Below are 72,089 nucleotides of genomic sequence, written 5' to 3' on the forward strand. Positions count from 1 at the left end.
TCGCACTGCTCACGACGGTGCACGACTTTCTCAGTTACGGATATGTCGCGGGGCAGGTGGTCCACGGATTTTCTGGATGCGTTAGGTGCATGGACGAAACAATGTATCGCCAGCTAGATAAAGATCCCGGGTCTTTGAAAACCGTGTTCATGGGACATCGAAGGTGGCTTCGCGATGATGACTCATGGAGAAAACGCAAGGATCTGTTCGATGGTGAAACCGAACCTCGAAGACGCCCCCTTATGAGGAGCCGTGAGGAAATATACGAGTTGTTAAGAAATTGGAAAGAGTGCCCACCACCGGGAAAGGCGCCACAGCCGGGAAAGAAGCAAAAGGCGCCAGAGCCGCTGCTGAAGGTATGGAAAACGAGGTCTGTTTTCTCGGACTTGCCGTATTTGAAGATCCTTCGTGTGCCTCACAGCCTTGATGTCATGCATATCACGAAGAACGTGTGCGAGAGACTCCTTGGTACCCTGCTCAACATGCCAGAGAGGACCAAAGATGGGCCGGAAGCAAGGGCAGACTTGAAATCAATGGGCATCAGGGAGGAGCTTCACGCTAATAATGATGATGATGAGGCGAAGCAGGACACGGGAAGTCGTCGCAAAGGCAAAAAGGCCAAGAAGACCGGCAATGACTTCCCTCCCGCGTGCTTCACTCTAAGTCAGGAGGAGATCGATCGGTTTTTCACCTGCCTCGTAGGAGTAAAGCGTCTTTATGGTTACGCGGGGAAGATAAGCAGATACCTAGACTCAGCGAAGCAAAAGTTCAGCGGGATGAAATCTCACGACTGTCACGTGCTGATGACGCAGATACTTCCAGTTGCAATCTGTGGGATCATGGACGCGCACGTCCATGAAACGCTATTTGGCCTATGCAAGTTTTTCGACGTCATCTCTCGAAAGTCAGTTGGCGTGAGGCAACTCAGAAGGCTATAGGAAGAGATCGTGGTGATACTATGCGAGCTTGAGATGTACTTCCGGCCCGCATTCTTCGACGTTATGGTGCATCTGCTGGTCCATATCGTGGGGGATATCATACAACTCGGGGCGACGTTCCTGCACAGCATGATACCGTTCGAAAGGATGAATGTTGTCATCAAAGGATACGTTCGCAACATGTCACTTCCAGAGGGAAGCATAGCCAGGGGCTTTCTGACCGAAGAGTGCATCTCCTACTGCACGAATTATCTAGGCATCGAGAACCCCGTTGGTCTGCCCATCAACAGGCACTTCGGCAGGCTCCTTGGATGGGGTCACCGTGAGGGTCGCCGCGAAATGCATGTCGACTTCGAGGGTCGACTCGCCGACTTTGAAAGAGCAAACCTAGTCGCGCTACAACACATAGACGTGGTCGATCCTTGGGTGGTAGAGAACACAACCTTTATTGAGAAGACATACAATGACCGAGGCCAACAGAGGACAGACGGAGATATAATCAAAGAGCACAACTCATGTTTCATGCATTGGTTCAAGAAGAAGCTTCTATCGTACCCTTTACATGAGGATTCTTCTGTGGAAGAACAACTCATATTCGCCTTGTCACAGGGCGCCGAGCACAACCTGATGACGTATGAGGTGTACGATATCAACTGCTACACATTCTACACCGAGGGAAAGGACATGAAGAGCGATGGTTATCAGAACTCCGGGGTAACGATGGAATCCTACACCGGTAACGACAAGGACAGATACTACGGAAGGATCGAGGAGATCTGGGAGCTCAGCTACGCTGGAGAGAAGGTCCCGATGTTCCGTGTAAGATGGGCCAAGAGCGTCATAAAAGAAGACCGGTATTTCACCACCATGGTTATACCCGAAGCCAAATCCAAGACCGCGGGCGCAAACGTCACCCCGAAAAATGAGCCATGGGTACTGGCTTCCCAAGTGGACCAATGCTTCTTCATTACCGACCCGCCAAAGCCCGTTCGTGTTGTCGTGAGGAGAGGCAAAAGGAAGATCATCGGAATGGATGGAGTCGCCAATGAGCAAGACTTCGACAAGTACGGCGAGCAGAAGATGGAACATGACGACGACGATGAAGTACCAGTATACACTACAAGAAGAAGCAGGACCACCCTACCTAAAGGACATCCGTTCAAGAGAAGAACTCCATTTACGAAAAATAAGGACAAGAAGAGTGTGAACAGATAGCTAGCTAAGATCGATTGTATTTAAATTGTAGCCTTCATTTCTCGATTGTATTTTGACATTTTCAAATTTGATGATATTTTTTCATATTCAATATGAAAAAATATTGAATATTCATGAGGACACTCGATCTCGATCCCCCTCCATCTCGATCGCTATCCCCCCTCCCAAGACCCCCCTCGCCGCCGAGCACCCCCCGCACCCTCCCCCGCTCCACCGCCGCCGACGAACCCCCCGCACCCTCGCCCGCTCCATCGCCGCCGCGCACCCACCGCACCCTCCCCTACTCCACCACCGTCGACGACCCCCCACACCCTCCCCAGCTCACCCCCTGTTATTGAATATCTGATCGACATGATCGTGAGCGAGCAGTGGCCGTACGTACGTGACCCATGCATCAACACTGGACGTACGTCACACTGGGTGGATAAGCGCCGTTGGTTTTAGAGTAGACCATGCTTATCTATCTCTACACATGTGCTTCCAATCAAATTAAGTGGCAAAGATGTATTTGGTCAGCCATTAACATTTCTATGCTAAAAAAACATTTATATGCTAAAAGCACCACCGACCTTACACTTGATTTCAGGCAGGAATCAACTGTTGACAGGTAATTTACATTTGTAAGTTAAATGCAGGTGTAAAATTTTACACCCATTTCAAACAGGGCCTAAAATGGATATGTGGCTTTTGTTGAAATCTTTACTCAACAACTTTCACTTCTATACAGGCTCGAATATAGATATGCATGGGTGTATCATGCCTAAATAGGCAAATTTATTTCTTTATTTCTGACATGGACTGGCAAATATTATGATCTACAATATATACTAGCTAGCTAGTGTCATTGTTTACGTACAAAATGAAGAAAATGCCTTCCACTTCAATAAAAATTGATGGCGTATATTTGGGGCATCTCGTGTGCTCCGGTGAAAAGTATCACCTTTTCTGTTATGATTTATGAACCTGTCAAACAATTATTGGAGAAGCGCGGTGAAGAGAATGATTGACAAAGGTGATTGTTATGAGAAGATCAAGGCGAAAAATCCTTGGATCTGCGATGATGACTACAAGGAGTTCAAGATCAAGTGCGAGAGCAAGGAAATCGCGGAATGAAGTCAGTGGGGAAAGAAATGCGGGAGTTGAACTTAGGGGTCCACCAACTCGGTGCCGGCGGTTATAGAGTGGCGGAACCTATATGGGACAAGGAGGACGCGGAGCATGCCGAGCAAGGCCTACCACCGCGCTTCAAGAAATACGGTGACAAGCAGACCAGGAACTATGTCAGGGCCCGGTACAAGGTGGACCTGGTAACAAAGGAGCTTACCACGGATGCGAAGACCAGGGCGCTTGAGCTTGTCCTGGTAAGGAATACACCCCTGTGTAATTAGCTCCGTATGGTTGCATTCTAATTAATGAAGCCAAATTTCTAAATGGTTCACATTCCTTCTGCAGGACACTGAAAGCAGTAGCGCGGGGTCGTCTCAGAGCTCCCATTGGGACACCAATTTTAAATAGGGCGTTCAACGTAATGAAAAACAAGGATAAGTCCAGTAAGCCGTCGTCAGCTGGTCGTGTGGCCGGTAAAGGCTTGTCCACGAAATGGTCGTCATACTATAACGCTGGTGGGCGAAAGGAGAGAAATACCAACTTGGAAAGCCAGTCGCGCGAGGTTCAAGAACTCAAGGCACAAGGGGCGCGGATTCCGGAGATGGTCCAAGAGCTAGTGCAACACCAAGTGGGAGGGGTGATCACCGCCATTGTGCCTACCTTGATTGAGGGGCTGCAAGCGTGGATTGCGGGCGGCCAACAGGGGCCGCCCCCGATTCCCAGCTTCACGGCCAGCAACTCGCACAACGCGCAGGCGGCACCAATGGTGTCTCCGGCGCCGGTGCCATTTGTGTCTTCGGCGCCGGCACGGGCATTGGAGCTTATTAATGCACCGGGGTGTGCGAAGAATACGCCGGCCGGCACCTCGGCAGCAAGCGGCCCCTCCGTAACTTGCACGCCCGCTGTTGGCGGTGCCTCGACATTAGCCGAGCTCGACGCCATCACGGTAACTAAGCCTCTCTCGGCCGATGACTTCATCTCCTTGCCTTTGACTAGGCATCCCTAGACGCCCTACATGTTTTCACAGGGCGTCGGCGCCGACGTTCCATGAACTCTCCTGCACTTCGTGGGCGGCGAGTTGATCGATGTCGCCAAGGGCATAATTGTTCAACCGGGCAACCCCGTGTTCCACGGCAAACCGATGCCACCCACCATGTATAGGGTTCAACTGGTTCGGGTGCTACCAGGCTGCGATGACTTGTTACCTCCGTTCCACCCCGCTGGGGCCAACAAAGATGATGTGATGACCCTTAGCGCTTGCTTATGCTGGCCCTTGCTTTGGCCGAAGAGCCAGATTCGTTTGGGGGCGGGGGACACCACCCCACAGACAATACCGCCAGTCGTGCCGGCGCCAAGCCATGGCAAGACCGCCGCAATGCTACCGGACATGCATATGGCACAGGATCTGAACATGCATATGGCACAGGATCCGGACGACGACGACGACGATGGTACATTTACCAAGGTCAATAAGTACATTGCCGAACATGGGTACGGTGAGGAATTCTTGGGGCCTCCTTCTCAAGAACCCAACCCTGCAAAAGACGACCGCGATCTAGCTGGTACCGCGGAGAAACCCAATTACAATAGGCGTTGTGTGGCGTTCAGTTTTGAGGAGACGCCTCGAGCTGCCGCCTTCACCGAGCCTCAGATAGCCGAGGTGCGAAATATTATCAGCCCCAGCACACTCAAGAAGGTGGTCTCTGAGCAGAACTCGATCCCATTACATCAGTAGAAGAAGGGACGAAAAAGAATGACTAACAAGGGTGCGAGCCAGCCGGCACCGAGTACGATCCGTGCTCTGGACGGGCCACCTTCACCTAAGGATATCTTGAGGAGGGTGCATGTGGCGGGTAGGGCGATGCTACCGACTAATCTGCTCAATGCTGCAACCGGTGCTATGCGGAGTCTGCATGACAGTGTTCTTTGTTTGGATAAGCGGCGTCTCTCCGACAATAATGTGGCATACCCGGTTTTCGTGGCCAAGGTGCCAGAGGGCAAGGGCTTTGTTGATAGCGCCATCGGGGGTATGATCGTCCTGCGGTTTGCTGACATCTTCGCTATATTTAACCTTCATCCGTTGCACTACACCTTCGTTCGGCTATTTTCGCTGAGTATGGAGATGCGGATCATTAGAGACAAGACCCCGGACCTAGTGATAGTTGACCCCTTCTATATGCGTGCCAAGATCTTGGGCAGCGCCGGGGACCGGCAAGTCGCGAGTTCATACCTCGAAGGCGTCATTCTGGCAAACCCAGATAAGGATAACTTGCTCGTGCCTTACTTTCTCGGGTAAGTTATCCCCTCATCCCCCCGTAACATATGATTTCTTAGATTTTGATCGTTTTTTTAACATTCCTTGTTTTGTGCAGTGACACACGTTGCACACTCATCCTCTTAAGCCCGAAATATTCCACGGCCACGTATTTCGACTCGGACCTTCACTAGAAAAAAGACTACACAAATATCTACAAAGTTCTTGATGAAGCTCTTCCCGGCTACGTCAGATCTGGAGGCACCTTCAGCAGGACAAGTCTTAGGTACGGCAAGAACGTGTTCACCCACAATACGATGTTCCCCTGCGTCAAGCAGCCGCCTGGCAGTCAGAAGGATGCCTACTACGCCCTCCATCACATGCGGGCGATCATACGGGACAGTAATCACCTTCGGCTACCAAATAATCTCAAAGATTGGGCCACACACTTGTCAACAATCCAGGATGCGGACATCACACAAGAATTCTTTCCCATCCAGTCGGAGTTTGCGGAAATCATCCATCAAGATGTCCTTCGTACCTCGGGGTAGTTCTACCTCAGATTTCAATAGTCCAATAGTGAGATAGATACAATGCTACAAATGCAGGTTGACAACGACCGCGATTTCATGACCATCACGAAAGACAGCGGCTTCATCAACGTTCCCGTGAATTGCTACTAATTCATGTTGTAATATTAAACTTTAATGGACTTGTATGTCTCTTTGGTTTGGACAGTCGTTCAACTTATATGTAATCGATGCTATTTATTAGTAGGACCATGAATCGTGGTGTTATAGTTGTAATATTAAACTTTAATGAACTTGTATGTCTCTGTGAATTGCTACTAATGTTTTGTTTGGCTAGTGCATAGAGATGCCATCGTATGTCATGTACAAGGGTAAGGTTCCCGGAGTCTACGACGACTGGGAGGAGTGTCGGAGATAGGTTCACCGATTCAGCAGTAGCAGTTACAAAGAGTACACCACAAGGGCGGATGCGGAAGTTAGATACGCGTGCTATCTAGCGGGAGAGAGGAGGGAGCGTTGGAGGAACCGGATGAAGACCAGTTTCATCGCGATTATGCTCATCGTGATGACCGCAACTCTCTTTTATGTGATGGTAGTTTACATGATCGATATCGACTTGTAGTGTGAAGACAAACTCGCTACTCGCCGTCTCGAGACTTCTAATGTTCTAACTTTGTTCGGTATTTTAAATTCGGAGACTAATATGATGAATTGTATTCGGAGACTAATCTTCTATTGTATTCGATAAATCTGTTGTTTATATGTTGTGCTCTCTATATTCTGTGCAATAATATGTTTTGTAATCTGTGCAAGTATCAGAAAAAATACCTAATATTCATACTAGTGGTGCACCACTCAGCACTTTAGTGGCGCACTGCAAAAGCACACTAGTGGCGCATCGTCAACTAGTGCACCATTAGTAAGCCAGAGCACATGGGTAAATATGGCCCTGGGAGGCATACTAATGGCGCACCGTGAGCTATACTAATGGAGCACTTCCTGGTGCGCCATTAGTATACCAGATACTAATGGCTCACCATGAGCTATACTAATGGCGCACTTCTTGGTGCGCCATTAGTATACCAGATACTAATGGCGCACCATTAGCTATAATAATGGCGCACTGCAATTAGTAAAAAATTCTAATGGCATGATGCTAGTGGCGCACCTGTAGTGCGCCATTAGTAGCCAAAACAGGTGCGCCACTAGCAGGCCTTTTCCTAGTAGTGGACGCCTCCTGCTCCGTGGTCGCGCCCAGCCACATGGGCGACTCGCTAACCCACTCACGAATGCACCCATGCCAGTGGTATCGCTCGTCGTAAGGAGGGGGTGGTGGAGTCGGTGTGGGATCGGGGAGAGGCGGTGGTGGCAGGAGTAGGCACAGTCCTCCATGGCGGATAGCTAGAGGGCCTCATCCATGGCAGACCCACGTGTGTCCTCCTCACGTTGGGTTTTAGTGCTTAAACCGGTGGATCTCGAGTAGGGGGTCGTGACTTGGTAATCTTGGCACGATTGTAATAGCATGTAAATGGGACACGTTATTTACCCAGGTTCGGGCTTTCTCAAAGAGGTAAAACCCTATGTCCTTCTTATATTATATTGATTATGGATGTGGTACAAAGTACATGATGTTCTACCTCGAGATCATACGAATGAATTGTCTCTACCTCTATGGTCTAAACCCCTTGGCTTATATAGTCATCGAGGGTATATAGGGTTACAAGTATGTCGGATACATCTAGAGATAACATGCCAATCATTCAATTATTCCTTGGAGTATGAGAAAGTCTTCGGAGGTTCCCATCTTGATCGCACTATGGTCTATGAGCACATGGACCATTCTTCAAATGTCGGTGGGTCCTCGGCCCGGCCCATGAGGGGAAGGTTGTTGTGGTGAATACCCCAAATCGAGGACACTGTTAGTAGCCACATAACTTGTCTTCAAGTCGAGGACGTTAACTAGCTCCTAGTGACAATTTTTATCTTCTAGTCTTCGGCTTCATAGGCAAGTTCTATCCTCCAACCTTGGCTCTTGTGACCGAGGATATATTACGATCCGAAGTCTTCTAGTATTTATCATTGGCTTCTTTTGTAATGACGTATTTTGGTATAGTAAAGGGCATATTTTAATAAGACCCTCCTCCAAATAGTTTTAATGGATCCAAAAACCATTTTGAACTTAAAATCCAAATCTTGCCACATGGGGGGGGGGCAAAAACCCATTGAGTAATGCCCTGGAATTTTTCAGCCAAAAACCAAAATATTGTCGCTTGCCCTGACACCGAACTGTCTCAGCAATAGCCACCACTTGAGAATAGGTTGTTTTTATTGGCATGTCTCATTGATAAACGAATCATGCCACGGACTTCCAAGGTTATTATTAACAAAAACCCTTAACTTATTTGCGCATATATTGCACAAAACTTGGGGAACCGGCAATTTTTACCGCAAGGCATGGTGACACTTAGTATTTTACTGATCTATAAAAGGGAAGTGATAGATGTAATGCACCCCACACATTCATTCTCGCTCGGCCGCTAAGAACTCTCACCAGCCAAAGCACCCCGAGATATGTTTCATGCACTACTTACCCACTTCCCCCTTCATCCACCTCGAGAACATGACTGACAAGGGGAAATGTGTTGCCACTCCGGTATCCGAGGAGAAGAATGCCATCAAGAGAGGACAGTGGATGCCTTCCAACATCACGGTCAGCACCATCATTGACTTCCAGGCTGACGAATACCTTCCACCCCATGGGGCTGCTAAATGCCACTCTCCCGTGGGCGCACGCGAGATCTGCTCGGCCTCCTCCTTCCCTACTCCTTGATACTCGTGATCTGCGTTGGGTTTTCCATGAAGTGGAACGGGTTATCGCATCACAAAATGGGTAAGTATTTCCCTTAATTATGAAACCAAGGTTTATTGAATCAATAGGAATATCAACCACAACCATCTTCAGTGACTGCACACAAAAGAACAAACAACTTGCGCCCCACGCGGGCAAGAGGGTTGTCAATGCTCTTGTCTTATCATTTGCAAGAAAGTGAGGTGTGTGGATAATTTTAGATAGCAAGATAAAATAAAAATAAGTAAATGATAGCAAGGTAATGGTTTTATCAGTATGTTGTGCATAGACCGAGGGGTCGTAGCTTTCCCTAGTGTCATATCTCATGGAAAAATAGCATACACCGGGTAAACAAATTAGTGTTGGGCAATTGGCAGAAAAGCGTATAGTTATGTGATATTCACGACAACGATCATGTGTATATATACATCATGTCCATAAACAAATAGGCCGACTCTTTCCTGCACCTATTACTATTGCTTCACTTCAAGAGAGCTTCTATATTTGCCTCTCTATGTATTAAGTTCATGACGACTGAAGTAATGCATGGAGTAAGATAACATGATGTAGAGAAAGTAAACTCAAGCAATATGAATAAACCCCATCTTTTATCCTTAGTAGCAGCAACACAAAGATGCATCTTGTATTCTTTTGTCACCGGGATATAAAAATTCACCAAGTTGAACCTACTACAATCCACCTCTCTCACCAAAGAAATATCCATCTAGTTGGCCAAACTATTTCAATAGATCGAAGAGAATTATGAATCAATCATAATCATGCACATAAGAATCGTATAAGCATTCAGAGGTGACTCAAAGATTTATCAAAATAATCTGAACATAAACCCTCAATTTATCGGATCGCAAGAAACGCACCTCACAAAAGTGAATTACATCATGTGTATCAAAGCGAAGATGCGTTGATCATTGTATTGAGATCCAAAATAGAGAGATTGCCATCTAGGTACTGCTATGGACCCGTAGGTCTATGGTGAACTACTCACACATCATCGTGAGGGGAACAAGGTTGATGAAGAGGCCCTCCATGGTAGATCCCCCTGCACAGGGTGCTGAAACGGAGCTCTAGATGGCCTCCCACCGGAATAGTGACTTGCGGCGGCGTAAAAAGTGTTTCGGGACTTGCTTTGGTGTTTTTAGGGTAGATGTGAATTTATAAGCCAAAGAATAGAGTCGGGAGGGCCACGAGGGAGGCATAAGCTATCAGGGCCCCCCGAGGCCGCCCTGTTAGCTTGTTGGACTCTCGTGAGGCCTCGAGCCTTCATCCTATGCTCGTTGGTCTTCTTTTGGTCCACTCAAAATCACGAAAAACTATCAGGGTAATTGGACCTCGTTTGGTATGGAAAATCTGCAAACTGAAAAAAAACGTAGAAAACAAGAATAGACACTGGGAACTCAGTCAATAGGTTAGTGCTCAAAAATAATATAAAAATGTAAATAAATACCCCAAAAGCATACTATAATGATAATATATCAACATGGAACAATGAAAAATTATAGATACATTGGGGACGTAACAAGCATCCACAAGCTTAGTTCCTTCTCGTCCTCGAGTAGGTAAAGGATAAAAATTGAATTTCGGATGTGACATGCTATCCATGATGTAACCTTATGCATGTATGCTTATTGAGAAATGATGAATTAACATACATTAACATAGCAATATTTATAGGTATAACCAGCAAATCATTAATCTTTCAAAATACACAATCCTCAAAGATTGTTTAACCTCCCATCCATCTTTATTATATTAGCAAGGCATGGCTTATCTTCACCACATTAATACAAATTTCATGCAACACAATGTTGAAGTCAAGCAACCGGATCATACTTTTTCAATATGCATCAACTTTTTATTCTTTACACAATAAATCAGCGTGAACCAATGGACATAGCATATAGGTGGAATAGAATATGGTGGTAGGTTCAAAGGGGTAAAAGTGTAGAAGATAGTCCCACATCAACTAGGCATACCAACAAGCTATGGAGATGCCCGTCGATAGATATTGATATGAGGAGTAGGGTTTTCCATGCAAACGATGCACAAGAGCTATAAGTGTATGAAAGCTCCACTGAAGATGAGTGGGGTGTGCATACAACTTGCATGCTCATGAATACCTCGGGCATTTGAGGAAGCCTGACATAGGAATATACCAGCCAAGTTTATGAAAAATTAATTCCCACTAGCATATGAATGATGTAACATGAGACTCTCTACATGAAGAACAAGGTGCCACTTTGAGGCACAAGTGTGGTAAAGGATAGTAGCAAAGTCCCTTCTCTCTTTTTATCTCATTTTTTTTTATATTATGGTGCGGCTTATTTGGCCTCCCTCATTTTTAATTCCTCACTGGTACAATGCTCTAATAATGATGACCATCACACTTTTATTTACTTACAACTCATTGACAACTCGATATGAAGAACTATGAAGCGACATGACTCTAATATAAATGCCTCTGGTAGTGTACCAGGATGTGCAATGATCTAGCATGACATGTATGAAAAATATGATGAATGGTGGCTTTGCCATAAATAGTATGTCATCTCTATATGATCATGTAGAGGAATATGATGATGAACGAACTAGTCATGTGAAGTGACAATGGCATTTGCATGGCAATATATCTCGGAATGGCTATAGTAATACCATGATAGGTAGGTATGGTTGCTGTTTTGAGGAGCATATTAAAAAGGTTTATGTGCAACAGAGCATGTCGTGTCACGGGGTTTGGATGCACCGGTGAAAGTTGCACCATTCCTCAAGGTGAGAACTTGCGATACACGACACTGAATAGGCTAGCAAATATGAGGAGGTGAGAGTGCGTAGGTCCATGGTGTCACATTAGTCATGAAGAACACTTATACTTATTGCAGTTTTTCATTAGTTTTATCACAACTCAAAGTACTACTTGCATGCCCCGAGGGATAGGGTTGGTAGGAATTAACCATGACGCGACTCCGACTCAAAACAACACAGGGGTTTCAACGGGTAATAGAAATGCTCACACATCATCACCATGCCTTTCTAATTTTTTTAGATGAACAAGGAGTTTTGTATCTCTTAATATCAACACCTACCTGTATTAATAATAGTGCACTCACACCTTTTTCAAATCACCACATCTATATCATTAACTCAGAATGTCTCTATATGTGCTTCATGATCGTTTTTATCATCACTCATTGTATACTCATTATTTTTGATCTAGCCTGATGACCCATGCAAACTATCATCACTATTTGTCCATCTCTCAAACAAATATAAGTGAATACTGAGAGCGTAATATTTCAATAAAATCTACACACCACTGTGCTAAAAAGATATAAGTGAAGTACTAGAGCAACTTCTAAGCTCAAAAGATATAAGTGAAGCACACAGAGTATTCTAACAAATTTTGATGATGTGGTATATATCTAAAATAGGTGTGTGTAGAAAAAACTTATTGTGGCATACTAAAATTAAAATCAAACAAAAGCAAATGACGCTCCAAGCAAAACTCATATCATGTGACGATTAAAAATATAGCTCGATGTAACATACCGATGGATTGAGACGAAAAGAGGGGATGCCTTCCGGAGCATCCCCAAGCTTAAACACTTAGACTTCCTAGAATATTACCTTGGGTTGCCTTGGTAATTCCCAAGCTTAGGCTTTTTCTTCTCCTCAATCTTTTGTCCATCGTGACAATACCCAAAACTTGAAAACGTCAATCACATAAAACTCAGCAAAACTTCGTGAGATCCGTTATTACATATTGGTTCTTATTTTATTTTAGCATAGTATATTGTATCTTAACTCCTCCAAAGCTTATACCTCCTGATACAATCCATAACATCATCAAAACAAGCAAACTGCAAACGCAAAAAGAGAATACGACTAAAACAAAATAGTTTGTAGTAATCTGTAATGAAGCTATACTTCTGTAACTCCACAAATTCTGAAACATTATGAGAACCTTAGGAATTTGTATAGCAATATTGTGAAAGACATTCAGCGTAAAAAGACGTTCCCGTAAAATGAGAGAAATTCTTCACTAGATGTCAAAGTTTCTGTTTTTTTGCATCGTATCAAATCTACTCATGATGCAAATCATCACAAAGTATTTACTTGGGACAAACACTAATTAAAACATAAAAAATAATAATTATAGAGGCACTAATCATGTTCTCACACACTAACAAAAATCAAAAATCAAAAATAAATTTTACTATATGGGTTGCCTCCCAACAAGCGTTATTGTTTTACGCCCCTAGATAGGCAAATTGCATAGTTTCAGGTGTTGTCATCTTTGACGCTCAACCCATAAGTGTATCTCATGATTGATTCATATGGAGGCCTAACTCTATTCCTAGAGAATTGTTCCAGTCCTTTCTTCAATGGAAATTGGAACCTTATATTTCCCTCTTTCGTGTCAATGATTGCACCTATAGTTCATAGAAAGGGTCTTCCAAGTATAATTGGACAAGTAGGGTTGCAATCAATATCAAGCACAATGAAATCTATAGAAAAATAATTTTTATTTGAAATTATAAGCACATCATTTATTCTATCTAATGGTTTCTTGATGTTAGAATCCGCAAGATGCGAGTTTAGGGAACATTCTTCAATATTAGTCGGACCAAGCACATCTCATAAAGTTTTAGGTAGAGTTGAAACAGTAGCACCAAGGTGACACAGAGCATTGCATTCATATTTATTTATGTTTATTATTAGTAGGTTCCCACTCATCATGCAATTTTCCACGAATAGAAACTTCAAGCTTAAGTTTCTAATCATAAGCTTTAACCATAGCGTCTACTATATGTTGAGTAAACGCTTTGTTTCGTTCATAAGAATTGGGTGAGATAATAGTGAATTACAGAAAGGAAATACATTCTACTAAATAGCAATTATCATAATTAAAGGCCTTGTAATCCAAAATAGTGGGCACATTAAGTTTTGACCTCTCCAAACCCACTTTTTTTAGTTTTAGCATTAAAATCATCACCCTCCAAGCAAACGAGATGGTCCTTTACTAGAGTTGACTCAGATCCAGTACCTTTATCATTAATATTCAAAGAAGTAAACAAAGATTCAATAGGTAAGTACCAATCATTTTAAGATCTTCATCATGGTTCTAGTAAAACCGGGTGGAAGGGCTTTTCCTAGGAATTCCTGCTTAGCTTTCAACTTAGCGGTCCTCTACTTACTTTCATTAATAGAAAATTGGATAAATTTAGTAGTATAATTAAAATCATGCTTACGAGGCAAAGCTTTTTTCAGAGTTTCTACTTCAAGAACAATCCTATCCATGTTTTTCGCCAAAGTATCGACAACATGCAATTTTTCATCTGCCATAGTATTGAAAACTTTTTGATAATTAATGAATTCCTTTATTGTGTTCTAGATATCAGAGGGTATGGTATTATAATTTTTAGAGGAATTTCCATAATCATTAGGATTATTATCGGGATACAACCTTGCATTGAAATTACCACTACAAGCATTGTTGTTGAAATTATTTTGCGGGACAAAGTTCACATGAATAGCATCATTATTTTGTTAAATCAAGGTAGAAAAGGGAATATCATTAGGATAAACATGAGTATTTTTATTAGCAACCAAGTTCATAAGAGCGTCCACTCTCTCACTCAAGGTAGCGATTTCCTCAACAAAATTTACCTTCTCACCAGTTGGAGCTCTCTCGGTATGCCATTGAGAATAGTTGTATATGATGTTGTCCAGAAGTTTGGTGTCCTATCCTAAGTTCACCTCCATGAAGGTACCACCTGCGATAGAATCTAGACGATTTCTAGACACAGAGTTTAGTCAAGCATAGAACTTTTGGATAATAATCCACAAGTTTAAACCTTGAGTTGGACAATTTCTTATCATCAATTTGATCCTCCCCCAAGATTGTGCAACATGTTCATGATCTTCTTGTTTACAATTCATTATTTTATTTCTAAGGGAGATGATCTTAGCAGGAGGAAAGTACTTGGTAATAAAAGCATCTTTACACTCATCCCATGTTCCAATACTATTACGTGGTAAAGATGAAAACCAAGCTTTAGATTTTTCTCTTGACAAAAAAGGAAACAATTTTAATTTCACAATATAATTATACATGTCCTTTTTCTTTTGCATCTCACAAAGTTCAACAAAGATATTGATATGTGAACCGAGATTCTCATTAGGACTTCCCGAAAATTGCTCTTTCATGACAACATTCAGTAATGCAGCATAAATATCAAAGGCATCCGCATTCGTGGCGGGTGATACAGGAGTACTAAAAAAATCATTTATTATTATTTGAGAAGTCACACAACTTAGTTGTGTCTTGAGACATGGTGACCGAATAAACAAAGTAACAAGCAAGACGAGCAAACTTGAGAGAGAAGATGCAATCTAGTGACAAGGTGAGCAAGGAAAGATAAATATTTTTGTATTTTTAATTTTTTATGAGACAAACTAAATGTACCAGAAAATAAAAAGGGGAATAAGTGAATGAAATTTTGTATGGATTTACTTGGTAGTTGGTAATGAGATTCCCCGGCAACGGCACCAAAAATCCTTCCCGATGCTCATGATTTGTGTAGGGTTTTCCGCAAAGAGGAAAGGGTTATCGCAGCACAAAGTGGGTAAGTATTTCCCTCAGTTATGAAACCGAGGTTTATCGTACCAATAGGCATTGCAACTACATTCGTCTTCAGCGGCTGCACACAAAGGAACAAACACCTTTCACCCAACGCGAGCAAGAGGGTTGTCAATCCTCTTGTCTTGTTATTGCAAGCAAGTGAGGTGTGTAGATAATTCTAGATAAAAAGATAAATTAAAACAAATAAATGGTAGTAAGCTAACGAACGTTTTATCAATATGTTGTGAATAGACACGGGGACACATCTTTCCCTCGTGGCATCTCTCATGGAAAAATAGCATAGTGTGGGTAAACAAATTACTGTTGGACAATTGATAGAAAAGTAGATAGTTACGCGATATTCACGACAATGATCATGTGTATATAGGCATCACGTCCATAAACAAATAGGCTGACTCCTGCGTGCACCTATACTATTCCTTAACTTTAAGAGCACTTATATGCTTTCCTCTCTACGCATTAAGTTCATGACGAACAAAGTAATGCATGGAGTAAGATGACATGATGTAGACAATGTAAACTCAAGAAATATGAATAAACCCCATCATTTTATCCTTAGTAGCAGCAACACAAAGATGCATCTTGTCCTCTTATGTCACTAGGATATAGAAATTTGCCAGGTTGAACCTACTACAACGCACCTCTATCACCGAAGAAATATCGATCTAGTTGACCAAACTATTTCAATAGATCGAAAAGAATTATGAAGCTATCATAACCATGCACATAATAATAATATAAGTATTTAGAGGTGACTCAAATATTCATCATAAATAATCTGAACACAAACCCACAATTTATCGGATCCCAATAAATGCACCACACAAAAGTTAATTACATCATGTGGATCAAAGAGAATATGCGATGTTTATTGTATTGAATATCGAAAAGAGAGAGATTGCCATCTAGGTACTGTCGTGGACTCGTAGGTATACGATGAACATCTCACACATTATCATGAGGGCACCAAGGATGATGAAGAGGCCCTCTTTGATTGATCCCCCCTTCGACAGGGTGCCGGAACGGAGTTCAAGATGGCCTCCCGTCGGAACAAAGACTTGCGGCGGCATAAAAAGTGTTTCGGGACTCCCTTTGGTGTTTTTATGGTAGGTGATAAGTTATAGTCCAAAGAATAGAGTTGGAAGGGCCACGAGGGAGGCACAAGCTATCAAGGCGCCCCCCAGGCGGCTCCATGTTAGCTTGCGAGCCCCTCGTGAGGCCTCCAGCCTTCTTCCGATAATCGTTGGTCTTCTTTTGGTCCAGAAAAAATCATCAAAAAGTTTCAGGGAAATTTGACCTCTTTTGGTATGGAAAACCTACAAAGTGAGAAACACCCAGAAAACAACAACAAGCACTACGTATAAGATAATATAAAAATGTAAATAAATGCCTTAAAATCATACTAGAAAGATAATATATCAGCATGGAACAATCAAAAATTATAGATACGTTGGAGACGTATCACTCCTCTAAAGGGGGAGCGGGTAGTTTTCATTTCTCACGTCATCCATGGTCCAGGCTTCCCTCTCCATCCCTTTCTCGAGGGTCTTATGTTTTTCGATTGGGGAATGTTGCATGGTAAACAAAAAAATCCTACGCACACGCAAGATCTATCCATGGAGATGCATTGCCACGAGATGGAGAGTGTGTCTACGTGATACGTCTTCAACATATCTATAATTTTTGGTTGGTACATGGTGATATATTATCATTCTAGGATACTTTTTGGGTATTTATTCACCATTTTATATTACATTTCAGCACTAACCTACTGACCGAGTGCCCAGTGCGACTTCATGCTTTCTGCATGTTTTTCACTTTTCAGGTTTTCAAAACCAAATAGAGTACAATTGACCTCAACCTTTTTGGAGATTTTTTCTTGACCGAAAGAAGAACATCTAGCATAGAAATAAGTCTAGACACCATCTAAAGGGCCCCTCATGCCAACACGGCGTGGCATGGGGGGCACCCTGATGGCTTGTGGGCCCCTCAAGGCCCTCCCTACTCCGTTCTCTAGCGTATAAATTCTCATATATCCTAAAAACCCCAGAAGGATTCCTGAAACACTTTTTACGCTGCTGCAAGTCTGTGTTCCAACGAGAGGCCATCTAGAGCTCCGTTTGGGCACCCTATCGGAGCGAGGATCGATCACGGAGGACCTCTTCATCAACTTGTTGCCCGCATGATGATGTGTGAGTAGTAAACCACAAAGCTATGGGTCCATAGCTAGTACCTAGATGACAATCTCTCTCTCTTGATCTTCAATACAATGATCGTCGCATCTTCGCTTTGATACATATGATGTAATTCTTTTCTGCGGTGCGTTTGTTGGGATTCATGAATTGTGGGTTTATGTTCACATTATTCATGATAAATATTTGAGTCTTATTTGAATACTAATATGATTATTATGTGCATGATTATGATAGCTTTATAATTATCTCTAATCTATTGAAATAGTTTGGCCAACTAGATTGATATTTCTTCGGTGAGAGAGGTGCGTTGTACTAGGTTCAACCTGTCAAATTTCAATATCCCAATGACAGAAGAGGACAAGATGCGTCTTTGTGTTGGTGCAACTAAGGATAACACGATGGGGTTTATGCATATTGCTTCAGTTTACTTTTTCTACACCATGTCATCGTTCTCCATGCATTACTGTGTTTACTTAATACTGTAGATGCATGTTGGATAGAGGTCGATGAGTGCAGTAATATTAATAGGTGCATGCAGGAGTCGGACTATTTGTTTATGGATATGATGCCTATATACACATGATCATTTCCTTGAATATAGCATCACTATCCGCTTTTCTATCAATTGCCTAACAGTAATTTGTTTACCCACCCTATGTTGTTTTTCATGAGAGATGCCATTAGGGAAAACTATCCCCCCGGGTCTATTCACCATATATTTGCAAAACCCTCAATACCTTTCTACCATTTACTTGCTTAAATTTTATTTTTCAATTTACAATTATTTACAATTATCTAAACATATTACTTGCTTGCAAATAACGTGACCAAGGGGATTGACAGCCCTCTTGCATGCGTTGGGTGCAAGTTGTTTGTTCTTTTGTGTGTAGCCGTTGAAGACGGTTGTGGTTGATATTCCTATTGGTTCGATAAACCTTGGTTTCATAACTGAGGGAAATACTTACCAACATTGTGCTTCGATAACCCGTTCCTCTTTATGAAAAACCCAACAGAGATCACAAATATGAGGACGGATTTCTCGCGTCGTTTCCAGGGAATATCTAACCAACTGACTAGGAACTTCACACAAATTTTCATTCCCTTGTTCCTATTTTTATTTGCTGGTATATTTAGTTTGTCTCATTAAAAATTAAAAATATTTATCTTTTCCACTTACTAGTTTTCTTATTTGAAGTCATGGCTAGTTCTTCCTTTATTCGTGTTACTCCCAGTAATGATTTTGTAAATTTTGAAAAAGGGAAGGAGAAAGTTTGAAATATGCAATGTACATGATTTCCTACACTCAAAATAAATCCACTAATAAGATATCCACCACTACCTTGCTTCTTAATTTTTATGTTGGTGTAACAACTTGGTATAGTTTTGTCCATGACACCATCACTGGTGGGAACTTCTTAATGTGTCACACTTTGGATGCCTTTAATGTCATTAAAAATCTTGTTAGAACACCACCCATTATAATTAATGAAACAACTTAAACTTGGAACATGTTATGCAAAGGCTTGATGCTATTGAAATAAAAATGATTACTAATGAACCAATTAAGGAGTTAGATAAAAAAACTGCATAACCATATCACTCAACAAGGGTCACGTGTAGGAATGACTTTGAAAACATTAAAGGAAACTGATACTATCATTGATGAGAGGGTAGAACAAGGTTTGAGTAGAATTCATAAAATGGAGGAGGTGTTTGACAAAGTAGGTTCCGCCTTTTCACCATCTAAAACTAATGCTAGCACCTCGCGAACCAAAAGTCCCAAGTTTATATACATTCCTAAGAGCATTAGTACACCTCCTACAAAAAGAAACGAAGATCTAAAACAATTAGTGTTCACCCCAACTTTATAAACCTGATATTCTCAAGACCCCTATTGTTCCTATTATCCATGTTTGTGTTATTAAGGAGCTTGATGTCAAAGATGACAACACTTGAAACTATGCAATATGCCTAGCTAGGTGCGTAAAACAATAACGCTTGTTGGGAGGCAAACCAATAGTTATCTTTACTTTTTTTACTTTGTATTTGTTTGTGATAACATGATTATTGCCTTTGTAATGATTGTGTTTTTATGTCTTAATTATTGTTTGTGGCAAGTAAAGCCTTTGGGATGATTTGCATGATGAGTAGAATTGATACGGTGCAAAAACAAAAACTTTGACGTCTTGCATAGAATTTCTATGATTTTACTGGAACATAATTTTAATATGATTTTCTTATATAGTAACTAATTTTTAATAATTTTTGGAGTTCCAGAAGTATAGGTTTATTACATATTACTACAGACTATCTGTTTTAGACATATTCTGTTTTTGCTTGAATAGTTTGCTTGTTTTGATGATGCTATAGATTGTATCGGGGGGTATAAGCCATGAAGAAGTTAGAATACAGTATCTTATCCTAAAATAATCAACTTATTACAATACCTAAAGTATTTTATATGTTGCTTATCCTAACGGATCTCACGAAGTTTTGTTGTGTTTTATGTGATTGAAGTTTTCAAGTTTCGGTATTATCCCGATGGACAAAGGAATGAAGAGTAGAAAAAGCCTAAGATTGGGGATTCCCAAGGCACCCCAAGGTAATATTCCATGAAGAATCGATCCTCTAAGCTTGGGGATTCCCCGGAAGGCATCCCCTCTCTCGTGTCAATCCATCGGTATGTCACTTAGAGCTACATTTTTATTCATCACATGATATGAGTTTTTCTTGGAGCGTTATTTTCTTTTGTTTACTTCTACTTCCAGTTTACCACCATCATAATTTGCTATACACACCTATTTGAGAGAGATACACCATCATCATAATTGGTTAGAATACTCTATATGTGATTCACTTATATCTGTTGAGCGTAGTCGTTGCTCTAGTACTTCACTTATATCTTTTTGAGCATGGTGGCGTGTAGATTTTACAGAAATATTATGCACTTGTTCTTCGCTTATATTTGTTTGAGAGTTAAATAAATAGTGAAGACAATTTGCATGGGTCATAAGACTAGACGAAAAATAATAGGTGTTCAATGAGTGATAATTAATGCCATCATGTAGCACATATAGAGAAATTATGGGTTAATGATATTGATGTGGTGATATGAAACAGGTGTGGGTGCATTATTATTACTAAAAGATGTTAAACTTCTCGTTCGTCTAAAAATTAAAAATGCATGGTGATGATGTGTGAGCATTTCTATTCCTCTTATAAATGCTAGTGTTGTTTCAAGTCGGAGTCGCGCGATGGTTAATTCCTTCCAACCCCGTCCCTCGGGGCATGCGAGTAGTACTTTTATTTGTGATAAAACTAACAAAACTTTGCAACAAAAACTGAGTTATTTACGACTATTGTCACACCATGGACATACGCAATCTCACCTCCTCATATTTGCTAGGCTCTTCCGTATCGTGCATTGCCCATTCTCTCCTCAGGGATCAGTGCAACTTTCGCTGATGAATCCAAACCCCATGACATGACATCTCTGTTGCACATAAGCCTTCTTATATCTTCCTCGAAACATCCATCATACCTACCTATCATGGTATTTCCATAGCCTTCCGAGATATATTGCCATGCAAATTCCATCGTCACTTCACATGACTAGTTTGTTCATCATCATAATGCTTGCATGATCATATAGAGCTGACATAGTATTTGTGGCAAAGCCACCGCTCATCATATTTTTGATACATGTCATGCTAGATCTTTGCACATCCTCGTACACTGCCACATGCATTGATATAAAGTCATATCGTCCTACCAGTTTTCATATTGAGTTGGAAGAAAATAAAAGTGTGATGATCATCATTATTAGAGCATTGTCCGAGTGAGGAAATAAAAATGGGGGAGCCCAAATGATCCCACCATAATTAAAAAAATGATGAATGAGAGAAAAAGAGAGCACGAACTTTGCTACTATCCTTTACCACACTTGTGCCTCAAAGTGGCACATTGGGCTTCATATAGAGTGTCTCATGTTATACCATTCGTATCCTAGTGGGAATCACTTTTTCATAAAGTTTGCTTGTATATTCTGATGACGGGCTTCCCCATATGCCCGAGGTCTTCATGATCAAGCAAGTTGGATGCACACCCCACTTAGCTTCAGTTGATATTTCATACACTTACTGCTCTAATGCATCATTTGCATAACAATCCCTACTTCTTGCATCGATATCTACCGACGGGTATCTCCTTAGCCCGTTGGTATGCCTAGTTGATGTGAGACTATCTTCTTCACTATTTACCCCTTTGATACCTACCAACATATTCTATTCTACCTATATGCTATGGCCAATGTTTCATGCTCATGTATTGTGTGAAGAATAAAAAGTTGATACATATTGAAAAAGTACGATCCAATTGCCTGACTTGGGCACCGTGGTGCTTAACATTTGTATTAATGTAGTGAAGATAAATCCATGCCTTGCTAATATAATAAGATGAATGTGGGTAAAACAATCTTTGAGGATCATATACTTTGAAAGATTAATGATTTTGTTGCTTGTACTTATAAGTATTTCTATGTTAATGTATGTTAATTCATCATTTCTCAGTGAGCATAAATGTATTAGGTCATATTACGGGTAACATGTCACATCAAAAATTCTGTTTTTATCATTTACCTACTCGAGGACGAGTAGGAATTAAGCTTGGAGATCCTTGATACGTCTCCAACGTTTCTATAATTTTTGATTGTTGCATGCTGATATATTATCATTCTACGATACTTTTTGACTATTTATTTACCATTTCATATTATTTTTTAGCACTAACCTATTGACCTAGAGCCTAGTGCTAGTTTCTGTTTTGTGCATGTTTGTCACTTTTCACGTTTTGAATACCAAATGAAGTCCAATTAACCTGAAACTTTTTGGAGATTTTTTCTGGACCAGAAAAAGACCAACGAGCATATGAAGAAGGCTGGAGGCCACCCGAGGGCCCCATAAGACAACGGGGCACGGCTTGGGGGTCGCGCCCTCATGGCTTATGGGGCCCTCAAGGCTCTCCTGACTCCATTATCTAGCTTATAAATTCTCATATATGATAAATAGCAGTCCCGAAACACTTTTTACACAACCACAAATCTCTGATCCGACGGGAGGCCATCTAGAGCTTTGTTCCGGCACCCTACCGGAGGGGGATCGATCACGAAGCGCCTCTTTATCAACCTTGATGCCGTCATGATGATGTGTGAGTAGTTCAGCACACACCTACGGTTCGATAGCTAATACCTAGATGGCAATCTCTCTCTCTCTTGACCCTTAATACAATGATCATCACATCTTTGCTTTGATCCACATAATGTAATTCTTTTGTGCAGTGCATTGTTCGAATCCGATAATTGTGTGTTTATGTTCAGATTATTCACGATTAATATTTGAGTCTTCTTTGAATACTAATATGATTATTATGTGCATGATTATGATAGCTTCGTAATTCTCTATGATCTATTTAAATAGATTGGCCAACTAGATTGATATTTCTTTGATGAGAGAGGTGCGTTGTAGTAGGTTCAAGCTGGCGAATTTATATATCCCAGTGTAAGAAGGCGACTAGATGTGTCATTGTATTGCTGCTACTAAGGATAACACGATGGGGTTTATTCATATTGCTTGAGTTTACTTTCTCTACATCATGTCATCCTTCTCCATGCATTACTCTCTTTTACTTAATACTCTAGATGCTTGCTGGATACCAGTCGATGAGTGGAGTAATAGTAATAGATTCATGCAAGAGCTGGCCTATTTGCTTATGGACGTGATTCCTATATACACCTGATCATTGCCATGAAGCAAAACTATCCAATTTTCTATCACTTGGCGAACAATAATTTGTGTACCCATCGTATGTTGTTTTTCATGAGAGATGCCATTGGGCAAAACTATGCCTCTAGTGTGTATTCACCATGTATTTAGAAAACCCTCAATACCTTGCATGCGTTTACTTGTTTTCATCTTATTTTGCAATTTACAATCATCTAAAATTATCTACACATCTCACTTGCTTGCAAATGACGAGACCAAGGGGATTGACAACCCTGTTGCCCGTGTTGGGTGCAAGTCGTTTGTTGTTTTGTGTGTAGACGCTGAAGACGGTTGTGGTAGGTATTCCTATTGGTTCGTTAAACCTTAGTTTCATAACTGAGGGAAATACTTACCCACATTGTGCTGCGATAACTCGTTCCTCTCTACAGAAATCCCAGTGCAGATCACAAGTATCACTAAGTACCCTTATAGACCGTTAAGTAGAAGTGTTAAAAACGCGGTTGATGTACTCGTACGTCTTCACAATCCTATCATGATACATCCCGATCAAAGGCCAAACGAACAACACCTCTGCATCCAGCACGCGTGCATCTTGATGTCATCTTCGCCTCCTCGATCCAACGAGCGAAGGTGGAGTAGTAGATGGGATCTCCGGCAGCATGACGACGTGACAACGACGGTGGTGGTTCAGTCTCGACAAGGCTTAGCTCAGCGCAAGCGGGAACACACATGAAGGAGAAAACAGAGTTGGGAGAGAGGGACGGTTGTGCCAAGGCTTGTGGTGCGGCTGCCCTCCCTCTCCCTACGTTTATATAGGGGGAACATGGGAGGTGCGCCAGCCCTAGGGCCTCCTCCAAGGGAGGGGCGGTGGCCTAGGGGGATGCTTGGACCCCAAGGAAAGAGGGTGCCCTCCTTAGGGTTTCTTCCAAACCCGAGACACATGGTCTGTTTGGAGGGGGAGCCGCCCAGCGCACCAGAGACTGCTGCGCCTCCTCACTCACCCCATTAGTCCCTCCGGGGCAGGTGGACCCTCGGAACACCTTCTCACATCCCCATCAAAAATCGGTAAAACTGGGATCTATTCCGGAACCCGAATACCAACTTCCCATACATAAATCCATATCCCCTAACCATTCTAGAGGTCATCGTCATGTCCGGGATCTCACCCGAGAGTCCGAACAACATGTGTTTACCAACATACATATCTGAGTAATACTATATTATCATCGAATGTTAAGTGTGGAGACCCTACGGGTCGAGAATCATGTAGACATGTCCGAGACACTACAAGGAATATGCTAATACACGACGCCATTTTTTTGTCGCTACATCGTCACGGTTTTCAATTTACGACGAACTCACGACGAAATACCAAGCGTCGAAAACGGAGCGTCAGAAATGAACAGCAGCGACGTTTTGATCAAAATCGTCGTAACTTTTACGACGATTCATGGGCTGTCGTAACCTTTACGACGATCCTAAATCGTCGTTGGCAATCAAACCCAGTCCTACGTGGCAGTCCTACGTGGCAAAATTACGACGAAATCAAAACGTCAGGGTTGAAATCAGCCTAACCCATTTCAACTGATCACATGGGCTGGTTTTATTTTTTTGTCCTTTTCTTATTGGGCTTCTTTTTGGGCCTTGGCCTATTTACAGCCATTTTAGTATATATTTTTTTCAAATTTTTTTTTGGGGCCCTAACCTTTTAGTGCCCAAATATATTTGGTCCAATTTCAGTTTTGGCCTTTTTTCATTTTTGAATTCAGATTTTTTTTTCCAAAACTTGGTTTCATTTCTATTTATTGGGCCTTTTCAACCAATTATTTGTCCAATATTAAATGCAGCACTATTTCATATTCAAATCAAGAAAACTCCAAGTCGAATTAAAATCATCCATCATATAACATCACATAATACATCTCCCAGGTTTACATGACACAATAACTCATCTCATGGATACATTTCCTTACACAGGAATATAACAAAAGCGGACAGAATATAGCAAATACATTTCCTCCAACTTTCCATTCACCCGTACTTCTCTTCAAAACAGATCCATAGCAATGGCGTTCAGCATGATCAACAATGTGGAGGAAACAATTCAACCGCTGTAAAGATAAGCATGATAATTAATAATCAATTTCTTCCAAGTAGGAGAAGATATTAGTATTAGTATCACATTATGCAAGTTCAACCACTGAGGTATACCAATTTCCAGGTCTATACAGAGATATATTTATTTAAATTCTGCAAATATTGCCAAAGATAACTCGGGTTAAATGTTGTTTTATCAGCAGGCATATGTTTAACAGTCTTGAAAGATGTGATAATACAGGGGACAAACCATTTAAATTCTGTAAAAGGGTACACCACTGAACAATGGAGTAACAACCTATTTATTTAAGCAAAAGGAGGCATCAATTGAGGACATAGTAAATAAGTCCAGTTATCCAAATAGTAAATGTACTGTGATTGTGAGGTCTCAGTTTCTGTGTTGCCAGAGTAAGGTCTTTGTTCCGTGCGTTAGATATGATGAAATCATATATAAATGCATGACAAATAGTGCAAACTACAGTAGTCACCATATATTTATATGGCAATATATCTCACTGTGGGTTCTTGCAGCTCTGCCTGATATTATTCTCCTAACAATGTCCGGATTTGAATTGAACAAGAGAGTTCTTGTGCTCGTCCTCACGATGTACTAGCTAGAGGGCTGAACCATGAGAAGAGTGTATCAACTTAGGAGATGTAAACTATTGCCTGTTTCAGTGAATCTATGCTCAATTTCATGTTCGTTGGCTGCACTAGGAATGGTGAACATGGGACTGCAGAAGAACAGGGGACAGGGCCAGCATTACCAGGTCATGTGGATGCACGTGAGAATGCTTCCAAGGAGAATGTTAGCCCCACCAAGGAATCTGATGAGGTTCAAGACAAGGGGTAAGTAATTGAATGGACATCTTTTATGTACTAGCATTTTTAGTGGCTTCTGTATTTTAAAAGTATCTTCTGTGTACAATCATTGGCTGAGTCCCTTTATGTATTTAAGTTAAATCTCCATTTGCACCTGAGTGAAAATCTGAATTCGTTCTAGCTGTTACGTTCCATTAGCCTTGTCATTCTTGTAAAAGCTTGATTTATTTTATTTACAGCCTTGTCATGTATAAAGATAAGCATGATAAATCCATTTCTTTTTGAGGATGCAAAAGTTTAAAAAGAGTGTTACCATTGAGAGACACAGTCCTCGCAGAAAATATGTTTACAGCGAAGGAGGACATGAACATACATCTTTTCCTGACAGATGGCACACATATCACCACCAACGATTGCCTGCAGCGATTGCCTGCAGTGAGTTCGACCAACACACAGATACATTAGCAATCAGAAAATTCTTAGCTCCTGACTGAAATAGCAAAACAGACAGAAGAACTAATCTGTTATCCATATTCACTAGATTGTGGACTACTGAGAGCTTATATACTGGAGTAGAAGGTAAATAACAAAACAATAATGCGGTGTAGTCATATTTATATAATATAAGAAGAGCAACACATAATTAGAAACTTCCTCAGGTTTTGTGTTGCAATTAAAAATAAGAGTTAAGTGACACTGAAACTTCCAATGCGGTAACCCGATATTTCGAGCGGTAACCAAATCGCTGATTTGAACACAAACAATGAATAGTACTACAAATGCATTATGCCAGCATACATTTATGATACTGACTTGGTAGATAATGGAAAGTAATTCTTATTCAGGAATTTTAAATATGAAAGCAAACAGATGCTCGATCTTCATAACAACTTAAATTTCCAAGTTCAGGAATGAGAAGCTGAATTGTACATAGTTGTGATAGAATTTAGCAACTCTAGCACTATTACTGGGCATCTACACCATCAGAACTAATATGTGAAGTGAAATCAAGGGTATTTAGTAATTGTTATGCTCACCTAAGAGAATAAGAGGTTGCCTCATAGGCAAAAGTACCAAACCAAATATGGAATACCTTAACTGTAAATTGCCTAACAATAGGGGCATCCCTTTTTTATGAAAAAAGAGTAAACGGAACAATGAGCGGTACATCAGCACGCCATAGTTTCATAAATTGGATGACTTGTATCCTTACTGATCTCATGAAAAAAGGCAGAGCTAATCCACACTAAACTTCACATCCCTACCAATCACACAGGAGGAAAGTGCACAGACCTCATCACCATCTTTTATACCAAATGCACGCAACGTTGCCTTATCATCCGTCATTTTCTCATCCTTGAAGCATAAGCAGAAGTGGCTCCACATGTGCTGCCTAAAACAAGCAAAGCAATAACCTTAAATGTTAAGTTCCCACCACCAAATTTTAATTCAAACAAACAATGACAGTAAATTCCACTCTAAATTGCCCATTATTCATTACATGCCAGAGAGAAATAAACCTCTCTTCAATTATTTCAATTATCCACATGGCATCCAAGCGCAATTAAAAGAAAACAACTTGCTAAATAACAGACCCCTTGTATACGTGGCATACCAAGTGACAACATTCTCCATGTCGTGGTATAGAGCGACGAACACACCTTGTATGGCTGCCTTGAGCTCCCACAGCGGCGGACTGGGCGATTCGCACATCTGCATTAACCAGAAGCAACACACGCAACGTCACATACTTGCGATCCCCACACCTCGGCAGGAATCAATCTAGGGCAAAACCAAACCACCCACATAGTTCGGGGGGGAATTAAACGGAAGGGGGCGGGATTTGGTACCGAACTAGGAATCGTCGAGCTTGCGGACGGTGAGGCGTAGGGGCGGCTCGGGGAGGCGATGGTAGGAGAACCTTGCGTGGCCGCATGCGAGCACGCCGACGCGGTCCACCTTGGCTGCACGGGCGGCGATGTCCTCGAGGTCGAGGGCGAACTCAATGTTGGAAGAGCCCATGGACGACGAGCGGGTGGCGGCCGACGGCATCGCGAAGCATCGACAGAGGGGGAGGGGTTTGCCAGGGTTGGTGGTGGTGGCGCCCTTATCTCGGCGAGGCTATTGCGGAGTGGCTGGCCTCCAGGTCCATGTAGCTCGCGGGAGGCTCGACCCAGGAGTCGTAGAGCGACGACACGGTGGGGAGGTCGGGGTAGGGGCTAGGGTTAGGTGTGCACTGTGGGAGAGGGCGCCGGTGAGGTAGGTGTGTGCTGTGGAAGAGGGAGACGGCAGCGAGGTAGGTGTGCGCTGTGGGAGAGGGAGGAGGTGGCGGCGGCGAGGAGATGGGGAGTAGAGAGGGGTCTGAGCTAGGGTTTGGGATGCGGGTGGGGTTTTCTTTTTTTCATTTTTTTCTATAGATACATGGATGGATTGATGTAAGATGGTGAGATAGATGGATGGATGGATGGGCGCCATGTCATCGATCCGTGGGAAGAGATTTGATTGGTTCGAAAAATCAGTGATTTACAATAGTTTTCGAGTACTAAAAATAGAGGTATTTTGTGAAGGCGTGTGCTGTGCGCCGACGCGCCGGCCCAATAGTTGGGCCGGTCACGTCCCAGTCGCCCGATGCAGTGAACCGCTCCCGTACGATCTATACGTGACCCCATGATCACAACGTTCGTCATTAACACACAATCGCGTAACTTCCCGTGGGTCCAAAATCAGCGGCCGGCCTTTGCTCATCCTCCAACTGCCTCCAAACACATGGTCATGCTACTACTCACAAGCACGCCTTCCTAGAAAAAAGAGAGACCATGCAGCATCACGTGAACGCCTGAAGGCACCGTCGGCCGGCCACCCTTAGAGTAGCCGCTGGGCACAGCCGCCGCAACGGCTCACATCAATTCATCTAGGGTGATGCAGTTTTTATGAAAACAAGAGCCTCCTCAAAGATTTTCGTCGTGGGTCTTTTGTTGAAGCTTTTTAAATCTATGGTCGAAGCTTTTTTTACAACGGTTGCAACTTTTTCCATCATGCTTGAAGCTATTTGAATCTATGATCGAAGCTTTTTTTTTTACAACGGTTGCGACTTCTTCTGTTATGCTTGAAGCTTTTTTAATCTCCGGTTGAAGCTTCTTGAATCTATGGTTGAAGCTTTTTTTACACTGGTTGCAACATTTTTTCTTACATAGTGCCCGCTTGAAGCTTTTTTAATCTCCGGCTGAAGCTTCTTGAATCTATGGTTCAAGCTTTTTTTACACTAGTTGCAACATTTTTTCTTATATAGTGCCCGCTTGAAGCTTTTTTAATCTCCGGTTGAAGCTTTTTTATGGTCGGTTGTATCTTCCTCAGAGGACGGTAGTAGCTTTGCAGTTGCACATAACTAGTTGTAGCACCCCCACTGAGAATTGGTTGTCGCACCTCGCCGAGAACTATTTTAGCGAACCGTGGTTGTAGCATTTACCGGCAGTGCCAGCGTCAACCCAACTGATGCGACGATTGCAGATCCAGCGGTGTCTGTCGTAGCTCCAACAAAATCTGTCGCTGGGGAAGGAGATCCTTGCCAGCGGCAGGGAAGGAGCTGCTCGTAGAAGCAGTAGGAGGTCGCGCCGTTGACGACGACGAACACACCATGCAGTGCATAAGGCGATAGAAAAAGCGGGCGAGAGGTCTCGTAGTTTGCTAGAAATAGGTCAAATTTGAACTACAGCTGCCTCATAGTTTGCTATTTATTTATTTTCAAAAAACATTTCTAGGTACAAAATTATCTATTTCTTTATAGATACTCCAAAATATTTGCAAAAATCTAGCCCTAGCTGCAAACAGTCACACCTGTCGTTTGGACCGCATTTTGAAATGGGCATGAATTTTTTTAAAAAAATCAAAAAAATGGAAAACCTTTGCATTGTGTCATCATATGTGATAAAGTTACCACGTAAAATAATAAACTTATAATATGGCAATTATTTTGAAAAAGTGTTCTTAGAAATGGGCTATAATGTGTGAAGATTCATGGCTTTCAAGCCAAATGATCAATCTTATGGCCACATTCATGGCATAGTTTGTTCAAATGATCTAATATTCTGCACAAGGGTGTGTATTGGAATGGCAAACAATGTTGCTTAAGGAAGTTTTCATTTTCCTTTTATGAAAAATTCATTTTCCATTTTTCAAGTGTCCAAAATGAGTTTTTTTGTGAAGGACCTACCATATATTTGTAGCAAAATTTGACCAAATCATTTATCTAACATACTAGGACATATTTAATGTACAATTGACAAAATGGTTGGGTGTTAAAGGATTTTATCGACCTCTCGTAAAAAGACAAATTTTCGTTGAATCAGCTAAAAGCAGGTCAAATTTGAACTTCAGCTGCATTATAGTTTGCTCTATATTTTTCCTAAAAACAATTTATAGGTACACAAGTATCTATTGAATCATAGAAACATCAAAACATTTCCAAGATTCAACCACTAGGTATGAACGGTCATACCCGCTGTTTTGACCGCGTTTTGAAATGACCATGAAAAATTCAAAACAAATACAAAAAAATGGAAAACCATTGTATTGTGTCATTATATGTGACAAAGTTACCAGGAAAATTAATAAACTAGTAATACGACAATTATTCTAAATAAGTGTTCTTAGAAATGGGTTATCATGTGTGAAGATTCATGTCTTTCAAGCCAAATGATCAATCTTATGGCCACATTCATGACATAGTTTGTTGAAATGATATAATATTATGCACAAGGGTGCATATTGGAATGACAAACAATTTTGATTAAGGAAGTTTTCATTTTCCTTGTATGAAAAATTCATTTTCCATTTTTCAAGTGACCAAAATGAGTTTTTTTGTGAAGGATCTACGATATATTTGTTTCAAAATTGGATCAAATCATTTTTATAAAATACTAGTCCATATTTAATGTACAATTGACAAAATGGTTGGGTGTTAAAAGATTTTATCCCCCTCTCATGAAAAAAGACAAATTTATGTCGATTCAGTGGGAAGCGGGTAAAACTTGAACTGCAGCTGCATTATAGTTTGCTATTTATTTTTCCCAAAAATCATTTATAGGTATATACGTATCTATTTAATCAGAAATACATGGTGTGGTGCCTTGACGTCGACGTTTGGATGGTGGTCAAGGGCCCCAACTCCAGAGCGCGTGAACATGCATGCCAGTCGCATGGTCACCGCCTAACCGTTGCATTGCCACGCGTTCTAGGTGGAATAGTCATGTCTGGTGGGTTGGACAATCCCTCGATAGGTGTTAGCCAGAATAATACAATAGAATAATCTCATGAGGAGACTGAACTAAGCACAAACATGAATTAGCAGCCAAGTGTTCGATTAGCGGTGCGGGTAATTCACATAGACAATGGGCCTAAATTTTGGCTGAGGATGATCATCTACTAAGGAGACTCTCTTGGCAAATTTTTATCTCAAATGGATGAATCTAGGTGGCACTTGCTTTGCAAAGTAACACATTCTGCAGAAATATGGATGTTGAAGCTAGGATCAAATAAATGAATGGATTGAGCTGAAATTTGGTGTATGATGTTAGTTTGGGCATATGAAGGCACTGTATAAAAATTATACCATTTGGACATGCCAAAGTGACACTTCCTTCACAATGTGCCAATCTGGACAGAAAATGGTAATTAAAACTGGGCTCACATAGATGATTGGATTGAGCTTAAATTTGGAGGAGCATGATAATTTGGGCACATTAAGGTACTGTGAAAAATTCATAAAATTTGGATAAACAAAAGTTGTACTTCCTTCACAATGCTCTCTACTGAACACAATATTGGGAAAAATATTGAGAGAAACTGGCTGAATTAAATGAACTAAAATTTGGTGCAATGAGGTTATATGGTCAGTATCATACCGTGGTAAATTTTTCATCAACTATAAAGCAATATAAAACATAGTTGCTTCACAAAATGAAAATATTACCAAAAACAAAGATTGGATGATGAGCTCACATGAATTGTTAGATGTGGCTAAAATTTTATGGAGAGCTACGTTTTGGGCACATAGATGATGTGGAAAAAATTGAACTCATCAGGATATTCCTATCTAGTACTTCCTTCACAAAGTTGTTAGCTGAACACAAACTTTGGAAATTTGGTGAGAAAGATTTACTAGGAAAATCGTTACGAAAGTTTTCATGAGGCAATGATTTGGATAGGAAAGAGTGCCCAAACAATATGAGGTTAATCAAAGAAATAGAAATAGCACTTCCTTCAGAAAGTGCTATTCTGAACAGAATAGGAAAATGAATATTTTTGAATTATTTTTGAACTATGGAAGGGAGGGTTTTCACATATTTGAGAAATATATAGTCCAAAGTATTTATGAGAATTTTTCGAGAATTTTCGGAATGATAGAATAGTAGGTTGCTTCACAAAATAGGATCAGGTGGGATAGAATGGACCCACGAGTGACATGTCAACATAGTTAGAACATGTTACGACATTTTTACGATCGTCGTAAAAGTTATGACGATCTCATCTTATGCGGTTACGACGTTTTGACTCACATCGTCGTAATTTATATGTAGATTTGATCCCCTCAAACGATTTACGACGATCTCGGATGAAATCGTCATAGATTTATGACGAATTCATCAACGACATTTTAAAAAACATCACATATGAGCATATTTCTTGTAGTGACACCTCTTTGGCCAACAACCAATAGCAGGATTTGGATGTCCATATTGGTTCCTACATATTCTACAAGGATGTTTATCGGCCGAACCACGATGTCAAGGATTAAGTAAATCTCGTATGCAATTCTATTTGTCCATCAGTATGCTACTTTCCCGAGATTTGATCATTGGTATCTCCATACCTAGTTCAAGCTCGTTACCCGCAAGTCTCTTCATTCCGTAATACAGGATTGTGTGACTAACTCCTTAGTCAGATTGCTTGCAAGCTTGTTTTCATGTTGTATTAACAAGAGGACCCAGAGATACCTCTCTGTCATACGGAGTAACAAATCCCACTCTCAATCCATGCCAACCCAGCAACCACCCTCAGAGATACCTGTAGTGTACCTTTATGATCTACCAGTTATGAAGTGACGTTTGATACACATAAGGCATTGCTCTGGTGTCATGGTGTTGCATGATCTCGTGGTCTTGGGAACACATAGTTGACATGAAGAAAGTGGTAGTAATAAACTACGTGATACAATCAAATGCTATGCTTACAATTGGCTCTTGTCCATCACATTATTCTCCTAAAGATGTGATCCCGTTATCAAATGACAATTCATGTCTATGGTTACGAAACCTTGACCATCTTTAATCAATGAACTAGTCTAGTAGAGGCTCACTGGGGACACGGTATTGTTTATATATCCACTCATGTATTTAAGTTTCCTGTCAATAAAATTCTAGCATGGATAATAAAGGATTATCATGAACAAGGAAATATGATAATAACAACTTTTTTATTGCCTCTAAGTCATATTTCCAACATTATCTTACTTGCACTAGAGTCAATAACGTAGCTTTACATTGTAATGAATCTAACACCCATAGAGTTCTCATGCTGACCATGTTTTTCTCGTGAGAGACATTTAGTCAACGGGCTTGCAACATTCAGATCCGTATGTACTTTTCAAATTTCTATGTCCTCCTCCTTGATGTAATTGTTAATGGAATTGAAGCGACTCTTTATATCCTTGGTCTTCTTGTGAAACTTGGGTCTCTTGTCCAGAGCAATGGCATTACTGTTGTCACAGAAGAGCATCAGAGCTAGTGCACTAGACACAACTCCAAGATCTATCATGAACTGCTTCATCCAAACCCCTTCATGCACTGCTTCCCAAGAAGCTATATATTCTGCCTCACATGTAGATCCTGCTACCATGCTTTGCTTCGAGCTACACCAGTTGATTGCTCCACCATTCAGAATAAATATGTATCCGGTTTGAGACTTATATTCATGCAGATCAATGGCAAAGCTAGCATCAACGTAATCCTTTACGACGAGCTCAGAATCACCTCCATAAACGAGAAACATCTCCTTAGTCCTCTTCAGGTACTTAAGGATAGTTTTGATTGCCGTCGATTGTTCCACTCCTGGAACAATTTGAAACCTTCCGTCCATACTTATGGGAAGGCTCACATCTTTTCTTGTGCACATCATTGCATACATGATAGAGCCTATGGTTGAGGCCTAGGGGACGACTCTAATCTTTTCTAAATCTTCTGCAGTTGTTGGGAATTGAGTCTTACTCAACTTCACACCTTGTAAGATAGGGAAGAACTGTGAGATCCTCAGCTTTTGCTACACTAATGTATGTAATTAAGCTACCATGATCCCACGCTAATGATGCCACGTCACCGTGATTTCTATCATTGATCTCGTGTTGATCGAGACCGAGTCAAATTCAAAATAAGTCGGACGAGAAAAGTTTTCAAATGTTAAAATAAAAATGTCGGATGAGTTAAAAATATTCCTTAATTATTTATAAAATTGAATCAGGCATTTTTTAAATTATTTAAAACCCCTATATATTTAAAACAGAAACTATAAAGAAATAAGTAATTATATAATAAGAAGAAAAAGAAAAAAAACCCAAAAAGTCACCGGCCCAACTGGGCCGAGTGGCCCAACCGGCCACCCTACAGCCCACCAACCCACCTGGGGGTATAAGACTCCCAGGGGAAACCCTAGCGTCCCCCATCACCCCACTCTCCGTCGCCACTTCCTCCTAGTCACGAGGCAATCGGGTGGATCCCTCCCTCTCGCCATCCCCTGGCCTCGCCCCACCAACCCCCGTCGCTCCCTCCCCACTACCCACGAGCGCCAAGAGCTCCTCTCGCCTCGTCGCCCTTACCCCATGCCCCACATCCCGTCGCCACCCACCCTCCCCAGATTGCGCCAGCCACATCTCGGGGCCTCCTCATCCCTCCCCACTTCGTCGGCTCCAGCAGCTCACCGGCCGGTCGAGCCCCGACCCCGGTCCCATCGCCCCGCTCTCTCCCCTCACTGCCTCGCCGGGGTCCTCTCCGGGCACCACCACCGGTGCCATCCCTACCGCACCGGCTGGCCCCTCCGCTCCTCCTTCAACGCGCGGCCGTCGCCAGTGCCTGCTTCCCCACCGCCGGATCGGCCACACCGCCGTCGCCCCTCGTTGGCCTGGCCTCCTCGACGTCCACCATCGCCGACCGCTACCACCTGCATCACCGTCCGTGCCTCCTCCGACGTCCACACCGCCAACCCCTCCGTCGCCGCGCCATTGAGCCTCCCTCGAGCCCATTTTTGCACACCTACAAGGCTCGGTGAGCCACCCCCCTTCATTCCTTCCCCCGTTCCGGTTCCGTTCTAACGCCCCGCACCGCGGCCTCCAGCGATCTCCATCGCGCCCCTTTGGTCCCTTCCTGTTGGTATAGGAGGAGTTGCCTCCTGTGAACTGTTAGGAGAAAGATCAAAAAATAAAATAAAAATGAAATAAGAACAAACAGTGTATGTATGCAAGTCTTATGTATGTATGTATGTAAAATTTTATGTATGTATGTATGTATTTGAGTATGTATGCATGTACGTAGAAAGAGGTAAATATGTATATGTGTGTGTATGTTGTGTGTGTGGCGAGGCCGATGGGCCATTGCCATGTGGGGCCAACCCCCCACTCTCACTCACAGGGAGGCCCCACACAACCCTCTGTTAAAAAAATAAAAAATATATATTTAATAAATAGTTTAATTAAATAATTAATTCATTAGTGAATTAATTAATTAGGTAATTATAATGATTATGAGTAATTAAAATAATTAAGTAAATCTGTTAATATAGATAAGTATTTATCCTAACAAAATATGACACGTGGGTCCCCCGACTAAATTAATCTGATTAGCTAACAATTAACCCTAATTAAAAAATTGTGTCTATGACACATGGGACCGACTGGTCGGTTGACCAGTGAACTGCTGATGTCAGCATGACATCAGCAGCATGTCATAATAGCATTTAATTGAATTAATTAAATCTGTTTTTAAGTCCTAAATATTAATAAAACTTTAAAAATTAATATAAAATAAACCGTCGCTCAGATGAAAATATTTTCAACATGAAAGTTGATTAGCAGAACGAGATGAACCCGGATACGCGGTCCATTCGTGTGTCACGCGTCCCTAGCATAGCCAACATGGAAGTTTTCCATCATTTTTCATCTGACCGGTACTAGCCAAAGACTTGGAAAATATCGTCAGATATTCTTTCGACCCGTCTGCGACAGTTGTTGCTGCGTTAGCTCATGCCTAGCCAGCATATTGCCATGTCATTCTTAGTGTTGCACCTATTGCTGTTATTTATTGTTTCTCCCCCTCTTCTTACCGGTAGACCCCGAGGACGACGCTACTGCCGGGTACATCTACGCCCATCCCGCCGACCAGCCCTTTGTCGCAGAGCAACAAGGCAATCAAACCCCCTTGATCATTCCTATATGACCTGTTCTTTCTTCCTCCTGCTTGCATTAGAATTTTTCTACTCTTGTAGTTAGCTCCTATATCTGATGCATAGCCTAATTTTTGTTGAAATGTTACTTTCAGTAATGCACTTTAAAACTATTTAGTATAGGTGGAGCAGTCTTCCCCTCTGACCCCCTTAGTCCAGTTGCCCTCCTTTGTCATCAAGTCTCGATCCCTGATCGATGAGCCAGATCCGACACAGCACTCACAACCCCCCCCCCCCCCTTAGTTGGCCGACGCTACGGAGCTACTCCTGGGTACCGAGGGTGACACCTCGTGAAGTACTCATGATGATATCTCTGCAGTACAGCTAGTCGGTCGTGGTTATCGATGGTGATTCCTCTTTCACCATTCCCGACGATGTCTCTATCGTGCAACCCCTGAAGTGTGGGACACTCGAGGGTGATTCCTCTAGGTCCACCCTGACGGTTACATCGTTCGGAATCTAACGAGGGTGATACCTCGGATCCCCCTGATGTTACAACCACACAGATACTTGACCATGTTACTGGGATCATTGATGAATAGATGTTGGGCGGGTGGATTCCCGAGTGGATGTGTCAATGACTTAATTAAAATGATAATGGATTTGGGTATTTGATGTGGGATGGTCGGAAGGCCTTTTTACGCACTAACCGTCTGCATGGGAAGAATTATGGGTACTCGACATCGCGGTACCAACCGAAGCTCTTCAGACGTCAGCAATGGAGCGGCGCGCGCCCGAGTGGTCCCGAGATGCATCGCGCTTGTGATTAAGGGGTGTTAGGACTGACATCGGCCGCCCTTGCATCATGCAGGAGCGCAGAGGGCAAGTAGGCCCACGAACCCTTTGTGCTTAGGAGTTAGACCGGCGCGTTGGCCTCTCTGTTGAGCTTAGGTGGGGCTGCGACATGTCGATATTCTCAGGCCGGGCATGACCCAGAGAAGTGTGTCCGGCCAGAGTGTTATCGAGCGCGACGGGGAATATGGTGGACACCCGTGCAGGGAAGAACTTATCTATTCGAACTCCGGGATGCTTGCACTAGTCCATAAATGGGTCACTCGAGCTTGCACACTTTGTTAGCATTTTAGGATCGACAAAATCTTCCCATTGCATCATATACCACTCTTCCTTAAGGAACCCATTAAAGAATGTTGTTTTGACATCCATCTTCCTGATTTCACAACTGAAAAATGCAGCTATTTCTAACATAATCGTGACACACTTAAACATCGCTACGGTTGAGAAAGTATCATCGTAGTCAATTCCTTGAACTTGCAAAAACCATTTTCGAAAAGTCATGGTTTATAGATGGTGATATTATTGTCTACGCCTGTCTTTTTTATTAAAGATCAATTTGTTTTGAATGGCCTTACGAACATCACGTAATTCCTCGAAAGTCCACACTTTGTTTTCATACATGGGTCCTATCTCGGATTTCATGGCCTCCAGCCATTTGTAAGAATCCAGGCCCATCATTGCTTCTTCATAGCTCGTAGGTTCACCATTGTGTAACAACATGGCCTCCAAGACAGGATTATCGTACCACTCAGGGGTGGTTTGTGTCCTGGCGGACCTACGAGGTTCGGTAGTGACTTGATCTGGAGCTTCCTGATCATCATCATTAGCTTCCTCTTCAATTGGCGTAGGCGTCACAGAAACATCTTTGTGCATAGTTCTACTCTCTAATTAAAGCGGCGATTCAATAACCACATCAAGTTCTACCTTCCTCCCACTCAATTCTATCGAGAGAAACTCTTTCTCTTGAAAGGATCCATTCTTGGCAACAAAGACCTTGCCTTTGGATTCGATATAGAAGGTGTACCCAATAGGTTACTTAGTGTATCCTATGAAGACACACTTCTCTGCTTTGGGTTCGAGCTTATCAGGATGAAGCCTTTTGACATAAGAGTCCGATCCTCAAACTTTGAGAAGCAACAACTTAGGTTTCTTTCCAAACCATAATTCATATGGCGTTCTCTCAACGGACTTAGATGGTGCCCTATTTAAAGTGAATGCAGTTGTATCTAATGCATAACCCCAAAATGATAGTGCCAAATCAGTAAGAGACATCATAGATCGCACCATATCCAATAGAGTATGATCAGGACGCTCATGCACACCATTACGCTGTGGTGTTCTAGGTGGGGTGAGTTGTGAAACGTTTCCACACTGTCTCAAGTGTGTGCCAAACTCATAACTGAGATATTCACCACCACAATTAGATCATAGAAATTATATCTTCTTGTTATGATGATTTTGAAATTTATTCTGAAATTGTTTGTAACTTCTCAATAGTTTCAGCCTTGTGTTTCATTAATAAATATACCCATATCTACTTAATTCATCAGTGAAGGTAAGAACATAACGATATCCACCGTGCACCTCAATACCCATTGGACCACATACATCAATATGTATTATTTCCAATAAGTCACGAACCCGCTCCATTGTTTCGGAAAACTGGGTTTAGTCCTCTTGCCCATGAGGCATGGTTCCCACGTATCAAGCGATTCAAAATCAAGTGTTTCAAAAAGTCCATCAGCATGGAGTTTCTTCATGTGTTTTACACCAACATGACCTAAGTGACAGTGCCACAAGTAAGTGTTACTATCATCATTAACTTTGCATCTTTTGTCATCAATTTTTTGACATGTGTATCACTACGATCGAGATCCAACAAGAATACACCATTCACATTGGGTGCATGACCATAAAAGATATTACTCATATAAATAGAACAACCATCATTCTTTGATTTAAATGAACAACCATCTCTCAATAAACAAGATCTAGATATAATGTTCATGCTTAATGCAGGCACCAAATAACAATTATTTTGGTTTAAAACTAATCCCAATGGCAATCGAAGAGTGAGCGTGCCGATGGCGATCACATGAACCTTGGAACCATTTCTGACGCGCATCGTCACCTCTTCCTTTGGGAGCCTCCATTTATTCCGTTGTTCCTGTTTCGAGTTATAGATATTAGCAATTGAACCGGTATCAAATACCCATGCACTACTAGGAGAGCTAGTAAGGTACACATCCATAACATGTTGGGTAACGTAGCATAAATTCAAAAATTTCCTACGCATATTCAGATCTTCCTATGGAGAGACCAACAACGAGAGAGGGGTGAGTGCATCTTCATACCTTTGAAGATTTCTAAGCGGAAGCGTTGCTACAACGCGGTTGATGGAGTCATACTCGCGGCGATTCAGATCATGGTGTGATTCCGATCTAGTGCCGAACCACGGCACCTCCTCGTTCAACACACGTGCAGGCCGGTGACGTCTCCCGCACCTTGATCCAGCAAGGAGGAAGGATAGGTTGGGGAAGATCTCTAGCAGCGCGACGGCGTTGTGTCGATGGATAGGCGAGGTCTCCCGGCAGGGCTTCGCCAAGCACCGGCAGAGAGGAGGAGAAGGAAGAGCAGGGCTACGCCGAGCGAGAGGAAGATTGGTGTCTCCAACAGCCCAAAGTGCCCACTATATATAGGCGGAGGGAGGGGCTGCACCCTCCTGAGGGTTTCCCTCTCCTGGGAGAGGCGGCAGCCCTAGATGGGAGGAGGTGCGGCGGCCAGGAGGGGAGGAGGGGTGGCGCACCCTTCTGGTGGGCCTTAGGCCCACCTGCGCTAGGGTTTCCCCCCTCTCCCCTCTTCTTGCGCCATGGGCTGAGTGTGGGGGGTGCACCAGCCCACCTAGGGGCTGGTTCCCTCCCGCACTTGGCCCATCTAGCCTCCTGGGGTGGTGGCCCCCTTCCGATGGACCCCGGAGCCACTTCCGGTGTCCAGAACCATCCGTCCTATATATCAATCTTTACCTCTGGACCATTCTGGAGCTTCTCGTTACGTCCGAGATCTCATCCGGGACTCCGAACAACTTTCTATAACCTCGTATAACAATTCCTTATAACCCTAGTGTCATCGAACCTGAAGTGTGTAGACCCTACGGGTTCGGGAGACAGGCAGACATGACCGAAACACCTCTCCGGCCAATAACCATCAGCGGGGTCTGGATACCCATGGTGGATCCCACTTGCTCCATGATGATCTCATCAGATGAACCACGATGTCAAGGATTCAATCAATCCCGTATACAATTCCCTTTGTCTGTCGGTATAGTACTTGCCCGAGATTCGATCGTCGGTATACCTGTACCTTGTTCAATCTCGTTACCGGTAAGTCTCTTTACTCGTTCCGTAGCACGTCATCGTGTGACTAACTCCTTAGTCACATTGAGCTCATGATGATGTTCTACCGAGTGGGCCCAGAGATACCTCTCCGTCACGCGGAGTGACAAATCCCGATCTCGATTCGTACCAACCCAACAGACACTTTCAAAGGTACCCGTAGTGCACCTTTATAGTCACCCAGGCACGTTGTGACATTTGATACACCCAAAGCACTTCTACGGTATCCGGGAGTTGCACAATCTCACGGTCGAAGGAAAAGACCCTTGACATTAGAAAAGCTTTAGCATACGAACAATACGATCTAGTGCTATGCTTAGGATTGGGTCTTGTCCAGCACATCATTCTCCCAGTGATGTGATCCCGTTATCAATGACATCTAATGCCCATGACCAGGAAACCATGATCATCTATTGACTAATGAGCTAGCCAACTAGAGGCTTGCTAGGGACACATTGTGATCTATTTATTCACACATGTATTACTGTTTCCTGTTAATACAATTATAGCATGAACAATAGACGATTATCATGAACAAGGAAATATGATAATAACTATTTTATTATTGCCTCTCGGGCATATTTCCAACAGTCTCCCACTTGCACTGGAGTAAAATAATATAGTTACATTGTGATGTATCGAACACCCATAGCATTATGGTGTTGATCAAGTTTTGCTCGTGGAAGAGGTTTAGTCAACGGGTCTGCAACATTCAGATCCGTGTGTACTTTACAAATCTCTATTACTCCACTCTGGGCATGGTCCTGAATGGAGTTGTAGTGGCATTTGATGTGCTTCGTCTTCCGGTGAAACCTGGGCTCCTTGGCTATGGCAATGGCCCCAGTGTTATCAGAGAAGAGTGTCATTGGACCCGACGCGCTTGGAACCACTCCAAGGTTGGTGATGAGCTCCTTCATCCAAATTCCTTCATGAGCTGCTTCTGAAGCAGCTATGTACTCCGCTTCACATGTAGATGCTGCCACGACTTCTTGCTTGCTTCTGCACAAGCTCACTGCCCCACCATTCAAAACATATACGTATCCGGCCTGTGACTTAGAGTCATCCGGATTTGTGTCGAAGCTAGCGTCGACACAACCCTTTACGACGAGCTCTTCGTCACCTCCATAAATGAGTAACATCTCCTTAGTCCTCTTCAGGTACTTAAGGATATTCTTGACCGCTGTCCGGTGTTCCATACCGGGATCACTTTGGTACCTCCCTACCAAACTTATGGCAAGGTTTATATCAGGTCTGGTATACAGCATGGCATACATTAGACAGCCTATGGCTGAAGCGTAGGGGGACAATACTCATCTTCTCTCTATCTGTTGTCGTGGTCGGTGACTGAGTCTTACTCAATCTCATACCTTGCAAAACTGGCAAGAACCCTTTCTTTGAGTTTTCCATATTGAACTTCTTCAATATCTTGTCAAGGTATGTACTTTGCGAAAGACCTATGAGGCGTCTCGATCTATCTCTATAGATCTTGATGCCTAATATGTATGTAGCTTCTCCAACTTTGGGTTCTTGGCAACAAAGGTTTTACCTTCGGATCTAAAATAGAAGGTATACCCAATAGTTTCCTTAGGGTATCCTATGAATACGCATCTCTCCACTTTGGGTTCGAGCTTTTCTGGTTGATGTTTCTTCACATAAGCATCGCAGCCCCAAAATTTAAGAAATGACTGCTTAGGTTTCTTGCCAAACCATAGTTCATACGGTGTCGTCTCAACGGATTTAGACGGTGCCCTATTTAAAGTGAATGCTGCATTTTCTAATGCGTATCCCCAAAATGATAGCGGTAAGTCGGTAAGAGACATCATAGATCGTACCATATCTAATAAAGTGCGATTACGATGTTCAGACACTCCATTGCGTTGCGGTGTGCCAGGCGGCGTCAGTTGTGAAACGATTCCACACTTCCTTAGGTGTGTGCCAAACTCGTGACTTAAATATTCTCCTCCATGATCAGATCCTAGACACTTAATTTTTCTGTCACGTTGATTCTCAACCTCACTCTGAAATTCCTTGAACTTTTAAAATGTCTCAGATTTGTGCTTCATCAAGTAGATATACCCATACCTACTCAAATCATCGGTGAGAGTGAGAACATAACGATAGCCACCGCGAGCTTCAACGTTCATTGGACCACACACATCAGTATGTATTATTTCCAATAAGTCGGTTGCTCTCTCCATTATTCCTGAGAATGGAGTCTTAGTCATCTTTCCCATGAGGCACGGTTCACATGTGTCAACAGATTCAAAGTCAAGAGACTCTAATAGTCCATCAGTATGGAGCTTCTTCATGCGCTTAACACCGATATGACCAAGGCGCCAGTGCCACAAGTATGTGGGACTATCATTATCAACTTTACATCTTTTGGTACTCACACTATGAATATGTGTAACATCACAATCGAGATTCATCAAGAATAAACCATATACCAGCGGAGCATGACCATAAAACATATCACTCATATAAATAGAACAACCATTATTCTCTGACTTGAATGAGTAGCCGTCACGTATTAAGAAAGACCCTGGTACAATATTCATGCTCAAAGCTGGTACTAAATAAAAATTATTAAGGTTTAAAACTAATCCCGACGGTAGATGTAGAGGTAGCGTGCCAACGGCGATCACATCGACCTTGGAGCCATTCCCGACACGCATCGTCACCTCGTCCTTGGCTAGTCTCCGCTTATTCCGCAGTTCCTGCTTTGAGTTGCAAATGTGAGCAACAACACCGGTATCAAATACCCAGGAGCTACTATGAGCGCTGGTAAGGTACACATCAATAACATGTATATCACATATACCTTTAACGTTGCCGGCCTTCTTGTCCGCTAAGTATTTGGGGCAGTTCCGCTTCCAGTGACCTTTTCCCTTGCAATAGAAGAACTCAGTCTCAGACTTGGGTCTATTCTTTTTCTTCTTCCCGGCATCTGGCTTACCGGGCGCGGCAATGGCTTTGCCGTCTTTCTTGAAGTTCTTCTTACCCTTGCCCTTCTTGAAACTAGTGGTCTTGTTGACCATCAACACTTGATGCACTTTCTTGATTTCTACTTCTGCAGACTTGAGCATCGAGTACAACTCGGGAATGGTCTTCTCCATCCCTTGCATGTTGTAGTTCAGCACAAAACCTTTGTAGCTTGGTGGGAGAGACTGGAGGATTCTGTCAATTATAGCATCATCCGGAAGTTCGACTCCAAGTGAAGTCACACGACCGTGTAGCCCAGACATTTTGAGTATGTGCTCACTGACAGAACTGTTCTCCTCCATCTTACAACTAAAGAACTTGTCAGAGACTTCATATCTCTCGACACGGGCATGAGCTTGAAAAACTAGTTTCAGCTCTTGGAACATCTCATATGCACCGTGTTGCTCAAAACGCCTTTGGAGCCCCGTTTCCAAACTGTATAACATGCCACACCTAACCAGAGAGTAGTCATCACTCCGCGTTTGCCAGATGTTCAGAATGTCCTGGGCTGCTACGGGAGCGGGAGGGTCACCTAGCGGCGCATCAAGGACATAAGCATTTTTCGCTGCTTCAAGGATGAGCTTCAAGTTGCGAACCCAGTCCGCATAGTTGCTACCATCATCTTTCAGCTTGTTTTTCTCTAGGAATGCGTTGAAATTGAGGTTGATGTTGGCCATCTACAATATTTATAAAGAAAACTTTTAGACTAAGTTCATGACAATTAATTCATTTAATAAAATTAAGTACGAACTCCCACTTAAATCGACATCCCTCTAGTCATCTAAGTGATACATGATCCATGTTGACTAACCCGTGTCCAATCATCACGTGAGACGGACTAGTCACCATGGTGAGCAACTTCATGCTGATCGTATTCAACCATACGACTCATGTTTGACCTTTCGGTCTCTTGTATTCGAGGTCATGTCTGTACATGCTAAGCTCGTCGAGTCAACCTAGGTGTTTCGCGTGTGTAAATCTGGCTTACACCCGTTGTATGCGAACGTTAGAATCTATCACACCCGATCATCACGTGGTGCTTCAAGACAACGATCCTTCGCAACGGTGCACACTTAGGGGAATACATTCTTGAAATTTTAAGAGGGATCATCTTATTATGCTACCGTCGTTCTAAGCAATCAGATGAAAAATATGATAAACATCACAATGCAATCATATAGTGACATGATATGGCCATTATCATCTTTGCTCTTTCGATCTCCATCTTCAGGCATCGCATGATCATCATTGTCACGGGCGTGACACCATGATCTCCATCATCATTATCTCCATCATCGTGTCTCCGTGAAGTCGTCAGGCCAACTACCACTATCACTACTACTATAGCTAAACGTTAGCAATGAAGTAGAAGTATTAATCACATGGCGTTGCATCTCATACAATAAATTAAGACAACTCCTATGGCTCCGGCCGGTTGTCATACTCATCGACATGCAAGTCGTGAAACCTATTACAATAACATAATCATCTCATACATCATACATGCAACATCACAACTTTGGCCATATCACATCACATGTCAAACCCTGCAAAAACAAGTTAGACGTCGTCTAATTGTTGTTGCATGTTTTACGTGGCCGATTTGGGTTTCTAGCAAGAACGCTTTCTTACCTACGTGACAGCCACAACGATGATATGCCAAAGCTATTTACCTTCATAAGGACCCTTTTCATCAAATCCAATCCGACTAGAGTAGGAGAGATAGACACCCGCTAGCCACCTTTATGCACGGTGTGCATGTCTGTCGGTGGAACCAGTCTCACATAAGCGTACGTGTAATGTCGGTCTGGGCCGCTTCATCCCACAATACCGCCAAAAAATAATAAGACTAGTAGTGGCAAGAAATTGACAAATCATCACCCACAACCTTTTGTGTTCTACTCGTGCCTAGAATCTACGCATAGAAAACCTGGCTCTGATACCACTGTGGGTAACGTAGCATAAATTCAAAAATTTCCTACGCATATTCAGATCTTCCTATGGAGAGACCAGCAATGAGAGAGGGGTGAGTGCATCTTCATACCTTTGAAGATCGCTAAGCGGAAGCGTTGCTAGAACGTGGTTGATGGAGTCGTACTCGCGACGATTCAGATCGCGGTGTGATTCCGATCTAGTGCCGAACCACGGCACCTCCACGTTCAACACACGTGCAGCCTGGTGACGTCTCACGCACCTTGATCCAGCAAGGAGGAGGGAGAGGTTCGGGAAGATCTCCGGCAGCACGACGGCATGGTGTCGATGGAGAGACGAGGTCTCCCGGCAGGGCTTCGCCAAGCACCGGCAGAGAGGAGGAGAAGGAAGAGCAGGGCTGCGCCGAGGGAGAGGAAGATTTGTGTCTCCAACAGCCCAAAGTGCCCACTATATATAGGGGGAGGGAGGGGCTGCGCCCTCCTGAGGGTTTCCCTCTCCTGGGAGGGGCGGAAGCCCTAGATGGGAGGAGGTGCGGCGGCCAGGAGGGGAGGAGGGGTGGCGCACCCTTCTGGTGGGCCTTAGGCCCACCTGCGCTAGGGTTTCCCCCCTCTATCATCTTCTTGCACCATGGGCTGAGTGTGGGGGCGCACCAGCCCACCTAGGGGCTGGTTCCCTCCTGCACTTGGCCTATCTAGCCTCCCGGGGTGGTGGCCCCCTTCCGGTGGACCCCCGGGGCCACTTCCGGTGGTCCCGGTGGTCCTGGTACGTTACCGGCGACGCCCGAAACACTTCCGTGTCCAAAAAAAATCCGTCCTATATATCAATCTTTACCTCCGGACCATTCCGGATCTCCTCGTGACGTCCGGGATCTCATCCGGGACTCCGAACAACTTTTTATAACCTCGTATAACAATTCCCTATAATCCTAGCGTCATCGAACATTAAGTGTGTAGACCCTACGGGTTCGGGAGACAGGCAAACATGACCGAGACACCTCTCCGGCCAATAACCATCAGTAGGGTCTGGATACCCATGGTGGATCCCATTTGCTCCACGATGATCTCATCGGATGAACCACGATGGCAAGGATTCAATCAATCCCGTATACAATTCTCTTTGTCTGTCAGTATAGAACTTGCCCGAGATTCGATCGTCGGTATACCTATACCTTGTTCAATCTCGTTACCTGTAAGTCTCTTTACTCGTTCCGTAGCACGTCATCGTTCTATCGAGTGGGCCCAGAGATACCTCTCCGTCTCGCGGAGTGACAAATCCGATCTCGATTCGTACCAACCCAAGAGACACTTTCCGAGGTACCCGTAGTGCACCTTTATAGTCACCCAGTTATGTTGTGACGTTTGATACACCCAAAGCACTCCTACAGTATCCGGGAGTTGCACAATCTCACGGTCGAAGGAAAAGAAACTTGACATTAGAAAAGCTTTAGCATACAAACAATACGATCTAGTGCTATGCTTAGGATTGGGTCTTGTCCATCACATCATTCTCCCAATGATGTGATCCCGTTATCAATGACATGTAATGCCCATGACCAGGAAACCATGATCATCTATTGACTAACGAGCTAGCCAACTAGAGGCTTGCTAGGGACACATTGTGATCTATTTATTCACACATGTATTACCGTTTCCTGTTAATACAATTATAGCATGAACAATAGACGATTATCATGAACAAGGAAATATGATAATAACTATTTCATTATTTCCTCTAGGGCATATTTCCAACATAACATGCATATCGAAGATACCTTCGTTGACATTGCGAGCCTTCTTAGCATCTAGGTACTTGGGGTAGTTCCGCTTCGAGTGGCTAGTCCCCTTGCATAAGAAGCACTTAGTCTCACGCTTGGGTCCAACCTTGTGTTTCTTCATGGGAGGCAAACTAGCTTGTCGTCCTTATTGAAGCTTCCCTTCTTGCCTTTGCCTTTCTTGAAACTAGTGGTCTTGTTCACCATCAACACTTGATGCTCCTTTTTAATTTCTACTTCCACGGATTTAAGCATCGTGAATAAAATCAGGGATCATCTTCTCCATCCCTTGCATGTTATAGTTCACCAAGAAGTACTTTTAGCTAGCTGGCAGTGACCGGAGAACTCTGTTAGCCACTACCTCATCTCGAAAATTAACTCCCAATTGGCTCAAGTGGTTATAGTACCCACACCTTTTGACTACATGCTCACTGACACAGTCGTTCTTCTCCATCTTGCAGCTAAATACTTGTTGGAGGGTTCATCCCTCTCGACCTAGCCATGAGCCTTAAACCAAGTTTGAGCTCTTGGAACATCTCATCTGCTCCATGGTCCTCATAGCGTCTTTGGAGCCCCGGTTCTAAGTCGTACAACATGGCGCACTGAGTTATATAGTAGTAATAAGCATGTGCCTGCCAGACATGCACAACATCCACACATGACGCTGGAGGGGGCGGCGTACCAAGCATTGCATCAAGGACATAAGCCTTTTGTGCTACCGTGAGGATAATCCTCAGATTACGGACCTAGCCAATATACTTACTTCCATCATCTTGCAACTTAAGTTTCTCTAGGAACACAATAAAATTCACGGGAGCTAATGCGTGAGCCATTGATCTACAACATAGTTTGCAAATATAATTTTAGACTAAGTTCATGATAATAAGTTCAGTTAATTATATTACTAGTGAACTCCCACTCAAATCAACATCCCTCGGGATGTCTAAGTGTAACATGATCCAAATCCACCAACCCAAGTACGATCATCACGTGAGATGAGGCCGTTTCAATGGTGAAAATATCCATGTTGATCATATGTACTATATGACTCATGTTTGACCTTTCGGTCTCCTGTGTTTCAAGGCCATGTTTGTACTAGTTACACCCGGTGTATGCGAACAAAGAGTCTATCATACGCGATCATCACAAGGTTCTTCGAAATGACAAATTTTTGCAATGGTGTATACTTGGGGAGAACACAGTTTTATCTTGAAATTAAGTGAGGGATCATCCTACAATGCTATTGTCGTCCCAAGAAAAATAGATGCTAAAAGATAAACATCACATGCAAATCAAATAAGTGACATGATATGGCCATCATCATCTTGTGCCTTTGATCTGTATCTCCAAACCACCGGTGTGATCTCCATCATCACTGGCATGACACCATGATCTCCATCATTGTGTCGTCATGTGGTTGTCACGCCAACTATTTCTTCTACAACTATTGCTAAGTCATAGCGATAAAGTAAATCAAATGGCACAAAAAATGTAAACACGACCCTATGAATCCTTTCGGTTTCCATACTCATCGACATGCAAGTCATGATAACTATTACAAAATATGATCATCTCATACATCACATATATCATATCACGTCTTGGCCATATCACATCACAACATAGCCTGCAAAAAGACAAGCTCTACTTTATCGTTGCAAGTTTTACATGGTTGTGTAGGATCCCGAAGAGTATGTCTAGAGGGGGGCATGAATAGACTATTTGACCAAATAAAACCTAACACTTTCCCTATTTTATTGGTTGGCAAGTTTTAGAAATTATATCAAGTCTAGCACACCCTACACATGCAAGTCTATGAGTATGGCGGCGAAAAGTAAAGACATGCACATGTAAGTAAGGAGTAGAGATAGGAATATCAAATGCAATGAAGACACAATGATTTTTGGCGTTGTTTTGATAGGTGATGCTATTATACATCCACAATGATGGAGAATTCAAACCTCGGAGGGTAACAGTTGCACGAGTCCATGAAAGGCTCCACCCATTAAGGATCGACGAAGAAGCAACCTTGTTTATTCCACCATAGCTTTTGTCCATGAAGGACTAGCCTCACTCGGGGTAGACCTTCACGAAGTAGGCGATCTCCCTGCCATTACAAACATCTTGGTTCAACTCCACACGATTTGGAGGCTCCCAAGAAACACCTAACCAATCGAGGAGACACCACTCTCCAAAAGGTAATGGGTGTGGTATGTATGATGAAATCCTTGCTCTTGTGCTTCAAAAGATAGTATCCTCAACACTCAATCACACTCTCACAAAATTTGGCCTGGCAGAAGAGATTGAGTAGGTGGGAAGAAATTTGAAAAGGCTAGGAATCAAGATTCATATGGTTGGAGTGGAAGATCTTGATCTCAACACATGGGTAGGTGGTTCTCTCTCAAAAACGAATGGTGGATGTGTTTGCTTGTTCCAAGCGCTCTCTCTAAGAATGTGAGGGAGGTGGAGGGGTATATATAGCCATCTACAAAATCTAGCCGTTACAACATTATTGCCCAACTCGCTGGAACCGAAGTAAAACCTCGGTTGCACCGACTAGTGAAAAATGCTCAGAGAACGATATACAACATCTTGGTGAGTCCAATTCGGTTGGCCTAGGAAGATCTAGTGACTCAGTGGCTAGGATATCCAAAACTAAGAAACTCCAAAGTTGAATACCTCGTATCCAGAGAGTTTGTTACTATTTTTGGGCTGGATCAAAACAAAACTCGGTTACATAGAGTTGCTAGGGTTTGTGTTGGAATTTGTCTAAGGAAAACTCGGTCGGGCGAAAGTAGGAATTCTTGGTGGCAACGGATTTCACATTAGGGGTTTTGATAGAGTATTTTTTGGGAGAATTGTTGAGGCTTCTGGTGGCTAATCTCTAAGCACATTGAGCAACCAAATCATCATAGATACATCATCCTTTTTAATAGTATTAGCTTTCCTATGGACTCTAATGTTATTACTCACATAAATATAAAACGTAGAGTTAGTAAGCTTGAAGCTTAGCCATTCGTATCCTTTCCTTCCCTGGGGATCCTCCACACAGTCTCGAGACACAACAATGTTTTTGGACTCGATATGAAATAAACTAGGTAGAACTATTAGTCGAAGAGATAATATATGTTGTCATGAATTATTCAAACCTCCAAGGGAGCATATGTGTTGTCAGGATGCTATGGGCAACTAGCAAGAACCGTTCTTACCTATGCAAAGCCACAATGGTGATAATCAATTTCCCTTTTAACCTTCTACAAGGATCCCTTTTGTCAAATCCAATTCAACTAAAGTGGGAGAAACACACACCCGCGAGCCACTTTTATACAAAACATGTTGCATGTCAAACGGTGGAACCGGTCTCTTCTGCGAGGACAAGTAAGGTTGATCCAATCCACTTCATCCCACAATATCGCCGAATCAAGATAAGACATGGGAGGTGATACGTCTCCAATGTCTCTATAATTATTTATTGTTCCATGTTCTTATATTACCATTCTTGGATGTTTTATGATCGTTTTATACCAACTTTATATCAATTTTTGGGACTAACCTATTGACATAGTGCGTAGTGCTAGTTGCTATTTTTTTCTCTTTTTTCCTTTGTAGAAAATCCATATCAGATGAGGTCCAATTTCCATGAAACTTTACGAGGATTTTTCGGACCAGAAGGAAACTTGGGAACCAAGAATGAGCAGCAGACTAGGCCCGGTGGGCCTAGTAGACATCAGGGTGCGCCAGAGGCCCTTGTCACGCCCTGGTGTCTGGTGGGGCCCTCGGGCAACTGCTCCACTGGCTCTGAGCTCTATAAATACTGCAATTCAGAAAACCCTAGAGGAGTCAACGATAAATCATTGCAGCCGCCGCAAGTTCCTGAGCCACGGAATCCAATCTAGAGCATGTTCCATAGAGGAACACGATCGCGGAGGGGTCCACCATCCTCATTGGTGCTCCTCCGATGATGCGTGAGTAGTTCATATCATACCTACGGGTCCGTAGGCAGTAGCTAGATGGCTTTCTCTATCATTTTGTTTCCCAATACAATAGTCTCTTGGAGATCCATATGATGTAACTCATTCTTTTGGAGTGCGTTTGTTGGGATCCATTTAATTGGGAGTTTATGATCAGATCTAATAAAAATAATATTCATGCTTGATTATTATAGCCTCGTATTTCTTCTCCGATATTTGTTCTTTGTCTGGCCATCTTGATCTTTTATGTTGCAATGGGAAGAGGTGCTTTTAGATGGGTTCGATCTTGCGGTGCTCAATCTTAGTGATAGAAAGAGACATGACAAGCATGTATCGTTGCTATAAAGGATAAAACGATGGGGTTTATTTCTACATGAATAGATCTTATCTACATCATGTCATCGTTCTTAAGGCATTACTCAGTTTCTTCATGTACTCAATAAACTATATGCATACAGGATAGCGGTCGATGTGTGCAGTAATAGAAGTTGATGCAGACACAAGTCGGTCTACTTATGTTGGACGTGATGCCTATATACATGATTATTGTCTTGAATATCGCCATAATAATTTTCTTTTCTATCAATTTCCCAACAGTAATTTTTTTACCCACCATTTGCTATTTATCGATAGAAGCCACACGTGAAACCTACGGCCCATGGGTCTACTTCATCATCTATTTTCAATCTCTACTTTGCTATTTGTGTTTCTACTTTATTTTATCTTTTGTTTTCAGATCTATATTATCAAAAAAACCAATAATACCTTGATGCATTCTAATTTCCATCACTCTTATTTGCATCTACAAATATATCCTTACTTTACCCACGAGGGATGGACAACCCTCCACACATTGGGTTGTGAGGATTTCCTATTTGTGTGAAGGTGTTGCTTACATAGTCTTGTGGATCTTCCTACTAGATTGATACCTTGGTTTCTTAACTAAGGGAAATACTTGTCGTTGTTGTGCTACATCACCCTTTAAGCTTGGAGGGAAACCAATGCATCAACGAGATTAAGCATGAGGTAAGAAATTTGAACTTCAACGCCCACAACTTCTTTGTGTTCTAATCGTGGATATCATCTATGCATAGGCCTAGCTCATGATGCACTGTTGGGGAATGTTGCATGGGAAACACAAAATGTCCTACACACACAAGATATATCCATGGAGATGCATAGGTATGAATGGAATAGTGTGTCTACATAGCCTTGTAGGCTGTTAAGAGGAAGCGTTAAAAACGCGATTGATGTAGTCGTATGTTTTCACGATCCAATCGTGATCCATCTCGATCAAGTGCCGAACGAACTGCATCTCCGTGTTCAGCACATGTGCAGCTTGATGACTTCTCTTCCTGCTCGATCTAGTGAGAAATGGCGGACTAGTAGATGGGATCCCTGATAGCACAACGACGTGGTGCCGATGGTGGTGGTGCTGTCCCGGCAGGGCTTCGCCGAGCACAACCGGGAATAAGGATAGAGGAAAAAATGGAGTTAGGAGAGAGGGAGGGTTGTGCCAAGGCTTATGGTGTGTATGTGCCCCCCACATATATTTTTATTTGATATTGGATTTTCTGTCAAATCTCTTGCACTTGTCACTTGGGATTAGCTTTGATTTTCTTCCAAGTGAACTTGAGCACCTTGGTAATTCTCCAAAACCTCATCTCTCTCCCAAATCTTGCAATGGTTTAATTTTTCATAATAGGAAAATATTCATATTTTCTTTGGAAATGAGCATTTTCTCTTTATGCTATGAAGCAACCTTCATTTTTCTTGCTCAGAAAATTCCCTATAAGTTCCCTAATATTCTTTGGATCATGACTCACCTCCCCATGCAAAATTATCCCATGGTCATTTGGAAAATTTCAGCTAAGGAAATTATTTTTGCTTCTGGTCAGAAATGGTACTTTGAGAAACAAGTATATTTTTCCTTGCTCTGCCTGGGATGAAATTTCTACCACATGACTACATTCGTGGGAGATTCCGAGCCACCAAATTTCACACCGTAACTCTGAGTAAATTTTCCGCAGCTTGCTCCCCAAGTTTCTGTCCAGAAACTTTCAAGCATGCTCTTGTCTTGTTCATTGAGCTAAGTGTCAAGCTGAGGGCATCCTGTAGTCGTGTGTTGGAGGGCCAACATGCCAGACATAGTTTGGCATCGCCAAAAGTACCACTTATGCGAGTGCACACGGTGACCATGCGAATGCAAGGTGTTCGACATGCAACTGGCGTGCTCTAGATGCCGGGACCTTGTATCGCCGCCCGTTCGCCCTCCTCACACCACCGCACCTTGTCTGTGCCACTCATCACCCTCCCTTGCATCCACATAACACATACCTGACCTTCCTCAACACTGGCAGGCCGCACACCGGATGTGGCAGAAGCGCTACCGGGTGGAAGAGTGGGCGTGCACGCATCGTCTGCCTCCGCTAGTGCGGTGCAGCTTTGCCCGCGTGCTGGAACGATGCTTGGAATCACCCTCGTCGTCTACAACAATGCCCGAGCACCCTCTCCCCCTCCTCCGTCCTAAGGCTTGACTCCGGTGGAACTCGATCTTGGTCACTTTGTTCCATATAAATAGATATGCTCCCGAGTTGTTCTAGTCATCCACAACTCCTCACGTGGCCACAAATCTACCACCATAGCTTGGGGTAAGGCGAGGAGGGCCTTCAGCCTCGATACCTCAGCGGATTGGCCATGGATCCCTCACGATCGTCCTCCTGCTCGGGTGCTCTCCTTCGACGCTATTCTTCTCAAACGAGCTCCTGGTGATCTCCTGAGCATGATAGAGCCACCAGCTCGACATATTAACACTTTATTATTCAAATCCGGTGAGCTATCCCACCCAACGTCTCTCGGAAGCTCCATTCCGGAGCCGTCCGTCCACCTCAGCCGGCCTTTCAGGTACGTGCGTGACCACCGTGACGTGTGATAACCCACAAGTATACGGGATTGCGATAGTTTTCAAGGGTAGAGTATTCAATCCAAATTTATAGATTCGACACAAGGGGAGCCCAAGAATATTTACAAGTATTAGCAGTTGAGTTTTCAATTCAACCACACTTGGGGATTTAGTATCTACAGCACACTGATCAGTAACACAATAATATGATAGTTCTGATAGTAGTGGTAAGAGTAGCAGTAGTAACGATAAGAGTGGCAACAGTAACGTAACAGTGATAGCAGTTTTATAGTAGTAGTAACAATAGTAGAAACAATAGTAACTTAGCAAGCACAATATGTCGAAAACTCATAGGCACTAGTGTTGGAATTATGCCCTAGAGGCAATGATAAATAAGTTATTATTATAATTCCTGTATCAAGATAATCGTTTATTATCCATACTACAATTGTATTGAATGAAGACTTAGATACATGTGTAGATACATAGAGAAAACACTGTCCCTAGCAAGCCTCTAGTTGGCTAGCCAGTTGATCAAGGATAGTCAAGGTCTTCTGACTATGTACAAGGTGTTGTTCCTTGATAACTGGATCACATCATTGGGTGAATCATGTGATGGACTAGACCCAAACTAATAGACGTAGCATGTTGATCGTGTGATTTTGTTGCTACTGTTTTCTGCGTGTCAAGTATTTATTCCTACGACCATGAGATCATATAACTCACTGACACCGGAGGAATGCTTTGTGTGTATCAAACGTCGCAACGTAACTGGGTGACTATAAAGATGCTCTACAAGTATCTCCGAAGGTGTCCGTTGAGTTAGTATGGATCAAGACTGGGATTTGTCACTATGTGTGACGGAGAGGTATCTCGGGGCCCACTCGGTAATACAACATCACACACAAGCCTTGCAAGCAATGTGACTTAGTGTAAGTCACGGGATCTTGTATTACGGAACGAGTAAAGAGACTTGCCGGTAAACGAGATTGAAATAGGTATGCGGATACTGACGATCGAATCTCGGGCAAGTAACATACCGATGGACAAAGGGAATGACATACGTTATTATACGAATCCTTCGCACCGAGGTTCAAACAATAAGATCTTCATAGAATATGTAGGATCCAGTATGGGCATCCAGGTCCCGCTATTGGATATTGACCGAGGAGTCCCTCGGGTCATGTCTACATAGTTCTCGAACCGGCAAGGTCTGCACACTTAAGGTTCGGCGTTGTTTTATGCGTATTTGAGTTCTATGGCTGGTTACCGAATGTTGTTCGGATTCCTAGATGAGATCATAGACGTCACGAGGGTTTCCGGAGTGGTCCGGAGATGAAGATTGATATATAGGTTGACCTCATTTGATTACCGGAAAGTTTTCGGAATTACCGGGAATGTACCGGGAGTGACGAATGGGTTCCGGGTGTTCACCGGGGGGGCAGCCCACCCCGGGGAAGCCCATAGGACATAGGGGTGCCTCACCAGCCCCTATTGGGCTACTAGGCAAGCCCAGGAAGGCCCCTGCGCAGGATAAAAGAAAATCAAAGAGAAAATAAAAAAAGGGGAAGTGGGAAGGAAGGGAAGGACTCCACCTTCCAATCCTAGTTGGACTAGGATTGGAGGAGGATTCCTCCTCCCCCTCCTTCGGCCGACCCCCTTGGGGCTCCTTGAGCCTCAAGGCAAGGCCCCTCCCCTCCCACCTATATATACGGAGGTATGAGGGCTGATTTGAGACCACTTTGCCACGGCAGCCCGACCGCATACCTCCACGGTTTTTCTTCTAGATCGTATTTCTACGGAGCTCGGGCGGAGCCCTGCTGAGATTAGATCACCACCAACCTCCGGAGCACCGTCACGCTACCGGAGAACTCATCTACCTCTCCGTCTCTCTTGCTGGATCAAGAAGGCCGAGATAATTGTCGAGCTGTACGTGTGCTGAACGCGGAGGTGCCATCCGTTCGGCACTAGATCGGAGCGGATCGTGGGACGGATCGCGGGACCGTTCGTGGGACGGTTCGCGGGGCGGATCGAGGGACATGAGGACATTACACTACATCAACCACATTTATTAACGCTTCTACTGTGCGATCTACAAGGGTACGTAGATCTGAAACCCCCCTCGTAGATGGACATCACCATGATAGGTCTTCGTGCGCATAGGAAAATTTTTGTTTCCCATGCGACGTTCCCCAACAGTGGCATCATGAACTAGGTTCATGCGTAGATGTCTTCTCGAGTAGAACACAAAAGTTTTTGTGGGCGGTGATGTGCGATTTGCTGCCCTCCTTAGTCTTTTCTTGATTCCGCGGTATTGTTGGATCGAAGCGGCTCAGACCGACAGTAATCGTACGCTTACGAGAGACTGGTTTCATCGCTACGAGCAACTCCATTGCTCAAACATGAGTGGCGAGTGTCGGTTTCTCCAACTTTAGTTGAATCGGATTTGACCGAGGAGGTCCTTGGATAAGGTTAAATAGCAATTCATATATCTCCGTTGTGGTGTTTGTGTAAGTAAGATGCGATCCTACTAGATACCCATGGTCGCCACGTAAAACATGCAACAACAATTAGAGGACGTCTAACTTGTTTTTGCAGGGTATGCATGTGATGTGATATGGCCGACGATGTGATGTGATATATTGGATGTATGAGATGATCATGTTGTAATAGATAATATCGACTTGCACGTCGATGGTACAGCAACCGGCAGGAGCCATAGGGTTGTCTTTAAACTAATGTTTGTTCTTGCAGATGCGTTTACTATATTGCTAGGATGTAGCTTTAGTAGTAATAGCATGAGTAGCACGACAACCCCGATGGCGACACGTTGATGGAGATCATGGTGTGGCGCTGGTGACAAGAAGATCGTGCCGGTGCTTTGGTGATGGAGATCAAGAAGCACGTGATGATGGCCATATCATGTCACGTATGAATTGCATGTGATGTTAATCCTTTTATGCACCTTATTCTGTTTAGAACGATGGCAGCATTATGAGGTGATCTCTCACTAAAATTTCAAGATGAAATTGTGTTCTCCCCGACTGTGCACCGTTCCTACAGTTCGTCGTTTCGAGACACCACGTGATGATCGAGTGTGATAGACTCAACGTTCACATACAACGGGTGAAAAATTGTTGTACACGCGGAACACTCGGGTTAAGCTTGACGATCCTAGCATGTGCAGACATGGACTCGGAACACATGAGACCGAAAGTTCAATCATTAATCATATAGTTGATATGATTAGCATAGGGATGCTTACCACTGAAACTATCCTCAACTCACGTGATGATCGGACTTGAGTTAGTGGAATTGGATCATGAACCACTCAAATGACTAGAGAGATGTACTTTTTGAGTGGGAGTTTAGCAAGCAATTAGATTAAGTTAAACTCTAATTATCTTGAATATATTTGTGTTGTAGATCATGGCTCACGCGACAGTCACCCTGAATTTTAATACGTTCCTAGAGAAATCTAAGTTGAAAGATGATGGAAGCAACTTTGTAGACTGGGCTCGTAATCTTAAGTTGCTCCTGCAAGCTGGGAAGAAGGATTATGTCCTTAATGCTGTGCTAGGAGATGAACCACCCGCTATGGTTGACCAAGATGTTATGAACGCTTGGTTAACACGTAAGGAGGACTACTCAGTAGTTCAATGTGCAGTCTTGTATGTCTTAGAGCCGGGACTTCAACGTCACTTTGAGCGTCATGGAGCATATGAGATGTTCCTGGAGTTGAAGTTTATCTTTCAGAAGAACGCTCGGATCGAGAGGTATGAGACCTCCGATAAATTCTATGCTTGCAAGATGGAGGAGAATTCGTCTGTCAGTGAACATGTGCTCAAAATGTCTGGGTACTCAAACCGTCTAGCTGAGTTGGGGATTGAACTACCGCGAGAGGCTATCACTGACAGAATTCTTCAATCACTGCCGCCAAGCTATAAGGGATTTGTGTTGAACTACAACATGCAAGGGATGAACAAGTCACCCGGCGAGTTGTTCGCGGTGCTGAAAGTCGTAGAGTCAGAACTTCGTAAAGAGCATCAAGTGTTGATGGTGAATAAGACCACTAGTTTCAAGAGAAACGACAAAGGAAAGAAGGGTAGTTCGAAGAAGAGCGGCAAGCCTGTTGCCAATCCGACGAAGAAACCCAAAGCTGGACCTAAGCCTGAAACGGAGTGCTATTATTGCAAGGGTATGGGTCACTGGAAGCGCAACTGCCCCAAGTATGTGGCTGATAAGAAGGCGGCCAAAGAAAAATCAGGTATAGTTGATATACATGTTATTGATGTGTACTTAACCAGCTCTCGTAGTAGCGCCTGGGTATTCGATACCGGTTCTGTTGCTCATATTTGCAACTCGAAACAAGAATTGCGGAATAAGCGAAGGCTGGCGAAGGATGAAGTGACGATTCGCGTGGGAAATGGTTCCAAGGTTGATGCAATCGCCGTCGGCACTGTTTCACTTCAATTACCATCAGGATTAGTTATGAACTTAAATAATTGTTATTTAGTGTCTGCGTTAAGCATGAAAATTATATCTGGATCTTGTTTATTGTGAGACGGTTACTCGTTTAAGTCAGAGAGTAATGGTTGTTCTATTTCTATGAGTAATATATTTTATGGTCATGCACCCAATGTGAGAGGATTGTTCATATTGAATCTTGATAGTGATAATACATGTATACATAACATTGAGACCAAAAGAGTTAGAGTTAACAATGATAGCGCCATGTTTTTATGGCACTGCCGCTGAGGTCATATTGGTGTAAAGCACATGAAGAAACTCCATTCCGATGGACTTTTGGAGTCACTTGACTTTGATTCACTTGACACGTGCGAACCATGCCTCATGGGCAAGATGACTAAAACTCCGTTCTCCGGAACAATGGAGCGTGCAAGTGACTTGTTGGAAATCATACATACCGATGTGTGTGGTCCGATGACTGTGGAGGCACGCGGCGGATATCGATATTTTCTCACCTTCACTGACGATTTGAGTAGATATGGTTATGTCTACTTAATGAAGCACAAGTCTGAAACATTTGAAAAGTTCAAGCAATTTTAGTGTGAAGTTGAAAATCATCATAACAAGAAGATCAAGTTCCTACGGTCTGATCGTGGGGGTGAATATCTGAGTTTCGAGTTTGGGGCTCACTTAAGACAATGTGGAACTGTTTCACAGTTGACACCGCCTAGAACACCACAGCGTAATGGTGTGTCCGAACATCGTAATCTTACTTTATTAGAGATGGTGCGATCTATGATGTCTCTTACCGATTTGCCGTAATCGTTTTGGGGTTATGCATTAGAAACAGCTGCATTCACTTTAAATAGGGCACCATCAAAATCTGTTGAGACGACACCATATGAACTGTGGTATGGCAAAATACCAAAGTTGTCGTTTCTTAAAGTTTGGGGATGTGATGCTTATGTCAAAAAGCTTCAGCGTGAAAAGCTGGAACCCAAAGCGGAAAGGTGCGTCTTCATAGGTTATCCAAATGAGACAGTTGGGTACACCTTCTATCTCAGATCCGAGGACAAAGTGTTTGTTGCTAAGAACGAAGCTTTTCTTGAGAAGGAGTTTCACTCGAAAGAATTGAGTGGGAGGAAAATAGAACTTGATGAGGTTGTCGAACCTCTCATCCCTCTAGATGGTGGCGCAGAGTAGGGGGAAACCTGTGTCGAAACGTCGCCGGTTGAGGAGGAAGTTAATGATGATGATCATGAAACTTTGGATCAACTTCCTATCGGACCTCGCATGTCGACATGATCATGTACTGCTCCTGAGTGGTACGGCACTCCCGTCTTATCAATTATGTTGTTAGACAACAATGAGCCTGCGAATTATGAAGAAGCAATGGTGGTCCCGGATTCCAACAAATGGCTGGAGGCCATGAAGTCCGAGATAGGATCCATGTATGAAAACAAAGTGTTGACTTTGGAAGTATTACCTGAAGGCCGCAAGGCTATTCAGAACAAATGGATCTTTAAGAATTAGACAGACGCTGACGGTAATGTGACCATTTATAAAGCTCAACTTGTGGCAAAGGGTTTTTCACAAGTTCAAGGGATTGACTAGATGAGACATTCTCACCCGTAGCGATGCTTAAGTCCGTCTGAATCATGTTAGCAATAGCTGCATTTTTCGATTATGAAATCTGGCAGATGGATGTCAAAACGGCGTTCCTTAACGGTTTCCTTTAGGAAGAGTTGTATATGATGCAGCCCGAAGGTTTTCTCGATCCTAAAAATGCTAACAAAGTGTGCAAGCTCCAGCAATCCATTTATGGACTGGTGCAAGCATCTCGGAGTTGGAATAAACGTTTTGATGAGGTGATCAATGCATTTGGGTTTATACAAGTGGTTGGAGAATCTTGTATTTACAAGAAAGTGAGTGGAAGCTCTGTGGCGTTTCTAATATTATATGTCGATGACATATTGCTGATTGGAAACAACGTGGAGTTTTTGGAGAGCATAAAGGATTACTTGAATAAAAGTTTCTCTATGAAGGACCTAGGAGAAGCTGCTTACATTCTAGGCATTAAGATCTATAGGGATAAATCGAAATGCCTGATAGGACTTTCACAAAGTACATACCTTGATAAAGTTTTGAAGAGGTTCCAAATGGAACAGTCCAAGAAGGGGTTCTTGCCAGTTTTACAAGGTACGAGATTGAGTAAGACTCAGTGTCGAGCAACTGATAAAGATAGAGAGCATATGAGCACCGTCACCTATGCTTCAACCATACGTTCTATCATGTATGCAATGATGTGCACTAGACCGGACGTTAGCGTGGCCATAAGTATGGCAGGAAGGTTCCAGAGTAATCCAGGAGTGGATCACTGGACGGCGGTCAACAATATCCTGAAGTACCTGAAAAGGACTAAGGAGATGTTTCTAATGTATGGAGGTGACGAAGAGCTCGTCGTAAAAGGTTACGTCGATGCAAGCTTTGACACAGATCCGGACGACTCTAAGTCACAAACTAGATACGTATTTATTCTTAATGGGGGTGCGGTAAGCTGGCGCAGTTCCAAGCAAAGCGTCGTAGCTGATTCTACATGTGAAGCGGAGTACATGGCTGCCTCGGAGGTGGCTAAGGAGGGTGTCTAGATGAAGCAGCTCATGACGGATCTTGGAGTGGTGCCAAGTGCACTGAATCCAATAACCCTGTTTTGTGCTAACACAGGTACCATTGACTTAGCATAGGAACCACGGTTTCACAAGAAGACCAGACACATCAAACGACGCTTCAACCTCATCCGCGACTACGTCGAAGGGGAGGACGTAAATATATGCAAAGTGCACACGGATCTGAATGTGGCAGACCCGCTGGCTAAACCTCTTCCACGGGCAACGCATGATCAACACCAGAACTATATGGGTGTTAGATTTATTACAATGTAATTCGCATGGTGATGTGAGGGCTAGATTATAGACTCTAGTGCAAGTGGGAGACTGTTGGAATTATGCCCTAGAGGCAATGATAAATAAGTTATTATTATAATTCCTGTATCAAGAAAATCATTTATTATCCATGCTATAATTGTATTGAATGAAGACTTAGATACATGTGTGGATACATAGAAAAACACTGTCCCTAGCAAGCCTCCAGTTGGCTAGCTAGTTGATCAAGGATAGTTAGGGTCTTCTGACTATGTACAAGGTGTTGTTGCTTGATAACTGGATCACATCATTGGGTGAATCATGTGATGGACTAGACCCAAACTAATAGACGTAGCATGTTGATCGTGTCATTTTGTTGCTACTGTTTTCTACGTGTCAAGTATTTATTCCTAGGACCATGAGATCATATAACTCATTGACACCGGAGGAATGCTTTGTGTGTATCAAACGTCGCAACGTAACTGGGTGACTATAAAGATGCTCTACAAGTATCTCTGAAGGTGTCCGTTGAGTTAGTATGGATCAAGACCGTGTCACTCCGTGTGACGGAGAGGTATCTCGGGGCCCACTCGGTAATACAACATCACACACAAGCCTTGCAAGCAATATGACTTAGTGTAACTTACGAGATCTTGTATTACGGAACGAGTCAAGAGACATGCCGGTAAACGAGATTGAAATAGGTATGCGGATACTGACGACCGAATCTCGGGCAAGTAACATACCGAAGGACAAAGGGAATGACATACGGGATTATATGAATACTTGGCACTGAGGTTCAAACGATAAGATCTTCGTAGAATATACAGGATCCAATATGGGCATCGACGTCCCGCTATTGGATATTGACTGAGGAGTCCCTCGGGTCATGTCTACATAGTTCTCGAACCCGCAGGGTCTGCACACTTAAGGTTCGGCGTTGTTTTATGCGTATTTGAGTTATATGGTTGGTTACCGAATGTTGTTCGGAGTCCCGGATGAGATCACAGACGTCACGAGGGTTTCCGGAATGGTCCGAACACGAAGATTGATATATAGGTTCACCCCATTTGATTACCGGAAAGTTTTCGGAATTACCGGGAATGTACCGGAGTGACGAATGTGTTCCGGATGTTCACCGGGGGCAGCCCACCCCGGGGAAGCCCATAGGCCTTAGGGGTGCCTCACCAGCCCTTAGTGGGCTGGAAGGGCAAGCCCAAGAAGGACCCTGGGCAGGATAAAAGAAAATCAAAGAGAAAAGAAAAAAAGGGGAAGTGGGAAGGAAGGGAAGGAGTCCACGTTCCAATCCTAGTTGGACTAGGATTGGAGGAGGATTCCTCCTCCCACCTTCGGCCGACACCTTGGGGCTCCTTGAGCCTCAAGGCAAGGCCCCTCCCCTCCCACCAATATATATGAAGGTATTAGGGCTGATTTGAGACAACTTTGCCACGGCAGCTCGACCACATACCTCCACGGTTTTTCCTCTAGATCGCGTTTCTGCGGAGCTCGGGCGGAGCCCTGCTGAGATTAGATCACCACCAACCTCCGAAGCACCGTCACACTGCTGGAGAACTCATCTACTTCCCCGTCTCTCTTGCTGGATCAAGAAGGTCGAGATCATTGTCGAGCTGTACGTGTGTTGAACGCGGAGGTGCTGTCCGTTCGGCACTAGATCGGAGCGGATCGTGGGACGGATCGCGGGACGGTTCGTGGGCGGTTCGCGGGGCGGATCGAGGGACGTGAGGACGTTCCACTACATCAACCTCGTTTATTAAAGCTTCTGCTGTGCGATCTACAAGGGTACGTAGATCTGAAATCCCCCTCGTAGATTGACATCACCATGATAGGTCTTCATGCGCGTAGGAAATTTTTTGTTTCCCATGCGACGTTCCCCAACAACTGGATCGATGATATTGCTGGATAATAATCATAATATAACAGTCACAACATAGGGAGACACAAAACTAGCTCCCATTCATCGATATAATGTAGGCATGAATTCCGTAAATTGTCATATGTGCTTATGGAAAAGAACTTGCATGGCATCTTTTGTCCTACCGTCCCGTGGCAGCGCGGTCCATAAGGAAACTAAGGGATATTAAGGCCTCCTTTTAATAGAGAACCGGAACAAAGCACAAACACATAGTGAATACACGAACCCCTCAAACTACGGTAATCACCGGAAAGAATCCCAATTATTGTCACTTTGGGGTATGTGGATCCTAAAACGTAGTATGTGCATATAACTTGCAAGATCGGATCAAGTACATATATATAATGGTGAAAACATAAACGTTCGAATCTGAAATCATGGAACTTGGGCCCTAGTGACAAGCATTAAGCATAGCAAAGTCATAGGAACATCTATCTCCGACAATAGTGGATGCTAGGGATCAAGGACTAACAAAACTAACTCGATTACAAAATGACTCTCATGCAGTTCTTCACCGACCAACAAGACTATGAAGGGATTACTCACTCCCCATGGAGAACATCATGGAATGGGAGATGGAGGAGTGTTGGTGATGACGAAGTACAACCATTCCCTTCTCCGTAGCCCAAAACAAACTCCAGATTAGGCCTCCCGCTGAAGAACAAGAGGTGGAGGCGTCTCCGTATCATGAAACGTGATGAAACTTCCTCTCCGATATTTTCTCCGAAAATAAGAATTTATAGCGTTGCAATTAGGGTCAACGGAGCCACGTGGGCCTCGCTAAACTGTGACGCCCTTGATTTAATCGTACGCTAATCATACACACAAATGTGTATCAAACTCAAGGACTCACGGGAAGATATCACAACACAACTCTAGACACAAATAAAACATACAAGCTTCATGTTACAAGCCAGGGGCCTCGAGGGCTAGAATACACGAGCTCGATAAACACACGAGTCAGCGGAAGCAACAAATATCTGAGTACAAACATTAAACATGGGCTGCCTTAGAGAAGCCTAGCACAAAAGAAACAACGATCGAATGAGGCGAGGCCTCCTGCGTGGGAACCTCCTAACTACTCCTGGTCTTCAGCTACCCCACGTAGTAGTAGGCACCGTCGGGGTAGCAGTCGTCGTCGGCGGGATACTCCATCTCCTGGGCTCCATCATCTGGTCACAGCAATGGATCAAGGGGGCAAAGGGGGAGCAAAGCAACTGTGAGTACTCATCAAAAGTATTCACAAGACTTATATCAGAACTATACTAAGTATGCATTAGTATCAAAGAAGGGGTTTATGTGGACTGAATGCAGCAATGCAAGAATAGAGAGAGAAGGCCAAGTCCTATCGAAGGCTAGCATCTTCAAGGGTCTTGCAGCAATAGACGAGAGTACAGCAAGGTAACACAATTAATAGTCATATTGTTGCAGCAATATTAACTAAGGTCACGCCCAGATATACTCCCTCGACTCCCTGCGAGGAAGCACTCCCGGGGCAACTAATTCGAGTTATGTAACAATAGTAGTTGTATAAGATCAAGGCACAACTCCAAGTCGTCCTGTAACCATGGACACAGCTATTCGAATAGATAAGTTCTTCCCTGTAGGGGTGCACAACAAATTCCCCGTCACGCTCGATAACACTCTGGCCGGACACACTTTTCTGGGTCATGCCCAGCCTCGGAATATCGACACGTCGCAGCCCCACCTAAGCTCAACACAAAGGCCAACCCGCCGGTCTAACTCCTAAGAACAAAGGGGTCGTGGGACCACTTGCCCTCTGCGCTCATGCACGATGCAAGTGCGGCCGGTGTCAGTCCGAGCACCCCTTAAGCACTAGGGCGATGCATCTCGGGACCACTCGGGCGCGCGCAGCTCCATTGTTGACATCTGAAAATCTTCGGTTGATACGGCGACATCGAGTACCCATAATTCATCGACGTTGAGTACCCATAATTCTTCCCACGCAGAGGGTTAGCGCATAATAAGGCCTTCCGACCAACCCAGATCAAATACCCAAATCCATTATCATTTTAATTAAGCCAACGACACATCCACGCGGGAATCCACCCGCCTAACATCTATTGATCAAAGATCCGAGTAACATGGTCGAGTAACTGTGTGGTTTTAACATCAGGGGGATCTGAGGTATCACCCTCGTTGGATCCCGAATGATGTAACCGTCAAGGTGGACTTAGAGGAATCATCCTCGAGGGTCTCACACTTGAGGGGTTGTACGATAGAGACTTCGTCGGGAGTGGTGAAGGAGGAATCACCCTCGATAACCACGACCGACTAGCTACACTACAGAGGTATCATCCTGAGTACTTCGCAAGGTGTCACCCTCGGTACCCGGCAGTAGATCTGTAGCGCCGCACAACTAAGGAGGTGTGAGTGTTGTGTCGGATCTGGCTCGTCGATCAGGGATCGAGACTTGATGACAAAGCAGGTTAACTGGACTAAGGGGGTCATAGGGGATAACTGCTCCACCTATATTAAGCAAATTAAAAGTACAGTACTGAAAGTAAGAGTTCATCAAAATTAGGCTATGCATCAGATATAGGAGCTAACTACCACAATAGCAAAATTCTAATGCAAGCAGGAGGAAGAAAGACATATGCGATATAGGGATGATCAAGCGGGTTTGCTTGCCTTGTTGCTCTGCGACAAAGGGCTGGTCATCGAGAGGGTAGATGTACCCGGCAGCAGCGTCAGTCTCGGGGTCTACCGGTAGGAGTAGGGGGAGAAACAATAAATAACAACAATAGGTGCAACACTAAGCATGACATGGCAATATGCAGGCTAGGCATGAGCTAACGCAGCAACACATGTCGCAAACGGGTCGGAAGAATATCGGACGATATTTTTCGGGTCTCCCGCTAGAACCGCACACATGAAAACGGTGGAAAATTTCCATGTTTGCTATGCTAGGGACGCGTGACAGACGAACACATAGTGCATCTAGGTTCGTCTCATTCTGCTGATAAACTTTCATGTTGAAAATATTTTCATCTGAGCTACGGTTTATTTCATATTATTTTCAAAGTTTTATTAATATTTACGAATTAAAAACAGAATTAATTAATTCAATTGAATACTAATATGACATCAGCATGATGTCATGCTGACATCACCAGTTGACTGGTCAAACTGACCAGTGGGTCCTACGTGTCATAGACACAATTTTTCAATTAGGGTTAATTGTTAGCTAATCAGATTAATTTAGTGGGGGGACCCACGTGTCATATTCTGTTAGGATAAATACGTATCTATATTAACAGATTTACTTAATTATGCTAATTACTCATAATCATTATAATTACCTAATTAATTCATTAATTAATTAATTCACTAATTAATTATTTGATTAACTAAACTATTTATTATATATATATATATATATATATATATATTCAACAAGGGGTTGTGTGGGACTCCCTATCAATGGGAGTGGGGGGTTAGCCCTAAGTGGGAGTGGCCCACCGGCCACACACACACACACTTTGTACAAAATATCTCACATATACTTATACACATTTTTACACACATCCACAATACACATCATACATACATACATATACATATACTTGCATACATTCACATATACATATATCCATTTATTTTCTTTTCTTTTCCAAACATCTCTTTTCTTTCTTTTTGTTGGATCTCTCTATTCATCTCTCTCTCTCAACACACAGACAGGAGGCAAAACTCCATCTCCTCCTCTTATAGGAGATTAACAGCGCCGGGACGAGGCGATGAACACCGGAACGCTACCGGAGGGTGGAAGGAGAGGGCGAGGGGCGTTCTCACCCACGTTGTAGGAGGCGGGGTCGGCGAGGCTGGATGAAGCCGTCGGGGACGAGATGAGGAGGTCGGCGAGGAGGAGGGGGTGCGGTTCCGGCGAGGAGGAAGCGTCGGAGGGAGCTCGGCCGGCGGTGGCCGAGGTGGTGGTCAACGAGGGGAGGTCCTGGAGGGAGCGGCTCGGTCTCGGGGTGGAGGCAGTGGCGGACCGTGAGGAGGCGCGACGTGGTGGACGTCGAGGTGGATCCGGGTGGGCTGCTGGCGCCGCTGTGGGGCTCCGGGACGTCAGAGGAGGTCGGTGGCTGCCGGTGCTGGAGGAGGGGCCTCCCGTGGAGGGGAGGAGGCTCACGTGCGACTGAGGGGGAGAGCAGGGGCAACGGGAGGGGGGCTCGATCCAGGGAGGATCGAGGGGACGAACGGTGGGGCTTCGGTCTCTGGGGGAGAAAGTGACGAGGGGAGGGTGGTGGAGCGCCATGGGGGGCTCGATCTTGGGGATTGAGGGGAGGGCTGGCGCTCGAGGGGGTTCGGTCGTGAGCCCGGGGAGGGAGCGACGAGGGGAGGGAACCACCCTGGTTCCCTCGAGGCTAGTAGGAGCGGCGGCGGGGGTGTGACATTCTCAAGTTTTGCTACAGTGATGATTGTAATTAAGCTACAGTGATCACACCCTAATGATGCCACGTCACGGTGATTGTTATCGTTGCTCTCGCGATTGTTAGTTGAAGCCGAATTAAAATTTGAAACTTAAACTTAAAGTCGAACGAGAAAGGTTTTATGTTGTTGAAATAAAAACGTCGGGGAGTTATAAAAATTCTCTAACGAGTTATATACGTGAATCGGGCATTTTTGAAATTATTAGGTAATTCTTATATATTTAAAAGAGAAGCTTTGTGTAAAATAAATAAAGGAAAGAAAGTAATTAAAGATAATAGTAAAATAATATTTAAAAAAACCTAGCCCAACTAGGCCAAAATTGGCCCAGCCGCCCCCCCTATTCGGCCCACCCACCACGGGTATATAACCTCACGGGGCAACCCTAATCCCCCCGTCACCCCACACCTCCCCTGGCCGCCGCCACCCCCCCCCCCCCCCGCTCGCTCGCCAGAGAGCCCCCCACCTACCGCTCTCCTCATGAGAGCCTCCCCTCTCGGCTCTCTCCCCAGCAACCGCACGACCAGCCCCGCTCCCTCCGCTCGATCACTCCCCCTCCTCCAAGTGCTTCGCCCAGCGCTGGTCCGATCCCCACCAACCGCACCACCACCCTCCCGCTGGCGATCCCCCCACCTCGAACACCGGACCCTCTCCCGGAGGCTGAGACCAACCTCTCCCTCCTCTACCTCCGACGGCCGGAACCCCCCTCTCTCGGCGGCGCCCCTCCCTCAACCAACGCCGATGGCGCCCCTCACCCCACCCGGCCGGAGCTTCCCATGGCGGCCCCATCCCCGGGGCCCCTCCCCAACGGGGCTCCTCACGGCGGCCCTCCGGCCGGCCCTCCTCGTCACCAACGTCACCGGAACCGCGCCGCTACCACCACCTTGTCCTCCTCCACGCTGTATCCTCCGCCCCTCCCCGAGAACTCCGGCTACACCGGGCCCTCTCGTCAACGCCGGTGAGCCTCGGGCCCTGGCCATTCTCTTCTCCTTCCTCTCCCGGTTCCATTCCGGCAATCGGCACTCCGTCCCGGCGTCGTTGCGATTTTCTTTTTATTAAATCAATAAATAGATATATTATTTAATTATTTAGTTAATTAATTAAATAGGTAATTAGAATAATTAGAGTATGCCACGTGGGTCCCCCACTAAATTAATCTGGTTAATTAATTATTAACCGAATTAAAAATGTGTGTCTATGACGCACGGGACCCACTATGGGTAAGTTGACCAAACAACTGCTGATGTGAGCGTGACATCATGCTGATGTCATAATTGCATTAAATCAATTTAATTAAATCTGTTTTTAATTCCTAAATATTGACTAAAACTTTCAAAATTAATATAAAATAATCCGTAAGTCATATCAAAATATTTTCAACATGAAAGTTGATCAGCAGAACGAGACGAACCCGGATACACGGTCCATTCGTGTGTCACGCGTCCCTAGCATAGCAAACATGGATCTTTCCATTGTTTTCCGTCCGAGCAGTACTAGCCCGAGACCCGGAAAATATCGTCAGATATTCTTCCGACCCGTCTGTGACGGATGTTGCTGCGTTAGGTCATGTCTAGCCTGCATCTTGCCATGTCATGCATTGTGTTGCACCTTTACTATTATTTATTGTTTCTTCCCCCTCTTCTTACTAGTAGACACCGAGACTGACGCTGCTGTCGGGTACATCTACAACCCTATCGATCAGTCCTTTGCCGCAGAGCAGCAAGGCAAACAAACCCCCCTTGATCATTCCTATATCACCTATTCTTTATACCTCATGCTTGCATTAGTATTTTGCTACTGTTGTAGTTAGCTCCAATATCTCATGCATAGCCTATTTTTGATGAACTGCTACTTTCAGTATTGTACCTTTCAATCTCCTTAGTGTAGGTGGAGCAGCCATCCCCTCTGACCCCGTAGTCCAGTTGCCCCGCTTTGCTTTTAAATCTCGATCCCTGATCGACGAGCCAGACCCGACACAGCACATACACCCCCTTAGTTGTACGACGCTACAGAGATACTATCGGGTACCGAGGGTGACACCTCGCTAAGTACTCGTGATGATATCTCTGTAGTATAGCTAGTCGGTTGTGGTTATCGAGGGTGATTCCTCTTTCACCATTCCTGATGATGCCTCTGTCGTGCAACCCCTCAAGTGTGGGACCCCCGAGGGTGATTCCTCTAAGCCCACCTTGACGGATATATTGTTCGGAATCCAACGACGGTGATACCTCGGATTCCCCCCGATGTTACAACCACACAATTACTCGACCATGTTACTCGGATCATTGGTGATTAGTTGTTAGACGGGTGGATTCCCGCGAGATTGTGTCGATGGACTAATTAAAATGATAATGGATTTGGGTATTTGATGTGGGTTGGTCGGAAGGCCTTATTACGCACTAACTGTCTGCGTGGGAAGAATTATGCGTACTCGACGTCGCGGTATCAGCCGAAGCTCTTCAGACGTCAGCGATGTAGCGGCGCGCGCCCGAGTGGTCCCGAGATGCATCGCTCTTGTATTAAGGGGCGCTAGGACGGATGTCGACCGCCCTTGCATCGTGCAGGAGCGCGGAGGGGAAGTGGGCCCATGAACCCTCTATGCTTAGGAGTTAGACCGGCGGGCTGGCCTCTTTGCTGAGCTTAGGTGGGGCTGCGACGTGTCGATATTCCGAGGCCGGGCAGGACTCTGAAAAGTGTGTCCGGCCAGAGTGTTATCGAGCGCGTTGGGGAATATGTTGTGCAACCCTGCAAGGAAGAACTTATCTATTCGAATAGTCGTTTCCATGGTTACATGACGACTTGGAGTTGTGCCCTGATCTTATACAACTACAATTGTTACGTATCTGGATATTAGTTGCCTCGGGATTGCTTCCTCGCACGGAGTCGAGGGAGGATCTCTCGGCGTGACCTCACTTTAATATTGCTGCAACAATATGACTATTAATTGTGTTACACCTGTTCTACTCTCGTCTATTGCTGCAAGACCCTGAAGATGCTAGTCTTCGATAGGACTAGGCCTTCTCTCTCAATTTCTCGCATTGCTGAAGTCAGTCCACATATAAACCCCCTTCTTTAATACTGATGCATACTTACCATAGTTCTGATGTAAGACTTGCAAGTACTTTGGATGAGTACTCACCGTTGCTTTGCTCCCCCTTTGTCCCCTTGATCCGTTGATGTGACCAGATGATGGATCCTAGGAGATGGAGGTCCCCGCCGACGACGACTGCTACCCCGACGGTGCCTACTACTACGTGGAGGCCGCTGAAGACCAGAAGTAGTTAGGAGGTTCCCAGGCAGGAGGCCTCGCCTCATTCCATCATTGTATCTTTTGTGCTAGCCTTCTCTAAGGCACCCCATGTTTTATGTATGTACTCAGATAATGTTGCTTCCGCTGACTCGTGTGTTTATCGAGCTTGTGTATTCTAGCCCTCGAGCCCCTGACTTGTAATATGAAGCTGATATTGTTTTATTTGTGTCTAGAGTTGTGTTGTAATATCTTCCCATGAGTCCTTGAGTTTGATCGTACGAATTTGCGTGTATGATTAGCGTACGATTAAACGGAGGGCGCCACAAGTTGGTATTAGAGCCGATTACCCGTAGGTAGCCCCCTTTCCAACTCCTTGGCCAAAGTTT

At 43.7% G+C, this 72,089-nt stretch overlaps 1 pseudogene; it reads left to right on the forward strand.

The window, feature by feature from the left end:
* The first annotated feature begins 3,681 nt into the window (after positions 1 to 3,681).
* Positions 3,682 to 26,478, forward strand: LOC123405573 (annotated as a pseudogene).
* The last annotated feature ends 45,611 nt before the right edge of the window (positions 26,479 to 72,089 follow it).

This window comes from Hordeum vulgare, chromosome 6H (genome assembly GCF_904849725.1).
Source record: "Hordeum vulgare subsp. vulgare chromosome 6H, MorexV3_pseudomolecules_assembly, whole genome shotgun sequence".
Lineage (NCBI taxonomy): Eukaryota > Viridiplantae > Streptophyta > Magnoliopsida > Poales > Poaceae > Hordeum > Hordeum vulgare.